General features: G+C 50.6%; 2 protein-coding genes across 2 annotated transcripts; one reads left to right on the forward strand and one right to left on the reverse strand.

The window, feature by feature from the left end:
• The first annotated feature begins 6,622 nt into the window (after positions 1 to 6,622).
• On the forward strand, positions 6,623 to 7,288 carry LOC127461940 (olfactory receptor 14J1-like). Its single transcript, XM_051770142.1, has one exon. It carries the CDS (start codon positions 6,632 to 6,634, stop codon positions 7,286 to 7,288), a length of 657 nt encoding a protein of 218 aa, XP_051626102.1. The 5' UTR covers positions 6,623 to 6,631.
• A 19,845-nt stretch (positions 7,289 to 27,133) lies between these two features.
• On the reverse strand, positions 27,134 to 33,114 carry LOC127461941 (zinc finger protein 239-like). Its single transcript, XM_051770143.1, has 3 exons — positions 33,070 to 33,114; positions 28,668 to 28,746; positions 27,134 to 28,479 (listed from the first exon to the last, which is right to left on the reverse strand). The coding sequence occupies exons 1-3, from the start codon at positions 33,112 to 33,114 to the stop codon at positions 27,641 to 27,643; spliced, it is 963 nt and encodes a 320-aa protein (XP_051626103.1). The 3' UTR covers positions 27,134 to 27,640.
• Between the last annotated feature and the right edge of the window lie 37,392 nt (positions 33,115 to 70,506).

The following is a 70,506-nucleotide window of genomic DNA, read 5'->3' on the forward strand; positions in this document are numbered from 1 at the left end:
ACAGTCAGTTACCATGGCAAATAGAATACATTCCCATTGCCACAGTCAGTTACCATGGCAACCATAATACATTCCCATTGCTACAGTCATTTACAGTGGCAACCAGCGTACATTCCGATTACTATGCTCAGTTACCATGGCAACCATCACACATTCCCATTGCTACAGTTGGTGACCATGGCAACCATCATACGTTCCCATTGCTACGGTGAGTTACCATGGCAACCAGCATACATTCCCACTGCTATGGTCAGTCACCATGGCAAACAGCATATATTCTCATTGCCACGGTCAGTTACCACAGCAACTACCATACATTCCCATTGCTAAGGTCAGTTACCATGGCAACCATCAGACATTCCCATTCCTACAGTCAGTTACCGTGGCAACGATCATACTTTCCCACTGGTATGGTTGGTTACCATGGCAACCAGCATACATTCTCATTGCCATGGTAAGTTACCGCAGCAACCATCATATATTGCTGTTGGTACAGTCAGTTACCATGGTAACCATCATACATTCCCTTTTCTACAGTCAGTTACTACAGGCAACCACCATACTTCACACTGGTACAATCGGTTACCATGGCACCCGTCACACATTCCCATTTCTATGGTCAGTTACCATGACAAACATCACACATTCCCACTGCTACACACAGCTACCATGGCAACCATCACACATTCCCGTTGCTATGGTCAGTTACCATTGCAACCAGCATACATTCCCATTGCTATGGTCAGTTACCATGGCAACCATCATACATTCCCGTTACCACAGTCAGTTACCATGGCAACAAACATACTTCCCACTGCTACAGTCAGTTACCATGGCAACCAGCATACCTTTCCATTGTTACAGTCAGTTACCATGACAAACATCAGACATTTCCATTTTAATGAGCAGTTACCATGGCAACCAGTATACAGTCCCATTACTATGGTTGGTTACCATGGCAACCATCAGACATTTCCATTGTTATGGGCAGTTTCCATGGAAAACAGCATACATTCTCATTGCTACAGTCGATTACCATGGCGACCATCATACTTCCCACAGGTACAGTCAGTTACCAATGGCAACCAGCATATATTCCTGTTGCTACAGTTAGTTACCATGGCAACCATAATACTTTCCCATTCCTACTGTCAGTTACCATAGAAAACATCATACATTGCCATTTCCACAGTCAGTTACCCTGGCAACCATTATACAGTCCCATTGCTACTATCAGTTACTATAGTAACCATCATCCAGTCGCGTTGCTACGGTCAGTCACTATGGAAACCAGCATACAATCCAATTGCTAGGGTCGGTTACCATGGAAACCATCATACATTCCCATTCCTACAGTCGGTTACCATGGTAACCATCATACATTCCCACTTTTATGGTCAGTTACCAAGGCAATCATCATACATTCCTATTGCTACGGTCAGTTACCATGGCAAACCACCATACATTCCAACTTATACGGTCGGTTACCATGGCAACCACCATAAATTTCCAGTGCTATTGTCGATTACCATGGCAACCATCACACATCCCCATTGCTATGGTCGGTTACCATGGCAACCATCACACATCCCCATTGCTGTGGTTGGTTACCATGACAACCATCATACGGTCCACTGCTACAATCAGTTGCCATGGCAACCATCATACAGCCAAGTTGCTATGATCAGTTAGCATGGCAACCATGTGGATTCCAGTTTCTACGGTCAGTTACCATGGCAACCATCATACAGTCGTCTTGCTACAGTCGGTTACCATGGCAACATCATACAGTCCCGTTCCTACTGTCAGTTACCATGGAACCATCATACATTCCCATTGCTACAGTCGGTTACCATGGCGACCATCATACAGTCCCATTGCTCTAGTCAGTTACCATGGCAACCATCATACATTCCCATTGCTACGGTCAGTTACCATGGCAATCATCATACTTCCCACTGCTGCGGTCAGTTACTATGGCAACCAGCACACATTCTCATTCCCACAGTCAGTTACCATAAGAACCACCAAACATTCCCATTGCTACAGTAGGTTACCATGGTAACCATCATACATTAGCATTGCTATGGTCAGTTACCATGGAAACCATCATACAGTCACGTTGCTATGATTGTTTACCATGGCAACTAACATACATTCCCGTTGCTACGGTCAGTTACCATGGCAAACAACATACATTCCCATTGCTACAGTCAGTTACCATGGCAAACACCATACTTCCCACTGGTACAGCCCGTTACCATGGTAACCACAATACATTGTCATTTCTATAGTCAGTTACTGTGGCAACCACCATACTTCCAGTTGCTAGAGTCAGTTTCCCATGGTAACCATGACACATTTCCATTGCTGCGGTCAGTTACCATGGCAACCATCATAGATTTGCATTGCTATGCTCGATTACCATGGCAACCATCATAAAGTCACATTCCTATGGTCGGTTACCATGGTAACAAGCATACATTGCCGTTGCTACAGTCAGTTACCATGGCAAACAACATACATTCCCATTTCTACAGTCAGTTACCATGGCAACCTCTTGGTTCCTCTTGGAGAGAAGCAGATGCAAATGAGTCTCCCTCTTGTCCACCAACCTGCCAGCTGTGCTCTAAAGGCCTGTGGCCCAAGGGGTGTCTTCACCAAGATCCTGCACAAACCTCTGGCACTCTTTGCATTCTGTCGTGAGGCCTTTCCAGTGAATTCCAGGGTTATCAAAGCCAACTTGAATGGGATCTTTGTCTCACTCCACAATGTCACCCAAACCACTCTCTCCTCTGACCCTCACCCACAAAAGTTCACCCAAGTTGTTCACCCCCTAGAGCAGCTCCACAGCTCCAAGAAGCTCCTTCCCGCTGAGGACACCTCTCTCCTGCTCTTTCTCTTCTGTGTCTCCTTGGCCTTCTCTCCCAGCCCATCACAGCCCTGCAACCTGGGAACTGTCTCAGCAGGCCTGGGCTGTTATTGCCTGCAAGTGGAATGAAGAGAGACTTGGGGCTGCAGCTCCTCCTGCCTGTGCCCCACACGCAGGGCATTGGGGCCTGTCTGGCTGCAGCCCCTCAGTGGGGCACCGGGGTAAGAACAGACTTGCAGTGGGGAAAGCTGCTCTGAAAGCCCCGAGAGCTGGGCTGTGCAGAGGCTTTGCTGACAATGGCCTTGGGGGTGGACGTGCTGGGACTCAGGCCCAGGGGGAAAATCCCAGGCCTGATCCCTGAGGAGATCAGCACATGCTGCTGAAATGCTGGGGGAGAGAAGAGCCAGCAGAGGGAGGGAACAAGTGTGGACAGCCTGGGCTGATGGGATTTGGACTCGTGCCTGGCCCGGCCTTGGCTGGGCAGAGAAGGGACAGCCTTTGTGTCCCTGCAGGGCTGGGATTCACTCCCTGCCCCAAAGGCACCCAATGTGTCTGAGAAGCCCTGGGTGGTGCCTGTCACACAACTGCTGGGAATGGGGAGGGGGTTCCTGCACAGGCCCTGTGCTGTCCATGGCAGCTGCTGCACTTGTGCTGCAGAGCCCTGGCACCTCCCCTGGCACTACAGGCCCCTCTTTGGCTGTTCAGTCCAGGCTCAGATGCCCTGAATTAGGTTCACCATTGAAGGGATGTCCAGGAGACAACTGCCATTGTACTCTAAAGACACGTAGAAAATACCCTGATAAAGAACAGGAGAGAGACCTCTCTCCCTGTGCCACCTGACTCCATTTGGACACCTGAACACCTCTATGGGCTGCCCTGGACAGAAGGAACAGTGACAGGTTCCCCTGTCCTACATGTGGGCCCCTTCTGCCACTGAAGTTGGACAAAGCAATGTCCCAGCAGCCTCCAAGAAGATCCCACAGCTGCTGCCCTGTCCCTAGGAACTGCTCCACTGGAGCCTGAAGTTCCCAGCAGGAATCTCGGTCACCTCTGGCCCCTCAGGAGGAACCAGGGCTTTGTGTCCCAGCAGGTCATTCCTGGCTTTGGTCTCCATTCATTGCCATGGGAGCTGGGACAAGGAATCACCTGTAGGGGCCTGTTTTGGGCCCACTGAAGTGGGGCAGGAGGAATCCCAGCCCATGGGGGTTGTGGAGGGAGCTGAGTGTCCTCCTGGCCCCAGGTCTGCAGAGCCACAAGGAGACACCTCTGTTGACTCAGCTGAGTCCCTTCCCTCAGTGCAGGGGAAGGAGATCCCTCCTGGGCACTGTCTGGGTTTCCTGTCTAATGATGGGACATGAAAAGGGGACTCTTGGACTTAACTCTGAGTCTGTTTGGAGAAATGACAGTGCTGAAAGAAGTGTCTGTGCCCAGCTGAGAGAAGGCACATCATTATTTCCTTCAGCTGTGTGCCAGCAGGTTCCCCTGGAGCCCCAGGGACAGCTGGAGGGAGCCCAGAGGGGCAGAGAAAGGGCTGCCTGGGGCTGTTGCTGTGCTGCTGAGCTGGGCCGGGCTCCTGGCACACAGGGAGCTCCTGGCAAGCAAGAAGAGCTTCAAAGAGACAGCTCTGCTGGTGAGCAGCTCCTCTGCATAGCCCAGCAGGGCTGAGGGCACTGCCTGCAGCACCCAGGGCACAGGAGAGAAGGCAGAGAGATGAGAGGCAGCCTGGGCTGGGAGGTGACTGAGCTCTCACTACATGAGAAACCTTCCCAGGATTTGAAGGAAGAATTCTCTGGCTGTAGGAAAGTTCAACTTGCCTTCCTGGAGGCATCTCCTAAAGCTGGCACATCCCACAGCTTCCAGGATCTTTCAGCAGCACTCTCCCAGTTGCTGCAGTGCAGGGGAAGTGGCCATATGGCAGAGCAGGGCAGGAGCTGCAGGCAGCAAGGGCAGAGAGGAGAAGGGAGCAGGAGGTTCAAGGGATCCTGGGGTGGGAGGACAGGGCAGAGCTGCTCAGGGCAGGAACCTTGCCAGCCCTTTGCCACGGTCAGGCTGTGGCTGCAGAGCAGTGCAGGTGAGTTCCTGCAAGTGCCTCTGCCAGCTGCCAAATGGCAGCAGTGGCAGGAGCTGTCAGGATGGCTCTGCTGGATTTGCTGGGGTGCAGCAGGAGAAGCTGCTGCAGAGCAGGACTTGCTGCTGCCCCATCAGAGGCCCAGGGCCAGAAGGTTCCCTGTGGCAGGGCTGGCTGTGGGGTGGGAAGGTGGGGGTGCAGCCAGGGGTGCCCAGGGCTGTGGGGCAGAGCAGGGTCCTGCCCCCAGGGCTCTGTGTGCTGGGGCAGGGACTCTGCTGCCTGCCAGGCTCAGCTCTCAGCCCGGCCAAGGAGCTGCCACGGGGCTGGGGGAGAAGGGCTGTGGGGAAGGAACAACTCCTGGGAGGGCAGAGCAGGGCAGAGTCCTTCTGATCTCCAAAGTGTGCTGCAGGGATGAGGGCTGGTCACAGCTCCAGATCTAAGCAGGAAATTTCCCAGAAGGTGTTTGCAAGAAGCACAGACAGACATTCTTAAAGAGAATGAACCAGTTCTTTCAGTGTTATACTCTGGGTTGTCTGGGTGCTGACTGTGACAGGGAAATGAATCTCTGAGCACAGGAGGAGACACTGAAACTTGAACTCTGTTAGATTAGAGGGCATTGAACCTGAGAGTATTAGACATCAAAGCTGTCTTACAGACGCATCAGTGTCATTTTCCAGCCTCCTCAGGATTGCTCTAACATTGCCATCAGAGCCTGCCCAGCCAGAGATGCCCCTGGGCAGTGCCCTGTGCTGCTGGGAGGGCTCTGCAGGGCAGAGCTGAGCCCCCAGGGTTGGGCTCTGGCAGCACTGGCAGGACCCAGCCCTGGGCCCAGGGAAGCAGCTGCTGGCAGGGACAGCTCCAGGCAGCAGAGCCCTGGGCAGGGAGTGGGGGGCAAGTGCCCCCAAGGCCTGGGGGAGGGGGCGTTCAGGCAGCTCTGGGGGCCCTTCCCTGCAGCTCTACTGGGCACTGTGTGCTGGGCCATAGAAATGAGGATTCCTGCAGTGGAAAAGAACCTTCCAGGTGTGATGGTGAAAACAGAAAACACAGGCAAAATTTTTCTAAGCTGAGACTAAGCTTCTGCTCTGCAGCCCCAGCTCTTCTGATTCATGGGTGTAGAGACGGAACTTTTGTATTCAAAGTCGCTTACATCTGACATTCCTTGTGTGTATGAGAACTCTACCAAAAAAATTCCATGTCTCACTGCAGCAGAGCAAACCTGACTCCTTGGTAGTGTATTTGGTGACATTTGACACATGGATTTCTTTTAGAAATGGAGTGGCTTTTTCATAGAGGTCTGTCTAAACTGTCTTCCTTTCCTGAACAGGTCCTATGCCAAGAAACAAAAGATGTCCAACAGCAGCTCCATGGCCCAGTTCCTCCTCCTGGCATTCACAGACAGGCGGGAGCTGCAGCTCCTGCACTTCTGGCTCTTCCTGGCCATCTCCCTGGCTGCCCTCCTGGCCAACGGCCTCATCCTCAGCGCCGTAGCCTGTGACCACCACCTGCACACCCCCATGGGCTTCTTCCTGCTCAACCTCTCCCTCACAGACCTGGGCTGCATCTGCACCACTGTCCCCAAAGCCATGCATAATTCCCTCCAGAACAACACAACCATCTCCTACACAGGATGTGCTGCACAGCTCTTTTTCTTTTATTTCTTCATCTCAGCAGAGTATTTCCTCCTCACCATCATGTGCTACGACCGCTACGTTGCCATCTGCAAACCCCTGCACTACGGGACCCTCCTGGGCAGCAGAGCTTGTGCCCACATGGCAGCAACTGCCTGGGCCACTGGCTTTCTCTATTCTCTGCTGCACACAGTCAATACATTTTCCCTGCCCCTGTGCCAGGGCAATGCCCTGGGCCAGTTCTTCTGTGAAATACCTGCCATCCTCAAGCTCTCCTGCTCACACTCAGGCTACTGCAGGGAAAATGGGCTCATTGTGGTTATTGCCTGTTTAGTGTTTGGTTGTTTCATTTTCATTGTGTTCTCCTATGTGCAGATCTTCAGGGCTGTGCTGAGGATCCCCTCTCAGCAGGGACGGCACAAAGCCTTTTCCACGTGCCTCCCTCACCTGGCCGTGGTCTCCCTGTTTGTCAGCACTGCCATATTTGCCTACCTGAAGCCCCCCTCCATCTCCTCTCCATCTCTGGACCTGGTGGTTGCAGTTCTGTACTCGGTGGTGCCTCCAGCACTGAACCCCCTCATCTACAGCCTGAGGAACCAAGAGCTCAAGGATGCCATGAGGAAAATGATGACTGGATGTTTTTCAGGAGTAAAAACCTGCGTCTTTTCTACTGCAGAACACTCTTTGTGTAACCCTTTAGTGGCCCAGACTGCCTTCTAAAGCTTTTGAGACTTTTGGGGGGGGGGGGAATTTCTTATATTTTTCCTCTTTTAAAGTTAACACAGAAATTTATTCTATATCCCATACCTAATTCACTCTCTACTTATTTGTTTTGACCTGCAATTGGGTAAATGAGGAATCATTCTCTGTGTGCATTTAAACAAAATAAAAGTTCCTGCAGCAACTTCTTTGTCAAACCTCCTGCCTTTATTATTCTGTACACGAGGAATCACAAACTCGGAGTATAATAAAGGACTTGAATTCTTTTTTCCAGATTATCCCTCCAACAACAGTGAGGAAAGCAACTCACTGGGGTACTTGAGGGACTGAGGGCTGGTTCAGATGTTCTGTGCTGGTGACCAGTGGCAAATGGTCTCCAAGTCACCTGCCTGGGGCTCTGCAGCTTGTGAGGGTCTGATGGAAGGTGAGGACTTGTCTGTAGGAACTCAGGCAGTGCAGGAGAGCACAGAGGATCTGCAGGGACAGCCCGTCCCATCCAGTCAGCAGGGAATGGAGCCCTGGAGCAGAATCCTGCCCAGGGTGGAGTCACCAGAGATCAAGTCCTAAATCTGCCTGTGAACTGGTAAAGGAGAGTTCTGCAACCCCAGGGGACACAGTAGGAACAGAGAAAGGACTCTGGCCAGTGACTCATCTCACCCGCAGTGAACTCCCCTTTGTGCCTCCCCAGTTCAGGGAGGGCTGTACCAGAGCCAGGGGTGGGCTTTCCAGGAGGGTGTCCTGAAGAACTCTCCAGCCCACAGGCTGCATGGAGTGGAGCCCTGCCCTGCCCTTTGTGCCATTAGAAACAGCCCATGGTCCTGCCCAGCCTTGTTCTTGGCTACTGAGCCTTCCAGGACTATGGCAGAGGGTGGAGAGCAGTGATCCCCATCCTGCTGGGTCTGCTCCCCACCCTGACCAGCATGGCCAGTGCAGGCTCAGCCCAGGGTGCCACAGCCCCTCCCTGTGCAGAGCAGCACCTCCAGCTCAGGGCCCTGCAGGGATCCCAGGCTGGGATCTGCAACTGGCCAAGGCAGCCTGGGCACACTGACCTGGGCAAAGGGATGTCCCTGGAGAAGATCAAGGCAGCATTTCTGGGCCTGCAGAGAGGAATCCCTGACACAGAGACACCTCTTTCTGCAGCCCCCCTGAGGACAGGCTGCTCTGTCCCTGGGCCAGGACTCTGTGCTGGGCTGGGCAGAGGGGCTGGCACTGAGGGGCACAGTCAGGCTGTGCTGGGCATCTCCTGGAGGTGACACCAGGGCCCCTGCAGTTTCCCTGACCCCCATTTCCTCCTGCCATGCTGAGTGTCCAGCCCCTGAGCTGATGGGGATGCTGAGATTCCTCTCTGTGCCCCAGAGGCTGCTGTGCCCTTCAGAGGGGCTGGGGCTGTGGGGGGAGTGCCCAGAGCTCTGCAGCACCCTGGGCTGGGCACTGCTGTGGGACCAGACCAGACTGGGCTGCTCCACCAGTTGACCTCTATAATGAAATCACTTCTAATTTTTTCCTGAAGAACCATGAGAATATGTGTTGTGTCCTGAGCACTAGACTGGACCCTTGGGATAATAGAAAAGGTTTTGGAGTCAGGGATATTGAGAAGGCTGGGCAGTGTCACTGGGAGACCTCTCCCAAACACTTGCAAAGGCCAGAGCCATCCCAGAGCTTCCTGGGGCATTGGCAAAGGCAGACATAGAACCAGTCTGCAAACAGGGCAGCAAGGAGGGTTGGCAGAGTTCCAGACTGCTCAGGCTCTGCAGGGAAGGGGATAGGGCAAGTCCTCCTGCAGCCATTGCCAGGCATGGGAAGGACAAGGCAGGGATTGCAGAACCCTTGTGGGAGGGAAAAGAAGGCAATGTTGTATGCCCAGACTTCAGCAAGGCCCTTGACATGGTCTCCTGTGGTCTCCTTAGAGCCAGACTGGTGACAGCTGGACTGGACAAGTGAAACATGTGGTGGGGGGGAAGTTGAATGACTGATGAGGGTCAAAACTCATGGGACAAATTCCTCTTGGCAGCAACTCCCAGGTGACATCCATCAGGGACCAGCCCTTGACCATTCCTATGGAACATCTTTATTATGTCTCTGGGTGATGGGATGAAATGCACTTTCCACTCCTTTGTGGATGAGGCCAAGTTGCAGCGAGTCTGTGAGAAACCTCCTCTAGTTAATGGTGACTTGTACAAAAAATGTGGTCAAGATGAGTGAGTTGGATAAACTAGTCTTACCATCAGGTGCCCAGCAAGGCCCAGGACAATGAAGAAAAAACTCATGGGTCAGAGGAAAAGCAATTCAAAAGGAGGGAAAAAGACCAAACACAACCAAACCAAACCCAAACAAACACAGAATGACAGAATATGCTGAGGTGGAAGGGACCCACAAGGATCATCCAGTCCAACCCAACTCTTCCATTGCCATCTGCCCCCACCCCAGCAGGCTCTGGAGCAAAGCACAGCTGAGGTCCAGCCCAGCTCTGCTCTGACAGAAAGAACCTGCAGTCAGGGACAGGAAGAGGAAAAAGTCGTGTTTAACCAGCCTGAGGAATAATGGGATCAATGACCTCCTGTATTCCTGGGCACTTCAATGACCCTGTGGATCAGGTTTGGTAGCAGGGAGGGGGCTGCAGGTTTCCCTTAGGGAAGAGGAGATGAGGAGTTGACTCTGTGTCAGAGAGAGCCAGTTTCAGGTGGCTCCAAAATAGATCAGCCAGTGCCCAAAGCTGAGCCAAAAACCAATTCCAGAGGCACCTCTGAGACAACCCTTTGGAGAAAGGATAAAATCCAGGGTGCTGGAACCCAGAGAGGAGTGAGAGCAATGGGGGAGAAACAACCCTGCAGGCACCAAGGGGGTTGGAGAAGAAGGAGGAGTGAGAGAGCCTTGGTGGGCACCTGGCAGCCAAAAGCCAACCCCCAGCCCTGAGAGCCACAGCTCAGCCCAGCACAAAAGCTCCTTTAGGTCTGGAGATTCTTTGCAGCAGCTTTTTAGCAGAGCTGCCAGATGGGCCATCAAAGGGGATGCTCAGCTGGGTCTGAAACCTGTGTGATCCTTGTCAACCTTGGCTCTGTAGAATAAGAACTATAGAATCCGAAATAGTTTGAATCAGATGAGACCTTTATAGGACATCTAGTCCAACCCCCCCACAGTGAACAGGTTTACATTCAACTAGATCAGATTGCTCAGAGCCCTTTCTAAGCTGACCTTGAATGTTTCCAAGGCTGGGGCATCTATGACCTCTCTGGGCAACCTGTGCCAGTGTTTCACCACCCTCAGTGTAAAAAATTTCTTCCCTATATCTATTTCAAATCTGCTCTCTTTTAGTTGAAAACCATTATCACTTGTCTTATTACAACTAAGTCTGTGCCCATCCTTCTTACAGGTATGATCTCAGGAGCTCCTGACAAGCCTTGACCAAACCAGTTGAGCAATGAAGAGCATCTGTACTGGACCAGGGTGTGGGGAAGTGTCACTGGACTGGACCAGGTGCTCCTGGATGATAAAGGTGGGAACAATCCAGAGTGGAACATCTGGGGAACACAGGATAATCAGTCATCCCATGAAAGCCTTGGAATATTCCCTGCCTGAATCACAGCCCAAATGGAACAGTTTGGATACAATTCCCAAATAGTTTGGAAACTCCAGTCATTCCTGACACCAGGATGGAAATTCAGCAGATCACTAAAGCCAGTCCCATTGTGAGCCCACAACCAGCGGGGCTGAGGGAGGCCCTAGCAGCTCCCCAGCACCTCCCTCTCAGTGGGACACCTCTGGCAGCCTCTCCCAGCTCGGGAACCCTCCAGTTTGCAACACTCCAAAGACCCTCAGTGATGCCCAGGACAATTCTGATCCCCCTCAACAAACACTCCTCCAGCTGGGACCCTTGTGTGTTGGCAAACACAAAGGGATTTGGGGGAGTGTTTCCCTGACAACAAGGAGAATTTGGGAGAGGGACTTTTCCACTCCCAGCTCTTGATGTGTCCACACATCTCTGCCTGGGTGTGGGTGTGAATTGACTGTGGTTGGAATGTTGTGAATCTATAATTCAGTCACTGTTTAAATTGTAGCAAATGCTATTGAACCACTTGATAATTGTTCAATAGGTCAATGATTAAGTGCTACTAATCTCTTTTGCCCCCTTGTCTTTGGATCAAAATCCTTTGCACCCTGACCCAAGACTCTGTGTAAATCATTCTCTTTCATCAAAAAATATATATTTTTCATGACGTCCACTTTAAAATCTTCCTCCTTAGCTAAACTACAAAACAACTCTAATTAGCTGTAGAAATCTTGATGACTTGAAGACAATTAGAAGAAAGGGAAATAATTTGTTTTCCTGTGTTTTAATGGTCCCACAGTGTGTTTGGAGTTGCATCAGCTGTCAGTCCAAGATGGGTCATGTCAGAGCTGGTGAGGCTGGGAGGTGAGGAGCAAGGTTGATCATCCAGGGTCAGTGTGGATCTCCTGAGGAGACACTCAGCATCAAGATCACTTGGAGAACACCTCTATCACCTCTTCTCTGAACTAAAAAATAGCCATCATTGAATTAAAACAAAACAAGTACAAAATTTGAAGACTTGTTTTGAAATTGCCTTGAAGACAATTAAAGGAAAACAAAAAGATCCTGAGGGATTTCTGGATTTTAATGAGCCCCACAGTGTGTTTGCAGCCCAGCCCATGATCCTGAGGTACTGAGAGAAGATTGAAGCAGCTGCTGAAGAAGTCAGAAGCCAAACTGCAAGTGCCTTGAAGCATTGCTGGGCCCCACGGAGGGCAGGCACTGCCAAAGCCTCCCCAGGGACTCCTTGGAGCAGCTCCTTGGAGGCCAGGAGTGCAGGCAGACAAAGGCTCTGGGCAGGCCCCTGCAATGCTGAGCAAAGCCTGCCTTGGTTTTGTGGAGCACAAAGGCCAAGGCCTGAGCCCCAGGCCCTGACCCAGCAGATCCTGTCCCTCCCGGCTGGCTCAGGGCTGTTTGGGGGGCACTGGGATGGGAGGGGGAGGAACAACAAAGGCCCAAAACTGGGCAACCCCTGCCAGGCTCCTGAGGGAGGGGCGAGGCAGAAACCAAGTGCAGAACCTGCCAGGCAAGTTGCTTGTGGTGGCCTGAGTGGCAGAGGCAGCTGCCAGAGGCAAGGGGACAAAGGCCTGGGTGCCTTTGGGCCTTGCAGCCCTGCCAGAGCCCTTGGCCATCTCTCCTGCAGGCTGTCCTGCCCTGGCCCTGCTGCTGCTCTGGCCTTGCAGGCTGCACACACCCCTCCTGCTTTCCCACCCCCTCCCAGCAGCATTTCTAGACCCTCCCTGATGGCTCTGCACCAGCTCTGCCTGTTCCCTGGAACACAAAGCCATGGGCTGATCCTGACTCCCTCTGGGTGACCTCTTGCAGCACAAGGGTCCCCATTGAGTGACATTTCTTTTTCCTCACCTCCAGTCTGAACCTTCAGTGCTGCTCTTTGTGGAGATTTCATTCTATTTCCAATACAGAGAAAAGCTCCATCCTGTCAGATCTCCTCTAGACCCTCTCCAGTTCTTCCTCATTCCTCCAGAATGGGGAACCTCACAGACAGACAGACCAGTCCAGATGTGGTGACCCCAGGGCTGAGTCCAGGGGGGTGACAACTCCCTTGTCTGGGTGTCCACACTCCCCCCAAGGCAGCCCCATGTGCAGTTGGCCTTAAATCAAGGGGCCATTCTGATCCTTTCTAATGCCACGGAATCAAGTGGCATTGTGACACTGCAGGACCTCATGAAACCAAAGGAATGCTGAGACATTTCAGAGCCTCATGGAAACAAGGGGCCACAGTGATACTGAAGAGTCTCATGGCACCCACTGTGCCTCCCCAGAACTCCATGGAATCAAGCAGAGCCGCTGCCTCCCCCCCGCCGCCGCACGGACCGGAGTCGCCGGCTCTGCCCCGCTTGGACACCTCTGGAGTCAGCGTGTTCTTGGGTAGCACAACTGATCTGAGATGAGAGAGTTTCCCACATTTTCCTTTGCCCCCTCTTTCCCATGGTTTTGGTTTTTTGTTCTTTGTTCATTCAGGGGGAAAAGGGAGAAGGGAAACATGTTGATCCCTGTTTTCATCTGTTTACAAAAGAGAGTTGGGACAGGGGGAGAGAGGAGGCAATTTCTCTGTTGCAGCTTTGAACTGTTCTGTTGGTATTGCTGGTTTTGCTGCTGTATTTCTTGTCAGTGAACTGTTATTTTTTTTCACTTATACCTCTTTGTATTTTGTCTCCCTGTAGTGGTGGGGAATAAAAGAGGAGTGAATTCATTTTATGGGAGTTTCTGCCCCAATATGTCTTTTAACCAGGACAGGTTGCTCAAGGGCTCCCTGAAATTTGGCATCATTCACAAAGGACTTGAAAACACATTTTGTCCCAATGTACAGAGAGATAATAAAGATGTTCTACAGTGGTGTTCAAGGGCTGATCACTGAGGGATTTCATCCAGAAGTTGCTGCCAAGAGGACTTTGTACCATGGATTTTATTTGACACTCTTCATTCAACCAGCTTCCCACCCACCACATCTTCCACTTCTTCAGTCCAGCTCTCACCAGTCTGGCCATAAGTAGACCACAGGACACCATGTCAGGGGCCTTGATAAAGTCTGGGCACACAACATCCTCTTCTATTCCATCCCACAGGGGTTCTGCAATCCCTGCCTTGTCCTTCCAATGCCTGAGAATGACTGCAGGAGGACTTGCCCTATCCCCTTCCCAACCTGAGCAGTCTGGAACTCTCCCAACCCTCTTTGCTGCTGAAAAACCTCGATATGATTAACTGCTCAGAGAATTTTGTATTTTTAAGCTGCAAAGTATTTGTTTATTCAACGTTGTGAGCAAGCCAGCTCGCGCTGGACAAGCTTGCTCTACCTGAATGTGCAAAAGGAAGCCATTTTATACACTTTAGATACATGGTTAAACCATTTAACATACATATTAATAAGTAGGCTGGTTTCTGGGTGGAGTCTTTCCAGGCATGCACAGTCTTCTACTCGGGGGTCTTCTCCTCAAGCCTTCATCCCTCTGGTGGTCACCATGGATATCTTCCTTGATTTGACCTCTTCAATTTTCTTTGTCAGGTGACCTGAATTCTTCAAGCTTGCAAAACCCTGGCTTTGGGCCTTCTGTATCTTATTCAAATGTCTAGTTTACCTAATTTATTACCATGTGTGTACTACTCCTCTCTATAATAAGTCCTTTGGTCCAGTGAGCAGAACAGAACATGATATTAACCAGTGCTCCTGAAATGTTCTTCTAGCAACACAGGTATTGGGGTTTCTTAGCAGGCCAAGATATCTCAGTTAACTCTTTTAGGCCTGGCTCTTGTTGCAGTGGCTGTGCTGATTTCCAGAGGCTTCTGGCTTCCCAGGCAAAGCCAAGGCAAGAGCAGGTGGGAAGGGGCTGCGCTGCTGCTGCTCCTGCCCGAGAGCCCCGGCTGGGCCGGGGACGGAGCCCACGGCGCTGCAGCTCTGCCTCCTCCAGAGCCGGGGGGCTTTGGAACCAGGAATGACAGGGGGGAACAAAGGGGGCTGGGGGGCTGCACTGATGGTCACACTCGGGCCACCGTCAGCAGAGAGCTTCAGCCCCCCCAAATTAAAGCAGAGGGAAATGGTGTAAACTGTTTCATTTCAACCTTTCTTTACTCATTGCTATAAAATGACCCAACTAAAAGGAGGACAAGCAGGCCCTGATCCCTTCTCCTTTGGGAGAATCCCCACATCTGGTGCTGTGAGGGGCTGTAAAGGGCCACGAGGGGCTGTGAGGGGCCATGAGGGGCTGTGAGGGGCTGTGAGAGCTATGAGGGGCTGTGAGGGGCTGTGAGAGCTATGAGGGGCTGTGAGGGGTTGTGAGGGGCTGTAAGGGGCTGTGAGGGGCTATGAGGGCCTGTGAAGGGCCGTGAGAGCTGTGAGGGGCTGTAAGGGGCTGTGAGGGGCCATGAAGCACTGTTGTTGCCTAAAACCAGCTCTTAAAGAAACCTCTAAGACTCGATTTGTGAGTTTTAGTAGGCAGGCAATTCTATTACAACACACTGCATGATTTCAGCAAACCAGGTGTCCTGGGAATCAGTTCACCAAAGTGAACACAGAGGTATCTTCACTCCTGCTGCTATGTCAGCATTACATGGTTATCCATTTTTTGTTCCCTGCATTCCTGTTTCATATTCATGGCATTCACATACACAGCAGACCTGCAGCTCCCAAAATTTATTAAGATATATACATATCCTTGTAAGGTCTCTGAGGGGTTTCATCAAGTGTCTTTGGTGGTCTTCTCTGTTTGGAGTCCCCAAAAATCCAGGTGACTGCCTTATGAACTTCTTTGAGACAGTATTCTTGGTTATATATACACCTGTTGCTTCAGCTCCCTTCTTCATTGTTCTCTCACCTTGCTTGGCTGATTTCTGTAAACTGCACACGGTAATTTTCTATGACACATTTTGTTGCAAAGACTATTAGTTCTTGTTACATCTCTACACCCCAATATCAAACTGCTCAGGTCTTACACATGGGTGCAGAAGGAGAGCGTGGAAGTTGAAAGAGAGCAGCTCAGAAAAGTCGTTCTCCCTGGCAGTGCTGCTGTGGTGGAACTCCTTTTCTCTCTGCAACTGTATAGATGGAATGTTCTGGTGCCATTTACAGATGGAATGAAGATTATGGACTCCTGACTTGGTGGACAGAAATCACTTTATTATCCATCACTCAGGGTTTTTATATCATTCACATTTACCTGGGAGTGGTTAAGCAAGTCACACATCCATCACTTACTCAGGCCGGCCTGTTAACACAGCACACACACAGACCTTGGAGTTTTAAGGAACTCCTTTACACACCCACATATGGTAAGAATGCAAACAGAATAGCTGAGCTCATTTCTGGGCAGTAAATCACAGCCTAGAGAAAACAACACAAGGTCATCTTAGACTTTTCTCAGGGCTTTCACTTCTTGATTCTCATGCTGGCTGTCACGTCTGCACACAGGGACAGTCCCTGCTACTTCAAAGGATTTTTCAATGAAGGATTTCAACCAAAAATTTTCTGCAAGAGAATTAGGTTTTTTGAAATGCATACATTACAATTCCTCATCTAGGCAGTATCAGAATCAAATTCAATAGTAGACAATGAATTAGAAAGGGTAAGAAGAATAACATTTTTTTTTGGAGAAAACAATATTACAAGAAAAAAGAGAACAACTCCCACAAATTATTGCCATAAAAAACCTGAGAAGAAAGGCTGGGCCATCCATTCTGAATGTTATGGAGCAGAAAACAGAAACATTTTTGCTTCTGAAAAACATCAAGTCATCATTTTCCTCAGAGCGTCCCTGAGCTCCTGGTTCCTGAGGCTGTAGATGAGGGGGTTCAATGCTGGAGGCACCACCGAGTAAAGAACTGACACCACCAGGTCCAGGGATGGGGAGGAGATGGAGGGGGGCTTCAGGTCGGAAAATATGGCAGTGCTGACAAACAGGGAGACCACGACCAGGTGAGGGAGGCAGGTGGAAAAGGCTTTGTGCCGTCCCTGCTGAGAGGGGATCCTCAGCACAGCCCTGAAGATCTGCACATAGGAGAAAACAATGAAAATGAAACAACCAACTGATGAACTGGCAGTAATCACAAGAATGCCAGTTTCCCTGAGGTAGCCTGAGTGAGAGCAGGAGAGCTTGAGGATGGCAGGGATTTCACAGAAGAACTGGCCCAGGGCATTGCCCTGGCACAGGGGCAGGGAAAATGCATTGGCTGTGTGCAGCAGAGCATTGAGAAATGCAGTGGCCCAGGCAGCTGCTGCCATGTGGGCACAAGCTCTGCTGCCCAGGAGGGTCCCGTAGTGCAGGGGTTTGCAGATGGCAACGTAGCGGTCGTAGCACATGATGGTGAGGAGGAAATACTCTGCTGAGACGAAGAACAGAAACAAAAAGGCCTGTGCAGCACATCCCATGTAGGAGATGGTTGTGGTGTCCCAGAGGGAATTGTGCATGGCTTTGGGGACAGTGGTGCAGATGCAGCCCAGGTCTGTGAGGGAGAGGTTGAGCAGGAAGAAGCCCATGGGGGTGTGCAGGTGGTGGTCACAGGCTACGGCGCTGAGGATGAGGCCGTTGGCCAGGAGGGCAGCCAGGGAGATGGCCAGGAAGAGCCAGAAGTGCAGGAGCTGCAGCTCCCTCCTGTCTGCAAATGCCAGGAGGATGAACTGGGTGAGGGAGCTGCTGTTGGACATTTGCTGCTTCTTAGCACGGGGTCTGCTCAGCAAAGGAAGCCACAGGGAAAAGTTTGGACAGACACCTCTGACAATATCACTCCAGATTTCAATACAATTAATTTAAGGATTAAATCATTTTTTTCTCTCTAATAGTTGCTGGCAGAGGGCTGTGTGTGGCAGGAGCTCTGGCCATGTGCTGCCAAGCATTTCAAGGTGTTTCCAGGCCAGCACTGCAGTTGTGCTGGACACAGCAGGACAGGAACCCTCCTGCAGAGAAGCCAAGGGCTGGGACAGGAGAGGGCCCACCCCCAAGAGAAGGCTCAGCCCTGCCCAGGATCCTACCCAGGCAAAGCTGGGCCTTGCTGGGGGCAGCACCAAACCCAGCAGCACAGACCCAGCAGAGAGGGCAGGGTCCCGCAGGGAGATGTTCTCCAGGCAGAGGCAGCTCCTTGCCCAGCACACAGTGCCCAGCAGAGCAGCAGGGAAGGGCCCCCAGAGCTGCCTGAACACCCCCTCCCCCAGGCCTTGGGGGCACTTGCCCCCCACTCCCTGCCCAGGGCTCTGCTGCCTGGAGCTGTCCCTGCCAGCAGCTGCTTCCCTGGGCCCAGGGCTGGGCCCTGCCAGTGCTACCAGAGCCCATCCCAGCCCTGGGGGCTCAGCTCTGCCCTGCAGAGCCCTCCCAGCAGCACAGGGCACTGCCCAGGGGAATCCCTGGCTGGGCAGGCTCTGATGGCAATGCCAGAGCAACCCTGGGGAGGCTGGAAAAGTGACACTGATGCCTCTATAAGACAGTTTTGATGACTGATACTGTCAGGTTCAATCCCCTCTAACCTAACAGAGTTCAAGTTTCAGTGTCTCCTCCTGCGCTGAGAGATTCATTTCTCTGTCGCAGTCAGCACCCAGACAACCCAGAGTATAACACTGAAAGAACTGGTTCATTCTCTTTAAGGTACCCCCCCTGTCTGTCTGTGCCTCTTGCAAATACCTTCTGGGAAATTTCCTGCTTTGATCTGGAGCTGTGACCAGCCCTCATCCCTGCAGCACACTGGAGATCAGAAGGACAATGCCCTGCTCTGCCCTCCCAAGAGTTGTTCCTTCCCCACAGCCCTTCTCCCCCAGCCCCGTGGCAGCTCCTTGGCCGGGCTGAGAGCTGACCCTGGCAGGCAGCAGAGTCCCTGCCCAGCACATGGAGCCCTGGGGACAGGACCCTGCTCTGCACCACAGCCTTGGGCACCCCTGGCTGCACCCCCACCTTCCCACCCCACAGCCAGCCCTGCCACAGGGAACCTTCTGGCCCTGGGCCTCTGAGGGGGCAGCAGCAAGTCCTGCTCTGCAGCAGCTTCTCCTGCTGCACCCCAGCAAATCCAGCAGAGCCATCCTGACAGCTCCTGCCACTGCTGCCATTTGGCAGCTGGGAGAGGCACTTGCAGGAACTCACCTGCACTGCTCTGCAGCCAGAGCCTGACCATGGCAAAGGGCTGGCAAGGTTCCTGCCCTGAGCAGCTCTGCCCTGTCCTCCCACCCCAGGATCCCTTGAACCTCCTGCTCCCTTCTCCTCTCTGCCCTTGCTGCCTGCAGCTCCTGCCCTGCTCTGCCATGTGGCCACTTCCCCTGCACTGCAGCAACTGGGAGTGTCCTGCTGAAAGATCATAGAAGCTGTGGGATGTGCCAGCTTTAGGAGATGCCTCCAGGAGGGCAAGTTGAACTTTCCTACAGCCAGAGAATTCTTCCTTCAAATCCTGGGAAGGTTTCTCCTGTAGTGAGAGCTCAGTCACCTCCCAGCCCAGGCTGCCTCTCATCTCTCTGCCTTCTCTCCTGTGCCCTGGGTGCTGCAGGCAGTGCCCTCAGCCCTGCTGGGCTGTGCAGAGGAGCTGCTCACCAGCAGAGCTGTCTCTTTGAAGCTCTTCTTGCTTGCCAGGAGCTCCCTGTGTGCCAGGAGCCCGGCCCAGCTCAGCAGCACAGCAACAGCTCCAGGTCTTTAATGACCCCCAGAGGGGGTTTGTGTTGTTTATGTGAAACTCAGTCCCTGAGAGGAAGTTCAAACAACTTTTCAAGAACTCAAAATGAGTTTGAAATACTGAAGTTTCTTGTACTGTTACTAGGTCTCAATGTGGGACACAACTGTGAAAGTGTCCCCAGATTCAAGTTGGAACAGAAAATTGCAGACAGTGATGACAAGAATGGACAAGTAAGGGAAAGGTGGCTCTGATGCTGAGGAAACCTGGATGTATTTCATTAATCCAATGGGCCAAGCCCTGACCCCCAGCCCCTGGGAAGGCAGATCCTGTCCCTGCCTCATTCCTCAGGGCTCTTCCTGGGGCACTGGGATGTGGGATGTGCAATGCCAAGGGCAGGACCATGGGGTGGCACCTGCCAGGCTACTGAGCAGGGACAAGGAGGCCATGAGGCCCCAGGGCTGCAAGGGGCACTCCCCTCCTCCTGGCATCAGGGGCACAGACAGCAGCCCTGGCCAAAGGCCTGCAGAAGGTGGCTCTGTCAGGGCCTTTCAGCTTCTCCCCATGCCTGTCTCCTCTCCAGCCCAGGCTGTCCTACGGTGTCCATGCCCTGCCCCTTTCCCTGCAGGCTGTCGTCATCCCCCCGGCTGCCCCACCTGGCTGGCACCTTCCTGCACTGACATCTCTGCGTCCTCCCTGGCTCTTCCTGCACACACAAAGCCTTGGGCTCATCCAGACTCCTTCTGGGTGATGTGTTGCATCACAGCACTGCCCTTGGAGGGAAATTCTTTTCTCCTTGTGCCAGCCTGGACCTCCCCAGCTGCACTTGGCATTAATTCTTTCTTTCTCATGCTGTTTTCTGCTACAACAAAAGCATCCCCCCTCTCTGAAGCGACTCTTCAAGCACTCCCAGGGTTCTTCTCTGCTGTCCTCTGCCCGCACACCACTGAACCCATGACTCCTTTGCCCCTGTAGAGTGGTCATGTTTAAAACCTCCAAACCCTGGGACATCTCTGAGCACTCTCCGAGGTGTCTTCAGATGAAAACATGGTCTAAGATAGTCACAGGGATATGTTTTACCAAGGGCTGTAGTGGCAGAACATGGGGCAATGACTTTGAACTGAAATAGGGGAGCTTTTTTCTATTGGATAAAATGAAGTAATACTTACCAATGGGGCTGGCAAGAACTGCAACAGAAGAGGATGTCCCATCCCTGGATCTGTCCAAGGTCAGGAACTTTGAGCAGCCTCAATTAGTGAAGATGTCACTCTCCAGGGACTTGGACCACCTGAGCTTTTGTTTCCCTTCCAACCCAAACCATTCTGTCATTCTTTGAGTCCCAAACTCCTTCTCCAAAGAATTACTGTTGCTAGGACAGGAATTGCCATGTTTTTGGAGAAGCCATTGTAAACCCAAAAGGTAAAAAATCAATTCAAATAAAGTTCCAGCATCTCTGTGTGAGAGTTTCACCAAGTGGGTCAATGGCAGAGCCTCCCAGGATGACCTTGCCAGTTGAGGATGGGGGATTCTGTTTGGGGTGTGAGTCTTATGATGGGCAACAAGAAAGCACATTTGGGGACTGGGCAAGACTTGTGGTGGGATCTCTTGGGAAGAACCAAAGGAAGGGAAATGGTGAGATCACGGTGGTTTGTAAAGGAACAGGTGTGAGAAAACAGAGAGAAAAGGGATGAAAAAGCTGGTTGTGTTAAACAGGAGGATGCTCAAACACTTCCCAGGCCATGCCCTGACACTGATCCCCACAGCCTGTCCCTTTTTCTTAAGAACTCCATTGCCAAGAAGTTTCTGTGGGGAGGGACCTCTCTGCTCCTGGCACAGGTTGTGGCCCAAGTTCCAGCCACTGCAGCAGGAGCCACAAATAGTCAGGTCTTGTGTTCTTTGGGGGGCCAGACTCTGCCCAGACTGGGGGGGGTGTGTGTTGGAAGCACAAAAGAGTGAAGCAAATGCAAAGCTAAACACCCAATGTAGGCTGACTTTGTCCCTAAGTGGGGGATGAGAATTGGACACAACATGTGCAGGGACAGATGGAGGGGTTTGTCCCCCTGGCCCTGCCCAGAAGGGACACCTTTCAGGAAGGGTTGTGGCCTTGGCTGTGCTGAGGGTTGCCCCGGGCAATGCAGCTTGGGATTGCAGTGGCACTGTCAGGGCTCTGCAGAGCTCCTGGCAGTTCCTGCATTTGTCCCCAGCAATGCCAGAGAACTGCAGGGGTTGCAGTCAATCACTTGTGCTCTTTGGGACCCCGACTGGCTCTGCTGAATGGGAGCAGGCCTGGAGTTCCCAGACTGTTCCTGCATCCAGGGTCGGGCCTGCAGTGACGTTTGTGCAGCATTCAATTGGTGCAGTGGCAGGATGGCCATGGATCCATTCCTGCAGAAACACAATGGGGCTCCATCCCAGGCAGGGATAGAATGGGCCCACAAATGTTGGAAGGATAAGAATCAGGGAGTTTTGGCACTCAAGGAACCTCAACAAAGGAACCTCATGGGAACAAAGGGACTCCAGGACACTGCCAAAACTCAGGGAGAAAAGAGAACCCCAGGATGCTGTGGAATCTCCTGGAATCCAGGGGCCATTGGAATACACTGGGGCCTCCTGGAACCAAAGGGAACATGGGACACTGTGGAACCTCATGGAATCAAAAGGAACCCGGGACTTTGTGGAACCTCATGGAATCAAGGGGCCATTGTGACATCACAGAACCTTTTGGAACCAAAGGGAACCAATGGGACACTATGGAATCTCATGGAATCAAGGGTCCATTGTGACACTGTGGAACCTCACAGAATCCAAGGGTCAATCTGATTCTGCAAGGCCTTCTGGAGTCAAAGGGACCATTGTGACACTGGGGAACCTCATGGAATCAAGGGTCCATTGTGACACTGGAAAAAATGATGGAATAAGTGGGCCATTGTGACACTGCAGGGCTTTATGGAGCCAAAGAACGCTGGGAAACAGTGCAACCTCATGGAATCAAGGAGCCATTGTCCCACTGCGGAGCCTCAAGGAATAAGGGATCCAATCTTTACCTCAGATTTTGTCAACAAATTAAATTTAAGGAATTACAGAAGTGGGATTGAACCACTTTTGTCCCACAGGTTTTAATGATTGGCCAAATGAGAATATTTATATAAAATGAATCATTTATTCTTAAAAATGATCAGACAAAAGATCTTAATCAGAATTATTTACTACACAATACAAAGGCTAAAACTATTAGTAGTACAGTATAAGATAGGATTGAAGCAATTATTGAAGCAATTATATTAAAACTAACGAAAAGAAATAATTATTATGTAGAGATACGATGTAACTCAGCCAGGTCAACGGTCATGGGGAGACTTCTTTTGCTCAGCCTTGAGGAGTGTCCTTGGAGGGCGTCCCCACCCAAGGCAGGAATCTCCACACATCTACCCCAAGAAGGGCTGTGTTAGAAGAACCTGCCTGGATGAAAGAGGACTGGACTTCTATAGGATGAAGGGATTGACTGCTCCTCACAAATGTACAGGCCAGTTCCCAGCTTCACGTCCCATCCAACTTCCAAAAGCAGGATGTGTGTTTGGAGCTGGGTGAACCAGGCTGGTTTGAGCATCATCCAACACCAAAACCATTCCCATGGTGCCACCAGTAACTCTCAGATCTCACAGACAGCTTGCATGAGAGCTGGCACTGTTGGCATTGTCTGATGGGATTTTAGGCCTTATCAGGGTAGGCCCTCCTGCCACCCGGGTCGAGAGGTTGTCTGTGAAAGTCCATCCTGGAGATGCACAGAGAGCCAAGAGTTGGGCTCCTGAGGGACATCCAACAATGGACAGGGGGATGGGACTGACCAGATGAAAGTGTCTCAGGTAGAGCTGGACTGGCAACACAAGGGGGAATTATTCCTGGTTCACTGGGCCCAGGACACCTCAGGTCCTCAGGGAAGAGGTGCAACATCCAGCTGGGCTTGTGATGGAGGGCTGCATTTAACCATGGACACCAACACCCAGGTTGTCCAGAACTGGGAAACAGGTGTTGCCATCAAACAGGCCAAGAGGGTAAAGTCCCTGTGGGGTGAGGGATGATGGCTGAACTAGAGATGTGGGTAGGTCTGGCAGATTGATCCCAGCACACTCCCCAAACCTACCAAGGCAAGCTCTACGTGCTGACAATGGTGGACATAACCCCTGGATGGCAGGAGACACACCCTGTGCCTCCCACCACTGCCCAGAACACCATCCTGGGCCTGGAAAAGCAAGTCCTGTGGAGACACAGCCCTCCAGAAACACTGGGGTTGGACAGCAGGACTCTTTTCCAAAACAACCTTGTGCACACCTGGACCAGAGAGCTCGGCATGGAGTGGATGGATCATACTCCCTGTCAGGCACCAGCCTCTGGGAAAGCTGAATGGTAGAGTGGACTGTTCAAAACCACCTTGAAAGGAATGGGCAGTGGGACCTTCAAACCTTGGGATGTGCATTTAGCAAAAGCCACCTAGTTAGGTAATCCTGTAAGCTCAAGAGAGAAAACTCCAGGCCAATTCAGTGTCTAAGATCAGCTCAAAAGAGCAGGTCCTTTAATCAGGCCCACAGGCCCAGGGGAACACACACGACGCGCCCTCCCAGGCAATGGTTCTGCAGTTTTAGAAGATGGTCCATCCAATGCCAGAACTCTCCACCCCCCAGTTCTGACCAATTCTGCCCCTCAACACGCCCCTTGGGGAATTGGGTTTGGGGTATTTGGGACCCCTTCTTCCTCATCTTTATCTTCTTCACAGTACGTACAGTCCTTGGAGCGCCTCCAGAGTTCTGGGCTTGAAGGTTGCTTTGTCTCTTGTGGGATCTTGTTGTCCAGGCCTAGGGTGTGATGGTGTTCAATAGAGATGTTTTTCTACAATTCTACCTTGCAAAGAAGTCTAAACAGGCTAAAGGAATTTAGAAAGTTTGATATCAAATGGGGTAATAAGGTTAGGTCTGTGTAAACTACTATGCTAAAGGGTGGCTTATAATACAGCTACATTAACATCTACATTTACTACACAACTACTTTGAAAATCTAAAATAAAAAATATCCGGAAAGCTTTAAGGCATCACACAAACCTTGTTAGTTAACTCTACTAACTGGCCCTGCCCAAAAAGAACCTCTGTATACCACTGAAGGGGATAAAACCCCTGTGGTCTATATGAGGAATATGATAGGGAGGACATATTCCATAGTTTGGTTGAGTCCTGACTCAAGCAAAGGCAAACCCACCCATGGGATTGTTTCTGCTCAAGGACTTGGGTGCACTTGGTGGATGATGCAGAGGGATGGGGAAACACTTTGTGTACCTGTCAGAGACCGAAACACCTAATGATTTATGCATTCTAGGATTGCCAAGGGACTCTTGCAGGCTCTTGCAGGACTTTTGCATTAGACCTCTGATGGCCCATCAAGGCCCATCCCCCCTCTGCCAATCCTGAAAGGCAGGAAAAACCCTTTTCCCAGGCCCCTCATGGGAACTCTGCGCAGGCCCAGGAGATGTTGCGGGTTTGTGGCATGGCCTGGGACACCATCCATGGATATAATAACTCATAACTTCTTGGAGTGTGGGGACTTCCCTCCCCCACCCCCAATGGATCAAGGCCACCACTTCAACTGACAGACATGGAAGCTGCAACTCCCAAGTTCCATCGCTGGACCCTGTGGGCAGTGACTATAGACATCTTTCCACTCTCAGCTTTGCTTTCCTTTACTCTCCCTTACCCTTATCCTGTCTTTCTTTCTCTCCCTTATGCATTTTCCCTAAAGGTTCTCTTTATGCCATATTGCTGTAGATGAGAGATAGAGATGATAACACCCAAAATGGCAACATACCTGTTTACCTTTGAAACAAAATTGTTCTAAAATAAACCCTACATATATATGTTTTCAAACACTGATTATTTAGTTTCATTTCACTCTAATCCACCCCAAGGGATTTATTAATAAGAACCTGGTTACCCCCCCCTTTCTGGGGTGGGTGGTAACAGACCCCTTGTAGCAGGATGTTCTACCTGGAAAAGAATCTGATGGGAGAATGCAGGCACTGCAAGCTCTCTGTGGGGAGTTACTGCTGGTGCCAAGGGGTTGGTTTAGTGCTGAATTGTGCCAAACCCAACCTGGTTCCCCAACCTTCCAACACACATCCTGCTTTTGGAAGCAGAGTTTGACAGATCAGCTGCTCACTGGCCTGGGAATATGTGACTGGAGATCCATCACTGGATAAGCATAAAAGCCCAGGGCCAACTTTGATAGAGTAGATTCTTCCACAGACTTTGTTGAGGTGTGTGGAGCTTCTGCTGTGAAGCAGGGACAGCTCTTGATGGTCACTGCCCAGAGGGTAAAAGAAAGAGAGATGTGCCTTGATTTATTTCTCTCAGACCCCGCCGGGCCCTCCCCGCTTCCTGCCGGGATCGGACACCGCCGGCGGCCCCGGCCCTGCCGGGCTCCATCAGCCTGAGCAATTGCTGCCAAGGAGGGGCCGGGGGCTTCCTCTTGGCCTTCGTCTCCCTGGCGCTGGGGCTCGGCTTCTACCTGCGCCAGAAGGTGAGGGGGGTCCCAGGGGGTCGTGTGTCCCCCCAGAGCATCTGTGCCCCCCCGGGGACCCCCCACCCCGCTGTCACCCCCTTTTCTCTCCCCACAGAGCTCCTGAGCCGGCGGCGGCCGCAGCCCCTCCCCGGGACCTCGGGCCCAGCCTGGACCCCTCCTGTCCCTGTGAGGATTTTGGGGGGGTCGTGTGTCCCCCCCTCCCCTGCTGCCACTCCTGATCCCAGGAAAGTTTCCCAGTTCTTCCCAGTCCTGGTTATTGGGGGGCAGTGGGGGAGAGGGGGTGGATCACGAGGGGTGGAGCCGAGTTTGGGGGGGGCAGAACTGGCTCCGGGATGGATCGGGAATAGGGACTCCCCTGTTTTCCCCCGTGTAAACCCACTCTGGGGGGGCTTTGGGAGGGCACCTGCCCCTCAGTAGGCACCCAGCTCATCCCAAAAGGTGCTGGGAACCCCTCAAAACCTTCTTAGAGCTCCCCGAGGACCCCCAAACACACTCAAAGCCCACCCAGGACCTCACCCAACCCCTTTTCTGGGGGGACTTCTCTGGGCACTGGTGGTGCTGGGAGCCTCCCCAGCTGCTTTGGGCGAGGAGCTCTCGGGTTAGCGGGGGGTGGGAAGGAGGAGGTTGGTAGGAAAAGGGGGGGTTAGAGGGGATAAAGGGGTAGTGGGACCCCAAACTGAGTGGGAGGGGAGTGAGACCCCCCAAAAGTGGAGGGGGGGACCATTGAGAATGATGGGAAATAAGTGGGAGAGGTCAGGAGAGTGGGGAAAGAGGAGGGTGGGACCCCCAAACTGAGCATGAGAGGGCTGGGGAGTGGGGAGATGATGTGGAAGGGGTGAGAGAGGGGGGAAAAATGGGGATTGGGACCCCCAGAGTGATCCTAATTGGAGCTGGGGATTGAGTGGACTATGAAAAAGTGGGAGGAACAGGGAGAAGGGTAAAAGAGCAGGGGTAGTGTGGTGGGATAAACGGTCCCATGGGAGCCTTTGGGCACAGGAGGGCTGGGAAAGGGGGGTGGCCCCTCTGAGCTCCCAACTTACTGTACGGTGCTGGGGGCTGCTGGATCCAATCTCAACCTTGGATCATGCCAACAGTTTCAGTTTAGAGAAATTACAGAAGTGTGACTGAATCACTTTGGTCCCCTAGGTTTTATTGATGGCAAATCAGATCTATTGATAAAAAGGAATTTATTTAGGGATACAAATGATCAGACAAAAGATCTTCATCAGAATTACTTAGTGCACAATATATACACTAAAACTACCAGGAGTACAGGATAAGATAGGACAGTGCTCTACACTAAAGCAATTGTTGAAGCAATTCTACTCAAGCTGCCACAAAACGAGAAATTCTTAATTAGAGAGGGATGGAACTCCCCCAGACCAACGCTGGTGGGGGGATCTCTGCTCTCAACCTCCAGGAGTGACCCTGGGGGGGTCCCCAGCCAAGACAGGAATCTCCACACACCCCCCAAGAAGGGTTCTGTTGTCAGAACCTGCCCCTGGGAAAGGGGACCGGTCCTTTGTGGTGGAAAGGGATGGACTGACAGTCACTGGACTCCAGGGGTTGCCTCCCCATCAGGGGCTTCATTTGGGGTGGAAGTAGCGGCCGAAGATCTTCCTGCAGTCGGGGCACTGGTGGGGCTTCTCTTACTGGTGGGTCCGTTGGTGTTGGGTCAAGGTAGAGCTGTCGGTGAAGCTCTTCCCACACTCCCCACACTTGTAGGGCCTCTCCCCGGTGTGGATGCGCCGGTGGGTGATGAGGGTGGAGTTGTGCTTGAAGCCCTTCCCACAGTCGGTGCAGCGGAAGGGCCTCTCATCCGTGTGCGTCCGGTCATGCCTGAGGAGAGCTGAGCTGGTCTGAAACCTCTTCCCACATTTCCCACACATGTAGGGTTGTTCCCCTGTGTGGATGCGCTGGTGGGTGTGGAGGTTGGAGCTGCAGTTGAAGCTCTTCCCACATTCCCCACATGTGTAGGGCTGCTCCCCAGTGTGGATGCGCTGGTGGACACTGAGGTGTGACCTGTTCCTGAAGCACTTCCCACATTCCCCACACGTGTAGGGCCGTTCCCCGGTGTGGATGTGCTTGTGTTTGCGAAGGGTGGAGCTGTCACTGAAGCTCTTCCCACATTCCCCACACGTGTAAGGACGTTCCCCAGTGTGGATGTGCTGGTGGGTAAGGAGGCTGGTGCTCCTTGTGAAGCTCTTCCCACATTCCAAGCACCTGAAGGGTTTCTCCCTGCTGGGAGGCTGCTCAGGGACCACCAGGTCAGAGCTCCCCCTCAAGCTCCGGCCGCCTTCCCGGCACAGGCTGGTTCTTTCCTCCTCAGAGCACCCTGGGCTGGCTTTGGAGCCCCTCCTGCGGGGGGATCTCCGGCCCTTTTCCTCCCCGCTGCCTTCCTGCGCCGGGGAGCCCTTCAAAACGGCCTCTCCCACCAGGGTCTCACGGGGGGATTTGTCCTCCGGGCTCTCCGGCCTCAGCTCGGGGCCTGGGGCAGGAAGCAAGAAGGACAGGCAGGGGATTTGCCTCCGGCCCACAGGGAAGGCCAAGGACATCCCCCCAACTCCGGCCCCGGCAGGACGGCGGCGCCAGCGGGGTTGTCCTGCAGCCGGGGCCATGCTGGGCTGACAGAGCCAGCACAACACCCGCCCAAAGGGACACTGACTTCCTCCTCACCTGCCTGGGGGGCCCAAGGCATCTTCCTCTTCCTCGCAGCCTCCTCCTCCATCCGCCCAAGCTTTGGGAAGGACAAATCCTGATGGGGGGAAAACAAGGGCTGAGCGCGTTGGCTTGGGGGTTCCTCCTGCCCAAGTCCATCTCTAGAACTCACCGGGCATCCTGTGACCATAAAAACCTCCAAAACACCAAAATTCAGCCCAGAGAAACCCAAAACACCGAGAATCAGGCAAAAAAACCTCTCAGAAATAGCAGGATGAACCTCCTGCAAACTACAAAAATTTGAGATCCAGGCAAAAAGTACTCCAAAATATAAAGATTCAGCCCAAAAAAACCTCCTCCTGAAGTTCCCGCATCTGATCTCTCTGCTCTGGTGTTCGGAGGGTTACCTCTGTCTGGAATTCTGGGGGTCTCAGTTAAGGATGCTGAGAGTGTTGGGGGTCCCAAGGCTCCCTTCTCCTCTTACTCTCACCTTCAGGGTGCCCCCTTCCCAGACATTCCCACGCTCCAGGTTCTGCACTTTGTTGTTCTGGGGATCCCAGGGGTCCCCACTGTCCAGGCTTCCCCTTCTCCATGCCTCCCGTTTCAGGTTCCTGGGGGTCCCAGGGCTCCTCCCTCTCTGTGCTCCCCCCTCCAGGCTGCCGGGGGTCCCCCAGCTCCGCCATCTCCCCGCTCCGCCCTCCACACTCGGCAGCTCCCGGGCTCCACACCCACCCCCGGCACTCCCGGGGGGCCCCAAACCCGCTGTGTCCCCCCCGCCGGCACCGGGCTGACAATGGAGCCGGCGGGGCCTGACCCAGCAACACCAACCCCCACCGTGGGGGGGACCCGCATCCCCCCACCCACCGCCGGGGCTCTGCCCCCAACCCAGCCCAGCACCCCCAAAAAACACCTCCTGCCCACCCCTAAGGGCAGAGCAGAAAGAGGAACAGCAGGAGAGGAATTGCCAACCTATCCCACGGGTGCCCAGGAAGAGGGAACTTGTCCCAGATTTCCCTGCGAAGTCAGCAGTGAGTCAAACTCTGCAGAGGAGATTGTGCCCCATGCATGGGATTGCAGAGCCTCCCTCAGGTCCCCAGAAGGAATCACCAGAAGTGTCCTTGAAGAAGGGGGCAGTGTAACCCCACCAGGGTGAGGCTGCCCCAGGGCTCTGCAAGAGGCCTCGTGCTCTGCTCAGCCCCAGCACTGCCTGGTACCAACACCCCCGGCTGCCCCCGGTCCTGGGCAGCTCTGCTGCCACAGGCTGTGCCCTCACCGTGGCCCTGCAATGGCCCTGCCTGTCCCTCACCCGTGGCCCTGCCCATGGCCCTGTCCCTTGGCTCTCTCTCTGCCAGCTCAGTGTGGGGCACACGGGCTGGGGGTCCCTCCCAAGCCCCCCGGGCAGCCGGCGTTGGCTGGGGGGATGTGAGGGCTGGGCCTGCTCAGCACAGCCCCGGCCTCGTGCCCAGCGCCTCTTTCCTGCCCCACACAAGAGCTTCCCGGCCCCCCAGGGCTCCCCTGCTGCTGCCTCTGCTCCTGGCCCTGCCTTTGCTGCTCCCTTGCCTGGGGCAGCGGCTGCAGGGGGGGATGGCAGCAGCTTCAGCTCCACGGCACTTCCTGGGGGGAGCTCAGCCCAGGGGGACGGGCAGGGACCTGATGGGGATGGACAGGGGCCCAGCAGGGACAGCCAGGGCCTGCAGGGGAAGGCACAGGGACAACCTGGCCCCCCACACTGCCAGGGCTGTCTCTGCTCCTCCTTGCAGGCTCCGTGGCCAGGCACAGTTTGTGTTCCTGGGTGCCCACCATCTCAGCACTTGGAGACCCTCAAATCAGCGCCCGCAGCTCTGCAGCAAAGCCCCAGCTCACCTGGCACACAGAGGAAGGACACAGCACCTTCTTGTGGGGGGGAACCTCCGCCTCTTCCCCACCACAGGGCTCACCTTCCTCAGCAGCACCTCTGCCTTACACTTATTCTCAGCCTCACCTCAGGGACAGCTCTGGGCTCACCTCCGCGCCACTTCTCAGCCTCACCTCAGGGCCTGGGCTCAAGGACAGGAACCTGCAGGGAGGGGACATCATGTGCAAGCTGAGGGCTGCCTGCTTGCACTGGCCTCTGGGCTTCTTTCTCCTTCTACAACCAGCCCACAACTCAGCCTGCTTTTCTAACACCACACATTTACAGACTAACCTTGGAGATAGATATGGACAGACATCTCTATCACCCTGGGGATGGAGCCTCAAGCATGTGCTGCCACAGGAATGGCAATCAGAGAATCACAGAATCAGCCACGTTGGAAAAGACCTCCCAAATCATCAAGTCCAACCCTTGATCCAACCCCGCTGTGCTTCCCAGACCATGGCACTGAGGCCACATCCACTCTCACCTTCAACACCTCCAGGGACGCTGACTCCACCCCTCCCTGCCCAGCCCATTCCAAGGCCTGATTACTCTCTTGGGAAGAAATTGCTTCCCAATATCCAACCTAAACCTCCCCTGGCACAGCTCCAGACCCAGCCCTCTTGTCCTACTGCTGCTTCCTGGCAGAACAGCCCCACCCCCACCTGGCTCCAACCTCCTGGCAGGGACTTGCAGACAGTCAGGAGGTCTCCCCTGAGCCTCCTCTTCTCCAGCCTCAACACCCCCAGCTCCCTCAGCCTCTCCTCACACCACTTGTGCTCCGCTCCACTCCCTTCCCCAGCCTCGCTGCTCTTCTCTGCACCTGCTCCAGCCCCTCCAGGGCCTTCCTCAACTCAGGGGCCCAGAGCTGGACACAGCACTCCAGGGGTGGCCTCACCAGCGCTCACTCCAGCCCAACAATCACTTCCCTGCTCCTGCTGACACACTCTTCCTCACACAGGCCACCAGCCATTGGCCCTCTTGGCCACCTGGCCACACTCTGCCTCCTCTTCAGCTTCCTGTCCATCCCCACTCCCAGCTCCCTTTCTGCCTGCCTGCTCTCCAGACACTCTGGCCCCAGCCCGGGGGGCTGACGGGGCTTCTTGTGGCCAAAGGGCAGGACCCGGCCCTTGGCCTGCTGGAACCTCATCCCCTTGCAATCAGCCCATGGATCCAGCTGGGCCAGGTCCCTCTGCAGAGCCCTCCTGCCTTCCAGCACATCAACACACCCCCAGCTTGGGGTCACCTGCACATTTGCTCATGAAATGCCTGGTTCTGCAGCAGCTGCAGATGCTCAAGGGGCAGCAGGACCAAGTCAGGGGTCTGGGGGGGCCTGGGGGCTTTGGGGTATGGGAGGGTCCTGGGGGAGCTGGGGAGGGGCTTTGGGGATTGGGGGTACAAACCAGGACAGACCAATACAGACCAGTACAGACCAGTGCAGACCAGCACAGACCAGTACCTCCTCACTGCCCCCCAGATCTCTCCTAGAGCTGGGCCACGTTGTCGTGGGACATCTAAGCCCCCCCCAGTGCCCTCCCAGTACAGCCCAGTGCCCCCAGTACAGCCCACTGTGCTCCTGTCCCAGGGTGCTGGGTGATCCCTCTTTGCAGGGCCTTGGAAGGGATTTGACAGGGGGTGGTGGGGGAGATTTGGGGAGATCTGGGGGGGGGGGTTGATGGGGATTTGGGGGATTTTGGGGTGCTTTGGGTGTATTTGGGGGAGTTAAAAGGGGTCTTGGGGGGGTCAAAGGGATCTGTGTGGGGAGGGAATTAAAGGGAAAATGGGGGCTAGGGCACGTTTTGGGAGGTTAATGATGTCTAGGGGGAAAGAGGAGGAACAGCACCATGAGCAGGTGAGTCCTGAGACCCCCCTAGTGTACCCAAGACCCTCTTTGTGACCCTCAAAACCCTCTGGGACTCCCAAAATCCCCCGAGAAACCCCCAAAACTGTTTCAAAGACACATCCCTCAAAGCCCTCCAGGACTTCTCAGATCCCTCGGAGACTCCAAAACTCCCTCACGGACTCCCAAACCCCTTCAGGGACCTTCAACCTCCTCCCTAAGTCCCCTCACGACATCAACCCCCCCCAGAGATACCTTAAAACCGCCTCAGGGACCCGGAAAAGCCCCTAAGGGACCACAAAACCACAGAACAGCAGAAGAGCTTTCTGTAAAGGAAGGGAGCAGAGAATCTGAGAAGGAGGAGACCAAGGAAAAACTGAAGCAAAGCATCCTGGCCCTTGCAGTTTTTCCTTCATCTTTTTCTCCCTTTTCCTTTTTTTAGGGTTCTTTTTTTGGTCGGGTGGTTTTGAATTTTTTTTCCGAAGGAATTTCTCAGGACCCGAATCCAACATCCGGGTTCTTGGGAGGCCTCCCGGGCCCCGCGGCCCCCGACAGGGTTGCAATCCCGCGCTCTGCCTCTCGGGAACCCCGAACCCCCGCGCTAAACCCTCCCGAGCCCTCCGGCCTTTCCACCCCCAGCCGCGCTCCCCGCAGCCCCCGAGGGGATCCCCAGACCCCGCTCTCACCCGCTCCCGCCCGGTCTCACAGACAAAGGAAGGCCCCAGCGCCATCGTGACTTCCCGGCAGCCAACGCGGCGCTCTGCGCGCGCACCGCCTGCACAGACCCCGCTGCAGCCAATCAGCGCGCGGCCACTGCCCCGTCCGCCCGCCTTCTGCCACGCCCACCGCCCTGCGCGATGCACTGTGGGACTTGTAGTTCTCGAGGGGGTAAGCGGCCATTGGCATGGACTTTTTGGTTTTTCTTTTTTTTCCTCTTTTTTCTTTCTTTATTCTTTCTTCTTTCTATTCCCCCCTTTTTCTTTCCCTTTTTTCTATTTTTCTTCCTTTTTTTTTCATTTCTTTCCTCTTCTTTTTTTCCTCTTTTTCCTCCTTTTTCTCTTTTTTCTTCTTCTTTTTTTTTCTTTTTTTCCCTTTTTCTTTTTTTTTTTTTACATTGTTTTCTATGAGTTGTATTTGCAAGGAAGATTTAAAAAAAAAACCAAAACAATCTCCAGGTACATATCTTAAGACAACAGATAATCTGGCATTGTTCCAGGTTCATGAGGATTCCCAAGATCACAAACACTGAGACACAAAGGGTGCTCACACAAAAAACAGCTTTCCCTGCTTTTTTCCATAGGTGAAGCAAGTGTGGAAGGGGTACTTGGCTCCAGGCAAGATGCTTTTACAGCTACTTTAGGCAGTCCAAAGTGGATCTGACTGGCAAATGGGATTATGCCCATACTTTCAAGGAGGATTTCCACAGTACACTGAGGGGAAACATTGAGGGCCATTTCTTCATCTGCTGAAGGGATGAGAAGAGGGGGGAGCAGGTGCTGTGGCCCCAGAGCTTCTCTCTGCTTTGGGGACACTTCTGTGTTTTCCTCTGTCCATTGAATTCCCAACAAAGAATCAAAAAGCTACAAGAACTCCAGCCTGGAGTGCTCAGGACATGTGGAAGCAGGGGAATTTTTCTTCCCAGCTGGGATTGAGAGTGCAATTTCACACTCCTTTGGAGAGCATTGACTGAGACAGCCCATTTCTGCCCAGGGATCTTCCAGGGGGAACTCAATCCAGGCTCTGGGCAGGTCCCTGCAGGGGCAGCAGCTTCCTCTGCACATTTGAGGGGGTAAAGCTGCTCTAAACCTGCACTCCAACTACTCCACAGCAATTTAGGACCTCTGAGGACAGTTCCCCACTGTTTCCACCCCGGTAGAGACCTGAACACATCCTGTGGGCACTGTGTGACCACCCCTGGCATTAACACCCTGCAGGAATGAAGACACTGACTGTAAAGACACTTGTCTACCTGGAAACCTCCACTTTCTTTGCTACTATACAGCAATAACATTTTCTATTCATATTGCAGCTACAGACTTAACAAACAGAATTGCATATATTGTGCTTTAGAAATTAAAATGCATTCCAAAGTCAGGCAATGCTAAACAATGAAAGTCTTGAAACCCTCCCCCCCTCTTTCTGGTTTCAGAACCAGCCCACTTCCTCACTCTCTTCACAAAGGGAGAAACTCTCTCTTTCCACCTCTGAAACAAAAATTCCCTCCCCAAAAGTGATCAGAAAGAGTCTACTTAGGCACTACTGCAAATGGAAGTTGTCTAATAACCATTCCTTCTAACTCAGAAAGAGGAGGAGGAGAAGAAAGTCACAACAAATGTTTGGATTCCTTCCTCTCTGACGTCTTCTCTTCCCTATCTGAAGCTCTGGGACATGTGCAGGGGGGTCAGCATCTCTTCAAAGATGGCTCCTTTCACATCAGAGCCCCTCAAATTGGCTTCCTGGAGGTCACAACCTGATAGGTCACAATTCTGAAGGGGAAAAGAAGAAGAAGTGTCAATGGAATGCACCCAGAACTCTGTTCAAAGCTTTACTTGAAGTCCATTTACCTGAACTCCATTGTACTCTGAAGCTGGAGAGGTCAGCCAAAAGCCAGCAATCCCCCAAATTACCAGCTGACTATAGCAGAGAAAGGAATAGGATGGAAAATGAATCCCAACTCACTTCCAAATCAGTTCCTGCCAACGTTGCTCCCCTGAGGTTACAGTTCTTTAGTTTGGCGTTTCTCAGCGTTGCAACTCGGAGGTTCATTCCTGTCATCTGACTGCCCTCCATGGCCACTCCTTTCAGGCTGGCACCTGGAACACACACAGAAAGGGGTTCTGTGAGGAAAACCAGTCAGAAACACAGCAGCTGCACACTGGTGCTGCCTCAGAGCTGTGTGAACTGGAGGAGGACAAGGGGATTTGGGGCTGAGATGGTCACAGACTCAGTGCAGCCCTTGTGGGCCCTTCTCAGGGTTGGACAAACCACAGCTGGACCTTTTCTGGGCCATAGAAATGTACAAACACAGGCTTCAGCTTAACAGGTCAGCCCTCTCCAGGCTGGCACAGCACAGGTTGGCACGGGCCAGGTTGCAGCAGCTCAGATTGGCCACCTTGAAGTTGATGTAGCAAAGATCCAGGTGGGAAAGATCTGCTCCACTGTAACTGAGATCATGGAAATCCCAAGGAATAAATCCCCCAAAAATGTTACAGAGGGGAAGGGGTAGGTCTGGACACAAAGTTAATATAATTGTGTGCATTAATATTTACAATGTATAAATATTTAAGTAGAAATATATGGATATAAATGTATTAAAATATATCCTGTCTATAAATATAGACAGATACAAGATAGATACAGACACACACAGGTCCTGGGAGGAGCTGAAGACACCCCACCAGGGAAGGGGACTTATAAAAAGGAGGGAGAGGGACTTTTGATATGGGTCTGGAGGCACAGGACAAGGGGCAATGGTTTTTAGACTGAAAGAGCGCAGGGTTAGATGGGAGACTGGGAAGAAATCCTTCCCTGGGAGGGTGGGGGCGGGCAGGGATGGAATTCCCAGAGAGGCTGTGGCTGCCCCTGGATCCCTGCAAGTGTCCAAGGACAGCTTGGATCAACCTGCTCTAGTGGAAGGTGTCCCTGCCCATGGCAGGGGGTGGAATGAGAAGACCTTTAAGGTCCCTTCCAACCCAAACCAGTCCATGATTCTATACAGACAAATACACACAAGACCATTTATTTTACTGCTTCAGACTAATGAAATCTAAATGCAAAGCTCTCAAAAAATGTCCTTGGTTCATTTTATATTTAAACAAATGTAAGGGGGGTACTTTTGAATTAGATGATCAATGGAGCATAGAGGCGTGAGAAAGGAATCATATTAGGATGTGAAACCAGCCAGAGTATGGCACAATGGAACTTCATGGCACAAGCTAATTGTAAGGTCCATTGTGCTTTTTAGCAAGTCAGCCTGATATCCCCTATTATCAGAGCTGAGTTCTTCCTTGGTTTTGCTACATGTTGCAAGATAGATACATATACCCTTGAAACACAATGGTAGAGGTCATACATAGGGGTGAGAAAGATGATGATGGGAGGAAGATTCTGTGGGCAGGGGTCGCTGGCCCCTTGCCCTACAGCAGGGCATGCACAGACTGTTGCTATCAGGTGATGAACAGGCGGGGTTTGGCTGCCACTCAGGCATCACCTTATACTGGGTACTGGCCCTACGTGGTGTAATGTAGAGCTGATAAAATGGGGTGTCAGGACTGCTGGGGTGAGCGATCCTCATCCTGCCATGGAGACTGTGTTGTTCCATGGGGACGCCCGCTAAGCACGGGCACCGACCAGCTGCTGCAGATCCTGGCAGCCCTGGCCTGTCTGTGTGGGTAAGCACAGTTTATTGACAGGAAGCAACTGAGAGAACAAACTTTTTAATGTCCTTTTAGTGTTCCTTTAATTCCCCTTTTATGTTTATGGTATTTTTCCTTTAGTTTCCCTTTTTACTAACCAATATCGTGTTATCCATAATATTGTGTTCAGATCCTTTTTTGGTATCCCTTTTCACTAGTTAATACTGTATTAAATGCTGTTCGTAGTATTTGTTTTAATGCCACCCGATAAGGTAGTTATTTTGTATCCTTTTTTTTTAGTTTTTAATTCCTCTTGCTAAGTTTATTATTATTATTATTATTATTCTCACTGTAATAAAAGATATTTTGTGTGTTTGAGTATTTCTAGCACTTGGCTTTATTCCGGACATGTATCCAAACGAACTGCTACATAAGGTTGGAATGTGCCACATCACTCAACAAACAACCCCACAGTATCCTAACAAACCCTAATGGGATGCAGGATCCAGCTCAGTGTAACTGCATGACCCTTATAGACCTTTTGCACAGGAGAGCAACAACTCACATGCCTCACATGCACTCCCCAGCCCACCTCAAATGTACAGGGGTGGCTTCACTGTACCCACAGCATTCTCTTGATCTGGTTCCACGGAGATGAGAGTGTGATCTCTGAACTGCAGTCTGATTTTGCTGTCTATTTTTGGCAATTTCCCACCTAAGAAAAATAAATCCTCCTTAGAAAGGAAGAAACCAGACAAACGGTTAAACTGAGCCCCCCTGTGCTCTCCCCACTCTCTCAAGGCTGGACTGTTTGTTAAGCTATGTTTCAACACCCACATGTCCTCCAACTTGTTGTGGAGGGGGCAAGGAGAAAGAGATTTTTTAATTCTCTCCCCTTTCCTGTCTGCAAATAACTATAATAAATAGCAAGCTAGAGCCCAGGGAAAACTGCTACCAGTTAAATGCTCTCGGGATACAGTTTATCACAGCTGCCAGTTCCAGTCTAGGATAATCTTTATTCCACTCTAAGGGAGTGTCATCTCTCCCACTAGACACGGGGAGCAAACACACGTGGGGCCTCACGGCACATGAAGCTGCTGCTGGACTGTGATCTGGCAGAGTTCAGGCACACGGTGTGACTCTTGGGGTCGGTGCTGTGCCGGGCAAAGGCTTGGACTCGATGCTCCTCGTGGGTCCCTTCCACCTCAGCCTGTTCTGTGACGGTGCGATGAGTTCCCTCTCTTCCAACACTTTTGTTCTTTTTAGGGCTCCTCGCTGCCCGGGCCCGAAGCCCGCCTCCCGCGCGCCTGCTTCCCTGCCCGTTTTGGCGGCCGCAGCCGGGCGCTGAGTGCCCGCTCCCCGGGCGGGCCCGGCCGCTGCTCCAGGAGTGGGGGGGCAGCGCCGGCGCCTCGAGGATTCCCGGGATTCCCTGGCCGGTTTCCAGGCAACGCTCCCCGCGCGCTCCTCGCTCCAGGGCCGAAGGTGCGCAGCCAATGGGAGGCGTCGGAGTGGGCGGGGCGAGGCGGGGCTTGGGCGGGGCGGGGGCGGGGCCGAGAGGGGCGGTTGGTGGGGTTTGGGTGGGAGCGGGCGGGGCGGGGCCGGGAGCGGGAGCGTTGCCGCTGAGCGGCCCCCGGGCAGAGACCCCGGGCAGCGGCCCCAAGACCCCCGGCGAGTGGCCCCCGGTGCGCGGCCCCGGGGGAGGGACCCCCCGTGCGCGGCCCCCGGCGAGTGGCCGCTGGTGAGCGACCCCCGGTGAGCGACGCCCAGTAAGTGACAGCCGGTGAGCGACCCGCGGGGAAGAAGCCCCGGTAAGTGACCCCTGCGGAGGGACCCCCGGTGAGCGACCCGCGGTGAACAACCCCTGGCAAGTGACCCCCGGGCAGTGAGCCCCGGGGACAGTCCCCCGGTGCGCGGCCCCCGGGGGTGTCGGGCCGGGGCTGGGCGCGTTCCCTCCCCGTGCAGAGCCGAGCGGGGCCGTGGCGGGAGCGGGGCCGGAGCGGAGCCGGCCGGGGGGGCAGAGGGGAGCCCTGAGCCGCCTTCTGCCGAGGGGGCTGCTGGAAAGGAGCCTGCGCTGGGAGGAGCGGGGGACGTGGCCCGAGGCTGAGGCAGGGGAGCTTCAGGTCAGCTCCTGGGGAAAGGTTTCTCGCTGTGTTTTTCGGGGGGGCTCGGGCACTGCCATGGGTTGCCCAGGCGGAGCCAGCACCCCGGCAGGTGTTTCAGAGGCGCCTGCATCTGGCCATGGCTGACACGCTTTAGTGGTTTGGGGGTTGCTGGGGCAGTGCTGGGCTGACAGATGGACTTGATGGAATCATGGACCGTGCTGAGTTGGGAGGGTCCCACCGGCACCGTGGAGTCCAGCTCCTGAGTTTTAGGCACCACTAAAGGAACTGAATCTGGATCGAGCTGTTTGGCTCCAAAAACTCTTCTGCCCCTAGTCTACACTGCCAAGTGAAACAAAACAGAGCGTGCAAAATAGAGGCCTGTGTTCCCCCCAAAGGGAAGGCAGGCAGTTATAAACCGGGAGAATAAAGCAAAGCTCAGAGCTTACATTCATGGTCCCCACAGTTGTATGACACATCAAACCAGTCCACTGTTACTCATGTAGAACTCTCATCAGGAACCCCAAACTTTCTTGTGTGTATTTGTATAGATATGTATAGATATGTATAGGTAGATAGATATATATACATAGATATGTATAGGTCTATATTTGTGTGTACCTCTATAAGTTTCTGTATCTTTGGATGTGATATTGGCATGATATTGTTGTGTGGCAACAAGTGGACTTAAAAGGTTACAAGACTTTAGGAAATCGCCTTTCTGCTTGTGGGTTCTGTTTTTTAAAGAAGGTAACAAGAAAAGAACTCTTTAGCCGAATATCAGTTAAGGGCTCCTCGCTGGCCGGGCCCGGAGCCCGCCTCCCGCGCGCCTGCTTCCCTGCCCGTTTTGGCGGCCGCAGCCGGGCGCTGAGTGCCCGCTCCCCGGGCGGGCCCGGCCGCTGCTCCAGGAGTGGGGGGGCAGCGGCGGCGCCTCGAGGATTCCCGGGATTCCCTGGCCGGTTTCCAGGCAACGCTCCCCGCGCGCTCCTCGCTCCAGGGCCGAACGTGCGCAGCCAATGGGAGGCGGCGGAGTGGGCGGGGCGGGGCGGGGCTTGGGCGGGGCGGGGGCGGGGCCGAGAGGGGCGGTTGGTGGGGTTTGGGTGGGAGCGGGCGGGGCGGGGCCGGGAGCGGGAGCGCTGCCGCTGAGCGGCCCCCGGGCAGAGACCCCGGGCAGCGGCCCCGAGACCCCCGGCGAGTGGTCCCCGGTGCGCGGCCCCGGGGGAGGGACCCCCCGTGCGCGGCCCCCGGCGAGTTGCCGCTGGTGAGCGACCCCCGGTGAGCGACCCCCGGTGAGCGACCCCCGGTGAGCGACGCCCAGTAAGTGACACCCGGTGAGCGACTCGCGGGGGAGAAGCCCCGGTAAGTGACCCCTGGGGAGGGATCCCCGGTGAATGACCCGCGGTGAACAACCCCTGGCAAGTGACCCCGGGGAGGGAGCCCCGGTAAGTCACCCCCGAGGAGGGACCCCCGGGCAGTGAGCCCCGGGGACAGTCCCCCCGTGCGCGGCCCCCGGGGGTGTCGGGCCGGGGCTGGGCGCGTTCCTTCCCCGTGCAGAGCCGAGCGGGGCCGTGGCGGGAGCGGGGCCGGAGCGGAGCCGGCCGGGGGGGCAGAGGGGAGCCCTGAGCCGCCTTCTGCCGAGGGGGCTGCTGGAAAGGAGCCTGCGCTGGGAGGAGCGGGGGACGTGGCCCGAGGCTGAGGCAGGGGAACTTCAGGTCAGCTCCTGGACAAAGGTTTCTCGCTGTGTTTTTCGGGGGGGCTCGGGCACTGCCATGGGTTGCCCAGGCGGAGCCAGCACCCCGGCAGGTGTTTCAGAGGCGCCTGCATCTGGCCATGGCTGACACGCTTTAGTGGTTTGGGGGTTGCTGGGGCAGTGCTGGGCTGACAGTTGGACTTGATGGAATCATGGACCGTGCTGAGTTGGGAGGGTCCCACCGGCACCGTGGAGTCCAACTCCTGAGTTTTAGGCCCCACTAAAGGAACTGAATCTGGATCGAGCTGTTTGGCTCTGTGATCGATAAAGACTGAGGCTATAATTTTGGTTGCAAGGAAAAAGAGTTTATTAAGGCTAACCAGCAAAAGCGGCTAGCCGGGACCGGGGGAAACCCTTGCTCCACCACAGTCAGCAAAATGGGGAACCGAAACAGTAACAATTATACCCTCGGTTGACACCACCCCCCTGAGTCATGTCAATAGTCCATTGGCTGGGGTTTCACAAGCTGCTCCCTGCTTGGTTCCTCTTTCCCGGGCAGATCTGTGGTTGGTGTCTCTAATTGTGGGCGTCGTCGTTGCTGAGGGGTTTCCACCAACGATGTCAGAGTCATTAATCCCTATGAGGCTGTGGTTCTGGAGCTTTCTATAGGGTGATGTCATCCAGTCACAAGTCTCCTCATGGTTTGCTTTTGCAATAGTCCACATCAATATGCCTGTAACAAACAACTTCAAAAACACTAAATTTATCTGCGTTGTGTTCTGCAGTAATTAAACTTGTGGTTAAAAATTCATAACTTTTAATAACATAATAACTTGATTAACTTATCTCTTGAACAGCAAATTTCCTTAGTTTACTTATAACAATTCCCCCCTCCTAATTTCCTCATAAATTTGCTGGTCAAGTCTAACCATTGCTTCTCTAGATGCCTCTGAAAGAGAAGCTTGGTCCTCATCAGAAGACCTTCCACTCATATCTTCATATTGTTGTTTCATGGTCAATAACTGCACTTTCTCAATCCTATTTTTAGCAAACGCAACAATTTTGTTGAGAATACACGGTCCGAAAATGAGGGAAGCAAATAACACTACTAACGGCCCTGCTGGGGTTGAGATCAGGGCTGTCAACCATGGGAACTGATTATGCCAAGTATCTAGCCAACTTTGTGTGACCTCTTTTTCTCTTTTTCTTTGTAAAATTCCTTCACGTAATTTAGACATTGACTCTTTGATAACTCCTGAATGTTTGGCATAAAAACAACATTCTTCACCCAATGCTACACATAATCCTCCTTGTTGTAAGAACAGCAAATCCAATCCTCTCCTATTTTGTAAAACCACTTCCGAAAGGGAATTTAGAGAGGTCTCTAAAAAGGATATAGATTTTTCTATCCGGTCCAAATCTTCATCTACAGCTGTTCTTAATGCGGTTAGTCCGTGGCTATGTTGGACCAAAGAAGCAACTCCAGTTCCCGTAGCTCCCAACCCCAATATCATTGCTATCGTTACACTCACCAGTTCCCGTTTTTGTAGTGTATGTTTACTCACTTCCCAAGATTCGAAAACAGATTCTTCAGAACGATATAATATGCGAGGTAATACTGTTATTTGAATACAAAACTCATTATTTCTCTTAAAGGCAGAAACGGACACACATGAAACCAGACCTGTTTTTGAACAAATCCACCACCCGCCTTGATGTGGTATGACCCATTTATTATTTCTTTCTTCCACTTTATTTACTTCAATACCACATAGATCCTTACTTTCTGGTGAAACATTCCCAATACACGCTCCTTGCCCACTAATCTGTGACATAGAGAGACCTATTTCTTTTTCTCCCCATCTGCACTGACTTGGGTTATCCTCAGTGCTAAAATTAAAAGTGAGATTCAACCCTACTCCCTCATAAAAGGGAGGTCTCACATTATAGCATAACTAGCAGGACTCCGTCACTTCAGGATCTGTATAATTAATTGCTCTATAAGATGACTCTACCATGTTTAGCATTGATCTAATTCCACTATATGATACCTCGTCCTTTATTACTGGCTTGGTGGGGAGAATTTGGGTACCCTTCGAGTCTTGTGGAGCTGGTCTGATAAGAATTTTATTCTCTCTTTCCCTCTCTTTCTCTTGATTGTTTCCCTTGGACTCTTTTATTTCCAGATTGGGTCCTAGAAACTGAGAATATGTGGTTAGTGGTTGTTTTCGTATAGTAACATATTCACCCGGGTCTGCTGACAATCAGTCTAGCCTTACTCCCCATGTCCGGCCAGTCAACCATCCCTTATCTTCATGGTTGAGAATCTGGACCTGTAAATATTCACAGTTAGATGGTTCATTGGGGAGGACAAGTCCTCCAAGAGCAGGTGGTGTACAATGTGGGGGTCCCCACTGCACCCGTAAATACCTATCCGGTTTTTCCGGTCTCCAAGCAGTAGCTATTGTTTCACAGCCCCAATACCCGCAATGATAATGTCCTGGGTAATTACAAAAAGACTTCCCTGGGTTAGAGGTCGGGCACCAATATGTAGCTCCTTTGTTGACTGTCACTGAGGGCTTCCTTCCTCCCTGTCCACATTCCTGAGGTATATTGGCCATGAGTAGATCACAAACGGTTACATTGAACCTAGGACTTATAGCAGTTATCATTTTCCTTACAACCTTAGAATCTCTTGACTTGATTATGGTCCATTCAAATGGTCGGTGGGCATATCCCAGAAAACTTATAAAAACTATTACTCCAATGATTATTGTCAATTTTCGCCCCATTTTGTTATTTTTGAGTCCCATCCCTGTATTATCAGTGATTCTTATTTCCCACACTCTTACCTCTCTGCCTTCCTTCGTCTGTCCCTGTGCAGGGAACAATGAGGTTCTAGCTCTTCTTGGCAGCAGAGGTATTCTTCAGGGAATACTGATTAAATTGCTCTATCGCCTCTCACTGATTCAGGCTGGGACTCTTCTATTTCGAGTTTTTGAATTTTGTCAAGTAGCCCCAATAAGTCAATATATCTCCTTCGACTTGGTTTTTCCAATTTCCATGAGAATCTAGCACGGCATAGTTCTATTAATGCCCTATTCCAATTATGTTCATACACTTCCCAAGTTTCTGGGACTAACCACTCCCAACCACAAAATGCCTTTATTATTTCAGCTTTAGCTCATTGTTCGCTTATAGATTCGGTAGAACTTGTTCTGCACCTCATACAATAAGGTTGCCCTCTTAGTGAAATACAGAGCCACTGTTTACCGCACTTTTTACACTTACATACTACCCAGTTATAATGAGTAGACCCGGGATGTTTTATGCAGGATATTCCATGTGGATCGCGTCCGCCTGGTACATCTGTTTCCACCTCGCAGCAAAAAGGCAAAACCGTTTGAGTTCCAACTATTCTATATAGTCCTGAACCTCCAGTTTGTTCAGGGATTCCTTCTAAATTCCATGGAACATAATACGCTCTCCTTAGAGTCTGTCCTTGTGGTATCTGGAAAAAAGAATACAGGCTGGGCCTTACACTCTCTTCTTCAAAGTTCATCTGTAGGCCGCACTCTCTTTATTTTCATCTGTAAGTTCCCAGGATTCGAAGTCACTCTCCACTCCAAATTCTTTATCGGTCCTTTTACTCGTGAGGCATGAGTCCACCCTCGCTCAGCTGTCCTTACTGAGGTATCTGTAGTGAGAAGAACGACAAATGGCCCCTCCCACTGTGGAGTTAGTGATGTTTCTCTCCAGGTTTTAATTAACACCTGATCACCAGGTTGGATTTTATGGATAGCTAAGTCCAAAGGAGGTCTTTGAGTTACCAATCCTTTCTTTCTTAACTCTTGTCTCCTCCTCATTAATTCAATAATATACTCTCTTAAACGTATGTCCTCAACTTTAGGGTGATCTACTGGGGTCCCAAATTCATAGGGCATACCATATAACATCTCAAATGGTGAAATACCTGTATCTGTCCGAGGTTGGGTTCTGATGTATAGTAATGTCAAGGGAAGACACTTCACCCAATTCATTTTAGTCTCTAACATCAATTTAGTTAGATGTTTCTTAATTTCCCCATTCATTCGTTCTACTCTCCCCGAACTCTGAGGGTGCCAAGGGGTATGATATTCCCACTTGATGCCTAGTAGCTCTGTTACTTCTTTAATTACCTTTGAAGTGAAGTGAGTTCCCCTGTCTGAATCTGTTGTATTGACAACACCATACCTAGGTACAATCTCTTCTAATAGGATTTTAGATACTACTTTAGCTGTACACCGAGCAGTAGGAAAAGCTTCCACAAAGTGTGTTAAATGATCCACTAACACCAACAAATACTGATACCTTCCCACTCTTGGTAATTCGGTAAAATCAACTTGAATGCTTTCAAATGGCCTTTTAGCTAATTCTCTTCCCCCTTTAACTTTATCTCTCAAATACCCTTTATTCACCTTTTTACAAGTCAGACATCCTTCCAAGGCTTTCTTAGCTATATCATACACTCCGACACATGCATATTTATTCTCAAAATGATCTACCAAGGCTTGGGTACTCCAATGAGTCTGCTTATGCAGTCTACCCATAACTTGACGGGCAAGGCCTTTGGGAATTACTTCTCTCCCGTCTAACAACAACCACTTTCCCTGTTCTTCTCTTGCACCTACTTGCAACAATTTTTCCTTCTCTTGATTACTAAAAGACTTAGGGATCTGTTCACTTCCTGGCTCTTGTTCACTCACCACTAACAGAGCTGCTTTCTTTGCCTCAGCGTCAGCTAGATTGTTTCCTCTGGCTGTTACTTTCAATCCCTTCTGATGACCTTTTACATGCACTACAGCAATCTGTTTCGGGCCTCTTAGAGCTCTCAACACCTCTCGAATCAGATTCTCATGAACTAGCCCTTTTCCTTTTGCATTTGCTAGTCTTCTTTCTTCCCATATCTTCCCAAAAGTATGTACTACTCCAAAAGCATATTTCGAATCTGTGAATGTGGTTCCTACCTTCCCTTCTAACAGCTGAAGAGATCTTAACAAAGCATAGAGTTCACATACTTGAGCTGACCAAGTACCACACAAAGATCCAGATTCCCTGACTTGAAAGGTAACTCCATCCACTATAGCATAGCCTGATCTCCTTTTTCCATCTACTACTCTGGATGAACCATCAATATAAAGCTTTTCCCCTATATCTAATTCCTCTTCTTCTAGATCTTCTCTAATTTTTGTCTGGAGACTTATGACTTGGATGCAATCATGTACTATATTTCCTTGAGGTTCACCATACAGAAACTGAACTGGATTCTGTAAATGAGTTACTTCCAGTTCTAACTTAGGAGTATTCAACAAAATACTCTCGTATTTCAACAACCTGCTATCAGTCAACCATTTTTCTGCCCTTTGTTTCAGTACCCCTCTGATATCGTGAGGAGTATATACCTTTAAATCTCCACCAAAAGTAATTTTTACAGCCTCTTCCACCAAAAGCGCAGTAGCCACTATGGCCTGTAAACAAGTGGGCCAACCTCTACTGACTGGATCCAGGATTTTTGAATAGTATCCTACAGGCTTCTTATGTTCTGCCCATTTCTGAGTTAATACACCATAAGCTGATCCATTTTCCACGTTTACAAACAGATAAAAGGGCTTCCTAGTGTCTGGAAGACTAAGCACCGGAGAATTTATCAAATCCTCTTTTAATGCTTCTAACTTACTCTCATCCTCATCATTCCACTTTACTAATTTCTCTTTAGCCAATTTCTCATACAGAAACTTTACCTTGTTGCTATAGTTCTCTATCCACTGCCTACAGTATCCCAAAAGTCCTAGTATCTGTCTGACTTGCCTTTTGCTCTTAGGTGCAGGTAGGGACAGTATTCCTTCTACTCTTTCAGGGTCTAACCCTTTACATCCTTTACTTAGCCAATGTCCCAGGTACTTTACTCTCTCTTCAGTAAACTGCAACTTGGATTTAGACACCTTTAGGCCCTTACCGCCCAAAAAATTCAGGAGCCTAATGCTTTCATCTCTTATAGATTCAGCATCTCTCCCCGCTATCAGCAGATCATCAACATATTGCACCAACACTGTACCCTCTCTAGGTTTGAAAGACTCTAGCAACTGTTCCAGAGCTTGCCCGAACAAATTTGGCGACTCTGTAAACCCCTGGGGCAAGACTGTCCATCTCAACTGCTGTTTCCTATGTGTATCAGGGTCCTCCCATTCGAATGCAAAATAATTTCTACTCTCCTCCTTAAGAGGGCACGTCCAAAAGGCATCTTTCAAATCTATTACGCTATACCGTTGGTGCTCTGGGGATACTTGACTTAATAAAGTGTATGGATTAGCAACCACAGGAAATCTTGTTACTGTTCGTTTATTTACTTCCCTTAGGTCTTGCACCAACCGATAAGTCCCATCAGGCTTTTTCACCGGCAAAATGGGCGTGTTATGAGGAGACATACAAGGTTCTAATAGTCCTTTTGCCAGCAGTCTTTCTATGATAGGCTTAAGGCCTACTTTCCCTTCATTAGGAATTGGATACTGTTTTACTCTGATTGGTTTATCTGGATCTTTTATAGATATTTCAAATGGTTCAATATCTAGTTTCCCTACAGTGTCAGGAGTATACCACACCTCTGGGCTAATTTTAGTTTCATCTTCTGCCGTAAGGGCATAAATTTTTACTTTCAACTGTTGCTCTGAGACCTCTAAATTAACTCCTAACTCAACCATCAAATCTCTTCCTAATAAATTATATTCTGCCTTTGGGACTAACAAAAAGGTTCCCAAGGCAAACTTATTAGAAGCTTCTATTTCAACATCTTTAATCATAGGTACCTTAAAAGGCTCCCCTTTTCCTCCAGTCACTTGGACTTTGTCGGATGATATTACGCATCCTTGAGGTAGTTGTTGTACAGTTGATCTTTCTGCTCCCGAGTCCACAAGGAACTCTATAACTTGTTGCTGAGGACCCACTTTCAATTTTATCAAGGGCTCTGTGTTCTTTGGGGTCCCCAGCAGATAGAGCCCCTGACCCCTCTAATCTTCTAAAAAGATCTGCTCGTCTTTCTGTTTCTTTCTGCAATTTCTCTGAATATGTCCCTTTTGGCCACAATAATGACACTCAACTTCTCTGAAACTTATCCTCCTACTTCTGCTGGATTGTGTCTTGTCATCAAGCCTAAAGGACTCTTTTCTCTCCTTTTCCCTGTTACTATTTTGCTCTCCTCTGATGGCTGCTACCAAAACCCTTGTCTGTTTCTTCTGCATGTCTTCCTTTTTCCTTTGCTTTTCTTCCTCTCTCACCTCATCTCTCCTAACATACACCTCCTGAGCTTCTCTCAACAACAAATCCAAGCCCTTTGTCTGCCAATCTCTATTCTTTTCTAACTTTTTCCTAATATCTTCCCAGGATCCTTGGACAAACCTAAGCTTGAGTACTGCCTGTCCCATAACATCATCCTCAGGATCCATCCCTGAGTACAACTGGAAACTCTTTCTCAATCTCTCCAACCAATCTGTGGGTGACTCATCTTTCTTTTGATATTCCTTAAATGCTCTATCTATATTTTGTCCTCTAGGGACAGACTCCCGTATTCTCTGAACAATCATACTCCTCAGGTCATCCATTAGGGCCCTATCTTCAGGTCTCTGATTATTCCAATTAGGCTTTTCAAGAGGCCACTTAGTCTCAGCAGCTGGACCTTGCTGATGCCTTCTATCCCAATTTCTCATGCCAGCTGCCCTAATCATTCCCCTTCTCAGTAGGTAAATCCCTAACACGGTTCCTTTCACTCTGGGAGCTGCAGCTGCCTAGTACAGACTGTCTATTCTCCCGAGGGCACTTCTTCGCCAAATAGATTCTACTCCCTAGTCCTTTCCCTCCCCGGGAGCCACCAGACTTCAGGAGCTGTTCCTCATCAGAGGACCTACTAGGCTGCCCTACCGTACAGCCACCCATGGGCGGGGAAGCCTTGCTCTTCCCCGAACCCATCTTCTGGGGTGCCTTCTCTCACACACGCAATCACTCAAAACACAAACGCTTCCCCCTGGTCGTGGTCTGCTCCCTCGCGGGCTACAGAAACCGCACTACTGAGAGGTCCACAATCGCTTCGTCCTCAGAGGACGTCTCAAACAGGCACACTCCAGGACCCCCTCCCAACCGCCAAGGGGGTACGCTATACTCACCTCTCCGTGGATGAGTCTTCGCTCGTTCTGGCAGTGCTGCTCAGAGCACTGGAGCGGCCCTTCCCCAACCAGACAACCCACAGTCACCTCGCCTGTAATCGACTGCTGCTCTCAAACAGAGCTCACCATCAGTTCCTAGCTACCCTCGAGCTAGGTGTTGTCTGGATCCGCATGCGAAAATTACGGAGATCTGCAGAAACCTACTTTCTTTTGCTTGTTTGCCTTAACAAACTAGTCGGTATGGAGAGGCTGAATGACAGAATCTCCCAGGGCCGTCCAAAAATGGGACGGGGGCGCCCTCCCCAGAGAGTGTTTCTATCACTCAGGGGGTCTCCATCCGAGTCACGGCACCAATTGTGATCGATAGAATGAGGCTATAATTTCAGTTGCAAGGTAAAACAAAGGTTTATTAATGCTAACAAGCAAAAGCGGCCAGCCAGGCGACCGGGGAGACCCTTGCTCCACCACAGTCCGCAAAATGGGGAACCGAAACGGCAACAATTATACCCTTTGTTGACACCACCCCCCAAAGTCATGTTCATAGTCCATTGGTGGGAGGTTCGCGGGCTGCTCCCTGCTTGGTTCCTCTTTCGCGGCAGGTCTGTGGTTGGCTCCTCCACTCGCGGGCATCTGCCGTTGCTGAGGGGCTTCCACCAATGATTTTAAAGTCATTAGTCCCTATGAGACCGTGGTCCTGGAATTTTCCATTGGGAGATGTCATCTAATCATAGGACTCCTTGTGGCTTGCCCCTCCATCTTAGTCCATATCAATATGCCTGTAATCAAACAGCTCCAAAATACTGAGTCACTCTGCGTTGTGTTCTACAGCATACAAACTTGTGGTTAGATATTTCATAATCAGTCAACTCATGACTCTTAACAATGTGGTTAGTAAAATACAGCAACTTTATTAACCCCTTTGAGCAGCAAATTTCCTGGGTTTACTTATAACATCAGGAACCCCAAACTTTCTTGTGTGTATTTGTATAGATATGTATAGATATGTATAGGTAGATAGATATACATACATAGATATGTATAGGTCTATATTTGTGTGTATGTCTGTAAGATTCTGTATCTTTGGATGTGATATTGGCATGCTATTGCTGTGTGGCAACAAGTGGACTTAAAAGGTTGCAACACTTTAGGAGATCACCTTTCTGCTTATGGGTCCTATTTTTTAAAGAATGTAACAAGAAAAGAACTCTTTAGCCAAATATAACTTAAGACATTAATCAGAACAAATGTATTGATTTCTATTTCCAATTGTACAACAAGTCATTCAACTATTTGCATACTCCAAAGCTGGGTTGGAAACTTCTCCCTCAGAAATAAGAAAAACTGTTTTCCAAGGCTGTTACTGACAGCCATGGCAGAGTTTCCAATAACAACTCCCCATTCTTGAAATGCAAAGCCTGAAAAATGAAACAAGCGTTAACCTGGAATTCTTGTTGCCAGCACTGATCTGGACAGAAGTTATTAGAGAGTGGAGCAAAGCTAGCACCACAAACCACCTTGGGCTCTGCATTCGTTGGTCATGGCACCAAAGTTTTGCTTTTCAACCCATCTACTAAGGAAACCTTGCCAGAACTGTGAGCTTATAACACTACTTTTCTTAAGAAGTGAGGAGGCCTTAATCCAGTGTACACAGATGAGACCCTGAAATAGGAGAGAGGCCAGTTGCTGATGATCAGTGCAGATGAGGAATCAGCTCTGCTGAGTAGACTTCAAGCTTTGTGATTTTTACAAGTGGACTATTTCAAATCTGTTGTAGAAGAAACAGTCTTTTCTGTTTGATCAACTTTCCACTTTCAGAATACTGGAGTTTATCCCTAAAATTCAGCCTGTAGTTTCAAAAGATAAAAATCCTTCGAGGAAACCTTTCAGCCTCAGTAGCCAATTGCAATGTGCCCAGGGAAGTTCAGCAACAGCAGCATTCATTAAATGAACTGTTCTGGACCAGCCATCCCAGAGAGAGTGAGCTCCAGTGCCAAACCCCATAGAGTGCCAAGTGCCATAAGAGCTGATTTGTGGCTTCGCTGAGATTCTCTCTGGTTTCATTGGGTGTAGCTGGCGCATCTGGAGCAAAAGGTCTGGGCAAACGTACATCCTTAGAAGGGTCCAGTACAAATCATGTCACAAGATTAGCAATTTCTCTAACTGAAGAAGGCAATTAGATACAGGAATGTATTTTTCTACCTCCTCTTTCCACACTGCTGCTGTGTTCCTTCATCATGCCCTGTGAGCAGTCCCAGTGCTCTGTGATTGACGCCATAAGGGACTTGATAACAGGGAAAAAACACCTCAGAGACAAAAGGTGCCACCACAGGAATCTCTTGCTGCCCAAGAAGTGCCAAGGTGGCCCCAACAACTGCACCTCAAAGCCAAAGGATCCAGACATTTTTTCATGGTAGAAAGAGCTGCTGTTCCCTTTCTTCTGCCCTGCTCTGGAATGGCCGGTCCCACCTCCTGGAAAATTGAATCCAAATGAAGATTCCTGCCAGACAAAAGGGGCCACCACAGAAAGGTCTTTGCTGCCCAAGAAGTGCCCAGGCTGCCCCACCAACGACACCTGAAGCCAACGCTTCCAGAATTTTTTCCTGGTAGAAAGAGCTGCTGTTCCCTTTTTTCAGCCCTGCTCTGCAATGGCCGGTCCCACCTCCAGAAAACTTTACTCCAGATGAAGATTCCTGCCAGACAAAAGGTGTCACCACAGAAAGGTCTTGACGCCCAAGAAGAGCCCAGGCTGCCCCACCAACTACACCTGAAGCCAAAGCTTCCAGAATTTTTTCCTGGTGGAAAGATCTGCTATTCCCTTTTTTCAGCCCTGCTCTGCAATGGCCGGTCCCACCTCCTGGAAAATTGAATCCAAATGAAGATTCCTGCCAGACAAAAGGTGCCACCACAGAAAACTCTTTGCTGCCCAAAAAGTGCCTAGGCTGCCCCAAAATCTGCACCTCAAAGCCAAAGGTACCAGACATTTTTTCCCGGTAGAAAGAGCTGCTGTTCCCTTTTTTCAGTCCTGTTCTGTAATGCCGGTCCCACCTCCTGAGAAATTGAATCCAACTAAACATTCCTGCCAGAGAAGTGGTGCCACCACAGAAAGGTCTTTGCTGCCCCAGAAGTGCCCAGGCTGCCCCACCAACTTCACCTCAAAGACAAAACTTCCAGAACTTTTTCCTGGTGGAAAGAGCTGCTGTTCCCTTTTTTCAGACCTGCTCTGCAATGGCCGGTCCAACCTCCTGGAAAATTGAATCCAAATGAAGATTCCTGCCAGACAAAAGGGGCCACCACAGGAATCTCTTGCTGCCCAAAAAGTGCCCAGGCTGCCCCAAGAACTGCACCTGAAGCCAAAGGATTCAGACTTTTTTTCCCGGTAGAAAGAGATGCTGTTCCCTTTTTTCAAGCCTGTTCTTAAATGGCCGGTCCCACCTCCAGAAAACTTTGCTCCAAATGAATATTCCTGCCAGACAAAATTTGCCACTACAAAAAACTCTTGCTGCCAAGAAGTGCGCAGGCTGCCCCACCAACTACACCTCAAAACCAAAGGATCCAGACTTTTTTTCCTGGTGGAAAGAGCTGCTGTTCCCTTTTTCAGCCCTGTGCTGCAATGGTCGGCCCCACCTCCTGGAAAATTGAATCCGACTGAAGATTCCTGCCAAACAAAAGGTGCTACCACAGAAAGGTCTTGATGCCCAAGAAGTTCCCAGGCTGCCCCAAGAACTGCAGCTGACGTCAAAAGATCCAGACTTTTTTCCCGGGTGGAAAGAGCTGCTGTTCCCTTTTTTAAGCCCTGCTGCAATGGCTTGTCCCACCTCCTGAAAAATTTACTCTAAATGAAGACTCCTGCCAGACAAAAGGTGCAGCCACAAAAAACACTTCCTTCCCAAGAAGTTCCCAGGCTGCACAAACTACACCTGAAGCCAAAGGATCCAGATTTTTTCCTGGTGGAAAGAACTGCTGTTCCCTTTTTTAAGCTCTGCGCTGCAATGGCCGGTCCCACCTCCTGGAAAATTGAATCCAAATGAAGATTCCTCCTAGACAAAAGGTGCCACTACAGGAATCTCTTGCTGCCCAAGAAGTGCCCAGGCTGCCCCACCAACTACACCTCAAAACCAAAGGATCCAGACTTTTTTTCCTGGTAGAAAGAACTGCTGTTCCCTTTTTTCAGTCCTGTGCTGCAATGGCCGGTCCCACCTCCAGAAAACTTTACTCCAGATGAAGATTCCTGCCAGACAAATGGTGCCACCATAGAAAGGTCTTTGCTGCCCAAGAAGTGCCCAGGCTACCCCACCAACTACACCTCAAAACCAAAGGATCCAGACTTTTTTTCCTGGTGGAAAGAGCTGCTGTTCCCTTTTTTCAGGCCTGTGCTGCAATGGCCGGTCCCACCTCCTGGAAAATTGAATCCGACTGAAGATTCCTGCCAGACAAAAGGTGCTACCACAGAAAGGTCTTGATGCCCAAGAAGTGCCCAGGCTGCCCCAAGAACTGCACCTGAAGCCAAAGTATCCAGACTTTTTTTCCTGGTGGAAAGAGCTGCTGTTCTCTTTTTTCAGCCCTGCTCTACAATGGCCGGTCCCACCTCCTGGAAAATTGACTACAAATGAAGATTCCTGCCAGACAAAAGGGGCCACCACAGGAATCTCTTGCTGCCCAAAAAGTGCCTAGGCTGCCCCAAGAACTGCACCTGAAGCCAAAGGATTCAGACTTTTTTTTCCAGTAGAAAGAGCTGCTGTTCCCTTTTTTCAAGCCTGTTCTTCAATGGCCGGTCCCACCTCCAGAAAACTTTGCTCCAAATGAAGATTCCTGCCAGACAAATGGTGCCACCACAGAAAGGTCTTTGCTGCCCAAGAAGTGCCCAGGCTGCCGAAAGAACTGCACCTGAAGCCAAAGCTTCCAGACTTTTTTTCCTTAGGGAAAGAGCTGCTGTTCCCTATTTTCAGACCTGTGCTGCAAGGGCCGTTCCCACTTCCAGAAAACTTTACTCCAGATGAAGATTCCTGCCAGACAAAAGGTGCCACCACAGAAAGGTCTTGATGCCCAAGAAGTGCCCAGGCTGCCCCACCAACTACACCTGAAACCAAAGCTTCCAGAATTTTTTCCTGGTGGAAACAGCTGCTGTTCCCTTTTTTCAGCCCTGCGCTGCAATGGCCGGTCCAACCTCCTGGAAAATTGAATCCGACTGAAGATTCCTGCCAGACAAAAGGTGCCACCACAGAGAACTCATCTATCCCAAGAAGTGCCAAGGCTGCCCCACCAACTGCACCTCAAAGCCAAAGGATCCAGGCTTTTTTCCTGGTGTGAAGAGCTGCTGTTCCCGTTTTTCAGGCCTGCTCTGCAATTGTCGGTCCCACCTCCTGAAAAATTTAATCCAAATGCATATTCCTGCCAGACAAAATTTGCCACTACAAAAAACTCTTGCTGCCCAAGAAGTGCCCAGGCTGCCCCACCAACTACTCCTGAAGCCAAAGGATCCAGACTGTTTTTCCTTAGGGAAAGAGCTGCTGTTCCGTTTTTTCTGCCCTGCGCTGCAATCTCCAGTCCCACCTTTTTAAAAACTGAATCCTACTGAAGATTCCTGCCAGAAAAAAGGTGCCACCACAGAAAACTCATCTATCCCAAGAAGTACCCAGGCTGCAAAAACTACACCTGAAGCCAAAGGATCCAGACTTTTTTTCCTCAGGGAAAGAGCTGCTGTTCCCTTTTTTCAGTCCTGCGCTGCAATGGCCGGTCCCACCTCCTGGAAAATGGAATCCAAATGAAGATTCCTGCCAGACAAAAGGTGCCACTACAGAAAACTCTTCCTGCCCAAGAAGTACCCGGGTTGCACCAACTACACCTGAAGCCAAAGGATCCAGATTTTTTTCCTGGTAGAAAGAACTGCTGTTCCCTTTTTTCAGTCCTGTGCTGCAATGGCCGGTCCCACCTCCAGAAAACTTTACTCCAGATGAACATTCCTGCCAGACAAAAGGCGCCACCACAGAAAACTCTTCCTGCCCAAGAAGTGCCCAGGCTACCCCAACAACTGCACCTCCATGACAAAGCTTCCTGACTTTTTTTCCTGGTGGAAAGAACTGCTGTTCCTTTTTTCTACCCTGCTCTGCAATGACCGGTCCCACCTTTTAAAAAATTTAATCCAAATGAAGATTCCTGCCAGACAAAAGGTGCTACCACAAAAAACTCTACCTTCCCAAGAAGTTTCCAGGCTGCACAAACTACACCTGAAGTCAAAGCTTCCAGATTTTTTCCTGGTGGAAAGAGCTGCTTTTCCCTTTTTTAAGCTCTGCGCTGCAATGGCCGGCCCCACCTCCTGGAAAATTGAATCCAAATGAAGATTCCTGCCAGAGAAAAGGTGCCACTACAATAAGGTCTTTGGTGCCTAAGAAGTGCCCAGGCTTTCCCAAAATCTGCACCTCAAAGACAAAGCTTCCAGAATTTTTTCCTGGTGGAAAGAGCTGCTGTTCCCTTTTTTCAGTCCTGTTCTGTAATGCCGGTCCCACCTCCTGAGAAATTGAATCCAACTAAAGATTCCTGCCAGAGAAATGGTGCCACCACAGAAAGGTCTTTGCTGCCCCAGAAGTGCCCAGGCTACCCCACCAACTACACCTCAAAACCAAAGGATCCAGACTTTTTTTCCTGGTGGAAAGAGCTGCTGTTCCCTTTTTTCAGGCCTGTGCTGCAATGGCCGGTCCCACCTCCTGGAAAATTGAATCCGACTGAAGATTCCTGCCAGACAAAAGGTGCTACCACAGAAAGGTCTTGATGCCCAAGAAGTGCCCAGGCTGCCCCAAGAACTGCACCTGAAGCCAAAGGATCCAGACTTTTTTTCCTGGTGGAAAGAGCTGCTGTTCTCTTTTTTCAGCCCTGCTCTACAATGGCCGGTCCCACCTCCTGGAAAATTGACTACAAATGAAGATTCCTGCCAGACAAAAGGGGCCACCACAGGAATCTCTTGCTGCCCAAAAAGTGCCTAGGCTGCCCCAAGAACTGCACCTGAAGCCAAAGGATTCAGACTTTTTTTTCCGGTAGAAAGAGCTGCTGTTCCCTTTTTTCAAGCCTGTTCTTCAATGGCCGGTCCCACCTCCAGAAAACTTTACTCCAAATGAAGATTCCTGCCAGACAAATGGTGCCACCACAGAAAGGTCTTTGCTGCCCAAGAAGTGCCCAGGCTGCCGAAAGAACTGCACCTGAAGCCAAAGCTTCCAGACTTTTTTTCCTTAGGGAAAGAGCTGCTGTTCCCTATTTTCAGACCTGTGCTGCAAGGGCCGTTCCCACTTCCAGAAAACTTTACTCCAGATGAAGATTCCTGCCAGACAAAAGGCGCCACCACAGAAAGGTCTTGATGCCCAAGAAGTGCCCAGGCTGCCCCACCAACTACACCTGAAACCAAAGCTTCCAGAATTTTTTCCTGGTGGAAAGAGCTGCTGTTCCCTTTTTTCAGCCCTGCGCTGCAATGGCCGGTCCAACCTCCTGGAAAATTGAATCCGACTGAAGATTCCTGCCATACAAAAGGTGCCACCACAGAGAACTCATCTATCCCAAGAAGTGCCCAGGCTGCCCCACCAACTGCACCTCAAAGCCAAAGGATCCAGGCTTTTTTCCTGGTGTGAAGAGCTGCTGTTCCCGTTTTTCAGGCCTGCTCTGCAATGGTCGGTCCCACCTCCTGAAAAATTTAATCCAAATGAATATTCCTGCCAGACAAAATTTGCCACTACAAAAAACTCTTGCTGCCCAAGAAGTGCCCAGGCTGCCCCACCAACTACTCCTGAAGCCAAAGGATCCAGACTGTTTTTCCTTAGGGAAAGAGCTGCTATTCCGTTTTTTCTGCCCTGCGCTGCAATCTCCAGTCCCACCTTTTTAAAATCTGAATCCTACTGAAGATTCCTGCCAGAAAAAAGGTGCCACCACAGAAAACTCATCTATCCCAAGAAGTACCCAGGCTGCAAAAACTACACCTGAAGCTAAAGGATCCAGACTTTTTTTCCTCAGGGAAAGAGCTGCTGTTCCCTTTTTTCAGTCCTGCGCTGCAATGGCCGGTCCCACCTCCTGGAAAATTGAATCCGACTGAAGATTCCTGCCAGACAAAATGTGCCACTACAGAAAACTCTTCCTGCCCAAGAAGTACCCGGGTTGCACCAACTACACCTGAAGCCAAAGGATCCAGATTTTTTTCCTGGTAGAAAGAACTGCTGTTCCCTTTTTTCAGTCCTGTGCTGCAATGGCCGGTCCCACCTCCAGAAAACTTTACTCCAGATGAACATTCCTGCCAGACAAAAGGCGCCACCACAGAAAACTCTTCCTGCCCAAGAAGTGCCCAGGCTACCCCAACAACTGCACCTCCATGACAAAGCTTCCTGACTTTTTTTCCTGGTGGAAAGAACTGCTGTTCCTTTTTTCTACCGTGCTCTGCAATGACCGGTCCCACCTTTTAAAAAATTTAATCCAAATGAAGATTCCTGCCAGACAAAAGGTGCTACCACAAAAAACTCTACCTTCCCAAGAAATTTCCAGACTGCACAAACTACACCTGAAGTCAAAGCTTCCAGATTTTTTCCTGGTGGAAAGAGCTGCTGTTCCCTTTTTTAAGCTCTGCGCTGCAATGGCCGGCCCCACCTCCTGGAAAATTGAGTCCAAATGAAGATTCCTGCCAGAGAAAAGGTGCCACTACAGAAAGGTCTTTGGTGCCCAAGAAGTGCCCAGGCTGCCCCAAAATCTGCACCTCAAAGCCAAAGGTACGAGACATTTTTTCCTGGTGGAAAGAGCTGCTGTTCCCTTTTTTCAGTCCTGTTCTGTAGTGCCGGTCCCACCTCCTGAGAAATTGAATCCAACTAAAGATTCCTGCCAGAGAAATGGTGCCACCACAGAAAGGTCTTTGCTGCCCCAGAAGTGCCCAGGCTGCCCCACCAACTTCACCTCAAAGCCAAAGCTTCCTGACTTTTTTTCCTGGTGGAAAGAGCTGCTGTTCCCTTTTTTCAGCCCTGCTCTGCAATGGCCGGTCCCACCTCCTGGAAAATTGACTACAAATGAAGATTCCTGCCAGACAAAAGGGGCCACCACAGGAATCTCTTGCTGCCCAAAAAGTGCCTAGGCTGCCCCAAGAACTACACCTGAAGCCAAAGGATTCAGACTTTTTTTCCTGGTAGAAAGAGCTGCTGTTCCCTTTTTTCAAGCCTGTTCTTCAATGGCCGGTCCCACCTCCAGAAAACTTTGCTCCAAATGAAGATTCCTGCCAGACAAATGGTGCCACCACAGAAAGGTCTTTGCTGCCCAAGAAGTGCCCAGGCTACCCCACCAACTACACCTCAAAACCAAAGGATCCAGACTTTTTTTCCTGGTGGAAAGAGCTGCTGTTCCCTTTTTTCAGGCCTGTGCTGCAATGGCCGGCCCCACCTCCTGGAAAATTAATCAAAATGAAGATTCCTGCCAGACAAATGGTGCCACCACAGAAAGGTCTTGATGCCCAAGAAGTGCCCAGGCTGCTGAAAGAACTGCACCTGAAGCCAAAGGATCCAGACTTTTTTTCCTGGTGGAAAGAGCTGCTGTTCCCTTTTTCCAGACCTGTGCTGCAATGGCCGTTCCCACTTCCAGAAAACTTTACTCCAGATGAAGATTCCTGCCAGACAAAAGGTGCCACCACAGAAAGGTCTTGATGGCCAAGAAGTTCCCAGGCTGCCCCACCAACTACACCTGAAGCCAAAGCTTCCAAAATTTTTTCCTGGTGGAAAGAGCTGCTGTTCCCTTTTTTCAGGCCTGCTCTGCAATGGCCGGTCCCACCTCCTGAGAAATTTAACCCAAATGAATATTCCTGCCAGACAAAATTTGCCACTACAAAAAACTCTTGCTGCCAAGAAGTGCGCAGGCTGCCCCACCAACTACACCTCAAAACCAAAGGATCCAGACTTTTTTTCCTGGTGGAAAGAGCAGCTGTTCCGTTTTTTCTGCCCTGCGCTGCAATGGCCAGTCCCACCTTTTTAAAAACTGAATCCTACTGAAGATTTCTGCCAGAAAAAAGGTGCCACCACAGAAAACTCATCTATCCCAAAAAGTACCCAGGCTGCAACAACTACACCTGTAGGCAAAGGATCCAGACTTTTTTTCCTTAGGGAAAGAGCTGCTGTTCCCTTTTTTAAGCTCTGCGCTGCAATGGCCGGCCCCACCTCCTGGAAAATTGAATCCAAATGAAGATTCCTCCTAGACAAAGGGTGCCACTACAGGAATCTCTTGCTGCCCCAGAAGTGCCCAGGCTGCCTCACCAACTACACCTGAAACCAAAACTTCCAGAATTTTTTCCTGGTGGAAAGAGCTGCTGTTCCCTTTTTTCAGCCCTGCGCTGCAATGGCCGGTCCAACCTCCTGGAAAATTGAATCCGACTGAAGATTCCTGCCATACAAAAGGTGCCACCACAGAGAACTCATCTATCCCAAGAAGTGCCAAGGCTGCCCCACCAACTGCACCTCAAAGCCAAAGGATCCAGGCTTTTTTCCTGGTGTGAAGAGCTGCTGTTCCCATTTTTCAGGCCTACTCTGCAATGGTCGGTCCCACCTCCTGAAACATTTAATCCAAATGAATATTCCTGCCAGACAAAATTTGCCACTACAAAAAACTCTTGCTGCCCCAGAAGTGCCCAGGCTGCCCCACCAACTACTCCTGAAGCCAAAGGATCCAGACTTTTTTTCCTTAGGGAAAGAGCTGCTGTTCCGTTTTTCCTGCCCTGCGCTGCAATCTCCAGTCCCACCTTTTTAAAAACTGAATCCTACTGAAGATTCCTGCCAGAAAAAAGGTGCCACCACAGAAAACTCATCTATCCCAAGAAGTACCCAGGCTGCAAAAACTACACCTGAAGCCAAAGGATCCAGACTTTTTTTCCTCAGGGAAAGAGCTGCTGTTCCCTTTTTTCAGTCCTGCGCTGCAATGGCCTTCCCACCTCCTGGAAAATTGAATCCAAATGAAGATTCCTGCCAGACAAAAGGTGCCACTACAGAAAACTCTTCCTGCCCAAGAAGTACCCAGGCTGCCCCAACTACACCTGAAACCAAAGGACCCAGATTTTTTTCCTGGTAGAAAGAACTGCTGTTCCCTTTTTTCAGTCCTGTGCTGCAATGGCCGGTCCCACCTCCAGAAAACTTTACTCCAGATGAAGATTTCTGCCAGACAAAAGGCGCCACCACAGAAAGGTCTTTGCTGCCCAAGAAGTGCCCAGGCTACCCCAACAACTGCACCTCCATGACAAAGCTTCCTGACTTTTTTTCCTGGTGGAAAGAACTGCTGTTCCTTTTTTCTACCCTGCTCTGCAATGACCGGTCCCACCTTTTAAAAAATTTAATCCAAATGAAGATTCCTGCCAGACAAAAGGTGCTACCACAAAAAACTCTACCTTCCCAAGAAGTTTCCAGGCTGCACAAACTACACCTGAAGTCAAAGCTTCCAGATTTTTTCCTGGTGGAAAGAGCTGCTTTTCCCTTTTTTAAGCTCTGCGCTGCAATGGCCGGCCCCACCTCCTGGAAAATTGAATCCAAATGAAGATTCCTGCCAGAGAAAAGGTGCCACTACAGAAAGGTCTTTGGTGCCCAAGAAGTGCCCAGGCTGCCCCAAAATCTGCACCTCAAAGCCAAAGGTACCAGACATTTTTTCCTGGTGGAAAGAGCTGCTGTTCCCTTTTTTCAGGCCTGTTCTCTAATGCCGGTCCCACCTCCTGAGAAATTGAATCCAACTAAAGATTCCTGCCAGAGAAATGGTGCCACCACAGAAAGGTCTTGATGCCCCAGAAGTGCCCAGGCTGCCCCACCAACTTCACCTCAAAGCCAAAGCTTCCAGAACTTTTTCCTGGTGAAAAGAGCTGCTGTTCCCTTTTTTCAGACCTGCTCTGCAATGGCCGGTCACACCTCCTGGAAAATTGAATCCAAATGAAGATTCCTGCCAGACAAAAGGTGCTACCACAGAAAGGTCTTTGCTGCCCAAGAAGTGCCCAGGCTACCCCAACAACTGCACCTCCATGACAAAGCTTCCTGACTTTTTTTCCTGGTGGAAAGAACTGCTGTTCCTTTTTTCTACCCTGCTCTGCAATGACCGGTCCCACCTTTTAAAAAATTTAATCCAAATGAAGATTCCTGCCAGACAAAAGGTGCTACCACGGAAAGGTCTGATGCCCAAGAAGTGCCCAGGCTGCCCCAAGAACTGCACCTGAAGCCAAAGGATCCAGACTTTTTTTCCTGGTGGAAAGAGCTGCTGTTCCCTTTTTTCAGACCTGCTCTACAATGGCCGGTCCCACCTCCTGGAAAATTGAATCCAAATGAAGATTCCTGCCAGACAAATGGTGCCACCACAGAAAGGTCTTTGCTGCCCAAGAAGTGCCCAGACTACCCCAACAACTGCACCTCCATGACAAAGCTTCCTGACTTTTTTTCCTGGTGGAAAGAACTGCTGTTCCTTTTTTCTACCCTGCTCTGCAATGACCGGTCCCACCTTTTAAAAAATTTAATCCAAATGAAGATTCCTGCCAGACAAAAGGTGCTACCACAAAAAACTCTACCTTCCCAAGAAGTTTCCAGGCTGCACAAACTACACCTGAAGTCAAAGCTTCCAGATTTTTTCCTGGTGGAAAGAGCTGCTGTTCCCTTTTTTAAGCTCTGCGCTGCAATGGCCGGCCCCACCTCCTGGAAAATTGAATCCAAATGAAGATTCCTGCCAGAGAAAAGGTGCCACTACAGAAAGGTCTTTGCTGCCCAAGAAGTGCCCAGGCTGTCCCAAAATCTGCACCTCAAAGCCAAGGGTACCAGACATTTTTTCCTGGTGGAAAGAGCTGCTGTTCCCTTTTTTCAGTTCTGTTCTGTAATGCCGGTCCCACCTCCTGAGAAATTGAATCCAACTAAAGATTCCTGCCAGAGAAAAGGTGCCACCACAGAAAGGTCTTTGCTGCCCCAGAAGTGCCCAGGCTGCCCCACCAACTTCACCTCAAAGACAAAACTTCCAGAACTTTTTCCTGGTGGAAAGAGCTGCTGTTCCCTTTTTTCAGCCCTGCTCTGCAATGGCCGGTCCCACCTCCTGGAAAATTGAATGCAAAGGAAGATTCCTGCCAGACAAAAGGGGCCACCACAGGAATCTCTTGCTGCCCAAAAAGTGCCTAGGCTGCCCCAAGAACTACACCTGAAGCCAAAGGATTCAGACTTTTTTTCCTGGTAGAAAGAGCTGCTGTTCCCTTTTTTCAAGCCTGTTCTTCAATGGCCGGTCCCACCTCCAGAAAACTTTGCTCCAAATGAAGATTCCTGCCAGACAAATGGTGCCACCACAGAAAGGTCTTTGCTGCCCAAGAAGTGCCCAGGCTACCCCACCAACTACACCTCAAAACCAAAGGATCCAGACTTTTTTTCCTGGTGGAAAGAGCTGCTGTTCCCTTTTTTCAGGCCTGTGCTGCAATGGCCGGCCCCACCTCCTGGAAAATTAATCAAAATGAAGATTCCTGCCAGACAAATGGTGCCACCACAGAAAGGTCTTGATGCCCAAGAAGTGCCCAGGCTGCTGAAAGAACTGCACCTGAAGCCAAAGGATCCAGACTTTTTTTCCTGGTGGAAAGAGCTGCTGTTCCCTTTTTCCAGACCTGTGCTGCAATGGCCGTTCCCACTTCCAGAAAACTTTACTCCAGATGAAGATTCCTGCCAGACAAAAGGTGCCACCACAGAAAGGTCTTGATGGCCAAGAAGTTCCCAGGCTGCCCCACCAACTACACCTGAAGCCAAAGCTTCCAAAATTTTTTCCTGGTGGAAAGAGCTGCTGTTCCCTTTTTTCAGGCCTGCTCTGCAATGGCCGGTCCCACCTCCTGAGAAATTTAACCCAAATGAATATTCCTGCCAGACAAAATTTGCCACTACAAAAAACTCTTGCTGCCAAGAAGTGCGCAGGCTGCCCCACCAACTACACCTCAAAACCAAAGGATCCAGACTTTTTTTCCTGGTGGAAAGAGCAGCTGTTCCGTTTTTTCTGCCCTGCGCTGCAATGGCCAGTCCCACCTTTTTAAAAACTGAATCCTACTGAAGATTTCTGCCAGAAAAAAGGTGCCACCACAGAAAACTCATCTATCCCAAAAAGTACCCAGGCTGCAACAACTACACCTGTAGGCAAAGGATCCAGACTTTTTTTCCTTAGGGAAAGAGCTGCTGTTCCCTTTTTTAAGCTCTGCGCTGCAATGGCCGGCCCCACCTCCTGGAAAATTGAATCCAAATGAAGATTCCTCCTAGACAAAGGGTGCCACTACAGGAATCTCTTGCTGCCCCAGAAGTGCCCAGGCTGCCTCACCAACTACACCTGAAACCAAAACTTCCAGAATTTTTTCCTGGTGGAAAGAGCTGCTGTTCCCTTTTTTCAGCCCTGCACTGCAATGGCCGGTCCAACCTCCTGGAAAATTGAATCCGACTGAAGATTCCTGCCATACAAAAGGTGCCACCACAGAGAACTCATCTATCCCAAGAAGTGCCAAGGCTGCCCCACCAACTGCACCTCAAAGCCAAAGGATCCAGGCTTTTTTCCTGGTGTGAAGAGCTGCTGTTCCCATTTTTCAGGCCTACTCTGCAATGGTCGGTCCCACCTCCTGAAACATTTAATCCAAATGAATATTCCTGCCAGACAAAATTTGCCACTACAAAAAACTCTTGCTGCCCCAGAAGTGCCCAGGCTGCCCCACCAACTACTCCTGAAGCCAAAGGATCCAGACTTTTTTTCCTTAGGGAAAGAGCTGCTGTTCCGTTTTTCCTGCCCTGCGCTGCAATCTCCAGTCCCACCTTTTTAAAAACTGAATCCTACTGAAGATTCCTGCCAGAAAAAAGGTGCCACCACAGAAAACTCATCTATCCCAAGAAGTACCCAGGCTGCAAAAACTACACCTGAAGCCAAAGGATCCAGACTTTTTTTCCTCAGGGAAAGAGCTGCTGTTCCCTTTTTTCAGTCCTGCGCTGCAATGGCCGGTCCCACCTCCTGGAAAATTGAATCCAAATGAAGATTCCTGCCAGACAAAAGGTGCCACTACAGAAAACTCTTCCTGCCCAAGAAGTACCCAGGCTGCCCCAACTACACCTGAAGCCAAAGGACCCAGATTTTTTTCCTGGTAGAAAGAACTGCTGTTCCCTTTTTTCAGTCCTGTGCTGCAATGGCCGGTCCCACCTCCAGAAAACTTTACTCCAGATGAAGATTTCTGCCAGACAAAAGGCGCCACCACAGAAAGGTCTTTGCTGCCCAAGAAGTGCCCAGGCTACCCCAACAACTGCACCTCCATGACAAAGCTTCCTGACTTTTTTTCCTGGTGGAAAGAACTGCTGTTCCTTTTTTCTACCCTGCTCTGCAATGACCGGTCCCACCTTTTAAAAAATTTAATCCAAATGAAGATTCCTGCCAGACAAAAGGTGCTACCACAAAAAACTCTACCTTCCCAAGAAGTTTCCAGGCTGCACAAACTACACCTGAAGTCAAAGCTTCCAGATTTTTTCCTGGTGGAAAGAGCTGCTGTTCCCTTTTTTAAGCTCTGCGCTGCAATGGCCGGCCCCACCTCCTGGAAAATTGAATCCAAATGAAGATTCCTGCCAGAGAAAAGGTGCCACTACAGAAAGGTCTTTGCTGCCCAAGAAGTGCCCAGGCTGTCCCAAAATCTGCACCTCAAAGCCAAGGGTACCAGACATTTTTTCCTGGTAGAAAGAGCTGCTGTTCCCTTTTTTCAGTTCTGTTCTGTAATGCCGGTCCCACCTCCTGAGAAATTGAATCCAACTAAAGATTCCTGCCAGAGAAAAGGTGCCACCACAGAAAGGTCTTTGCTGCCCCAGAAGTGCCCAGGCTGCCCCACCAACTTCACCTCAAAGACAAAACTTCCAGAACTTTTTCCTGGTGGAAAGAGCTGCTGTTCCCTTTTTTCAGCCCTGCTCTGCAATGGCCGGTCCCACCTCCTGGAAAATTGAATGCAAAGGAAGATTCCTGCCAGACAAAAGGGGCCACCACAGGAATCTCTTGCTGCCCAAAAAGTGCCCAGGCTGCCCCAGGAACTGCACCTGAAACCAAAGGATTCAGACTTTTTTTCCTGGTAGAAAGAGCTGCTGTTCCCTTTTTTCAAGCCTGTTCTTCAATGGCCGGTCCCACCTCCTGGAAAATTTACTCCAAATAAAGATTCCTGCCAGACAAAAGGTGCCACCACAGGAATCTCTTGCTGCCCAAGAAGTGCCCAGGCTGCCCCACCAACTACACCTCAAAACCAAATGATCCAGACTTTTTTTCCTGGTGGAAAGAGCTGCTGTTCCCTTTTTTCAGACCTGCTCTACAATGGCCGGCCCCACCTCCTGGAAAATTGAGTCCAAATGAAGATTCCTGCCAGAGAAAAGGTGCCACTACAGAAAGGTCTTTGCTGCCCAAGAAGTGCCCAGGCTACCCCAACAACTGCACCTCCATGACAAAGCTTCCTGACTTTTTTTCCTGGTGGAAAGAACTGCTGTTCCTTTTTTCTACCCTGCTCTGCAATGACCGGTCCCACCTTTTAAAAAATTTAATCCAAATGAAGATTCCTGCCAGACAAAAGGTGCTACCACGGAAAGGTCTTGATGCCCAAGAAGTGCCCAGGCTGCCCCAAGAACTGCACCTGAAGCCAAAGGATCCAGACTTTTTTTCCTGGTGGAAAGAGCTGCTGTTCCCTTTTTTCAGACCTGCTCTACAATGGCCGGTCCCACCTCCTGGAAAATTGAATCCAAATGAAGATTCCTGCCAGACAAATGGTGCCACCACAGAAAGGTCTTTGCTACCCAAGAAGTGCCCAGGCTGCCGAAAGAACTGCACCTGAAGCCAAAGCTTCCAGACTTTTTTTCCTTAGGGAAAGAGCTGCTGTTCCCTATTTTCAGACCTGTGCTGCAAGGGCCGTTCCCACTTCCAGAAAACTTTACTCCAGATGAAGATTCCTGCCAGACAAAAGGTGCCACCACAGAAAGGTCTTGATGCCCAAGAAGTGCCCAGGCTGCCCCACCAACTACACCTGAAACCAAAGCTTCCAGAATTTTTTCCTGGTGGAAAGAGCTGCTGTTCCCTTTTTTCAGCCCTGCGCTGCAATGGCCGGTCCAACCTCCTGGAAAATTGAATCCGACTGAAGATTCCTGCCATACAAAAGGTGCCACCACAGAGAACTCATCTATCCCAAGAAGTGCCAAGGCTGCCCCACCAACTGCACCTCAAAGCCAAAGGATCCAGGCTTTTTTCCTGGTGTGAAGAGCTGCTGTTCCCATTTTTCAGGCCTGCTCTGCAATGGTCGGTCCCACCTCCTGAAACATTTAATCCAAATGAATATTCCTGCCAGACAAAATTTGCCACTACAAAAAACTCTTGCTGCCCCAGAAGTGCCCAGGCTGCCCCACCAACTACTCCTGAAGCCAAAGGATCCAGACTTTTTTTCCTTAGGGAAAGAGCTGCTGTTCCGTTTTTCCTGCCCTGCGCTGCAATCTCCAGTCCCACCTTTTTAAAAACTGAATCCTACTGAAGATTCCTGCCAGAAAAAAGGTGCCACCACAGAAAACTCATCTATCCCAAGAAGTACCCAGGCTGCAAAAACTACACCTGAAGCCAAAGGATCCAGACTTTTTTTCCTCAGGGAAAGAGCTGCTGTTCCCTTTTTTCAGTCCTGCGCTGCAATGGCCGGTCCCACCTCCTGGAAAATTGAATCCAAATGAAGATTCCTGCCAGACAAAAGGTGCCACTACAGAAAACTCTTCCTGCCCAAGAAGTACCCAGGCTGCCCCAACTACACCTGAAGCCAAAGGACCCAGATTTTTTTCCTGGTAGAAAGAACTGCTGTTCCCTTTTTTCAGTCCTGTGCTGCAATGGCCGGTCCCACCTCCAGAAAACTTTACTCCAGATGAAGATTTCTGCCAGACAAAAGGCGCCACCACAGAAAGGTCTTTGCTGCCCAAGAAGTGCCCAGGCTACCCCAACAACTGCACCTCCATGACAAAGCTTCCTGACTTTTTTTCCTGGTGGAAAGAACTGCTGTTCCTTTTTTCTACCCTGCTCTGCAATGACCGGTCCCACCTTTTAAAAAATTTAATCCAAATGAAGATTCCTGCCAGACAAAAGGTGCTACCACAAAAAACTCTACCTTCCCAAGAAGTTTCCAGGCTGCACAAACTACACCTGAAGTCAAAGCTTCCAGATTTTTTCCTGGTGGAAAGAGCTGCTGTTCCCTTTTTTAAGCTCTGCGCTGCAATGGCCGGCCCCACCTCCTGGAAAATTGAATCCAAATGAAGATTCCTGCCAGAGAAAAGGTGCCACTACAGAAAGGTCTTTGCTGCCCAAGAAGTGCCCAGGCTGTCCCAAAATCTGCACCTCAAAGCCAAGGGTACCAGACATTTTTTCCTGGTAGAAAGAGCTGCTGTTCCCTTTTTTCAGTTCTGTTCTGTAATGCCGGTCCCACCTCCTGAGAAATTGAATCCAACTAAAGATTCCTGCCAGAGAAAAGGTGCCACCACAGAAAGGTCTTTGCTGCCCCAGAAGTGCCCAGGCTGCCCCACCAACTTCACCTCAAAGACAAAACTTCCAGAACTTTTTCCTGGTGGAAAGAGCTGCTGTTCCCTTTTTTCAGCCCTGCTCTTCAATGGCCGGTCCCACCTCCTGGAAAATTGAATGCAAAGGAAGATTCCTGCCAGACAAAAGGGGCCACCACAGGAATCTCTTGCTGCCCAAAAAGTGCCCAGGCTGCCCCAGGAACTGCACCTGAAACCAAAGGATTCAGACTTTTTTTCCTGGTAGAAAGAGCTGCTGTTCCCTTTTTTCAAGCCTGTTCTTCAATGGCCGGTCCCACCTCCTGGAAAATTTACTCCAAATAAAGATTCCTGCCAGACAAAAGGTGCCACCACAGGAATCTCTTGCTGCCCAAGAAGTGCCCAGGCTGCCCCACCAACTACACCTCAAAACCAAATGATCCAGACTTTTTTTCCTGGTGGAAAGAGCTGCTGTTCCCTTTTTTCAGACCTGCTCTACAATGGCCGGCCCCACCTCCTGGAAAATTGAGTCCAAATGAAGATTCCTGCCAGAGAAAAGGTGCCACTACAGAAAGGTCTTTGCTGCCCAAGAAGTGCCCAGGCTACCCCAACAACTGCACCTCCATGACAAAGCTTCCTGACTTTTTTTCCTGGTGGAAAGAACTGCTGTTCCTTTTTTCTACCCTGCTCTGCAATGACCGGTCCCACCTTTTAAAAAATTTAATCCAAATGAAGATTCCTGCCAGACAAAAGGTGCTACCACGGAAAGGTCTTGATGCCCAAGAAGTGCCCAGGCTGCCCCAAGAACTGCACCTGAAGCCAAAGGATCCAGACTTTTTTTCCTGGTGGAAAGAGCTGCTGTTCCCTTTTTTCAGACCTGCTCTACAATGGCCGGTCCCACCTCCTGGAAAATTGAATCCAAATGAAGATTCCTGCCAGACAAATGGTGCCACCACAGAAAGGTCTTTGCTACCCAAGAAGTGCCCAGGCTGCCGAAAGAACTGCACCTGAAGCCAAAGCTTCCAGACTTTTTTTCCTTAGGGAAAGAGCTGCTGTTCCCTATTTTCAGACCTGTGCTGCAAGGGCCGTTCCCACTTCCAGAAAACTTTACTCCAGATGAAGATTCCTGCCAGACAAAAGGTGCCACCACAGAAAGGTCTTGATGCCCAAGAAGTGCCCAGGCTGCCCCACCAACTACACCTGAAACCAAAGCTTCCAGAATTTTTTCCTGGTGGAAAGAGCTGCTGTTCCCTTTTTTCAGCCCTGCGCTGCAATGGCCGGTCCAACCTCCTGGAAAATTGAATCCGACTGAAGATTCCTGCCATACAAAAGGTGCCACCACAGAGAACTCATCTATCCCAAGAAGTGCCAAGGCTGCCCCACCAACTGCACCTCAAAGCCAAAGGATCCAGGCTTTTTTCCTGGTGTGAAGAGCTGCTGTTCCCGTTTTTCAGGCCTGCTCTGCAATGGTCGGTCCCACCTCCTGAAAAATTTAATCCAAATGAATATTCCTGCCAGACAAAATTTGCCACTACAAAAAACTCTTGCTGCCCCAGAAGTGCCCAGGCTGCCCCATCAACTACTCCTGAAGCCAAAGGATCCAGACTTTTTTTCCTTAGGGAAAGAGCTGCTGTTCCGTTTTTCCTGCCCTGCGCTGCAATCTCCAGTCCCACCTTTTTAAAAACTGAATCCTACTGAAGATTCCTGCCAGAAAAAAGGTACCACCACAGAAAACTCATCTATCCCAAGAAGTACCCAGGCTGCAAAAACTACACCTGAAGCCAAAGGATCCAGACTTTTTTTCCTCAGGGAAAGAGCTGCTGTTCCCTTTTTTCAGTCCTGCGCTGCAATGGCCGGTCCCACCTCCTGGAAAATTGAATCCAAATGAAGATTCCTGCCAGACAAAAGGTGCCACTACAGAAAACTCTTCCTGCCCAAGAAGTACCCAGGCTGCCCCAACTACACCTGAAGCCAAAGGACCCAGATTTTTTTCCTGGTAGAAAGAACTGCTGTTCCCTTTTTTCAGTCCTGTGCTGCAATGGCCGGTCCCACCTCCAGAAAACTTTACTCCAGATGAAGATTTCTGCCAGACAAAAGGCGCCACCACAGAAAGGTCTTTGCTGCCCAAGAAGTGCCCAGGCTACCCCAACAACTGCACCTCCATGACAAAGCTTCCTGACTTTTTTTCCTGGTGGAAAGAACTGCTGTTCCTTTTTTCTACCCTGCTCTGCAATGACCGGTCCCACCTTTTAAAAAATTTAATCCAAATGAAGATTCCTGCCAGACAAAAGGTGCTACCACAAAAAACTCTACCTTCCCAAGAAGTTTCCAGGCTGCACAAACTACACCTGAAGTCAAAGCTTCCAGATTTTTTCCTGGTGGAAAGAGCTGCTTTTCCCTTTTTTAAGCTCTGCGCTGCAATGGCCGGCCCCACCTCCTGGAAAATTGAATCCAAATGAAGATTCCTGCCAGAGAAAAGGTGCCACTACAGAAAGGTCTTTGCTGCCCAAGAAGTGCCCAGGCTGTCCCAAAATCTGCACCTCAAAGCCAAAGGTACCAGACATTTTTTCCTGGTGGAAAGAGCTGCTGTTCCCTTTTTTCAGTCCTGTTCTCTAATGCCGGTCCCACCTCCTGAGAAATTGAATCCAACTAAAGATTCCTGCCAGAGAAAAGGTGCCACCACAGAAAGGTCTTTGCTGCCCCAGAAGTGCCCAGGCTGTCCCACCAACTTCACCTCAAAGACAAAACTTCCAGAACTTTTTCCTGGTGGAAAGAGCTGCTGTTACCTTTTTTCAGCCCTGCTCTGCAATGGCCGGTCCTACCTCCTGGAAAATTGAATGCAAAGGAAGATTCCTGCCAGACAAAAGGGGCCACCACAGGAATCTCTTGCTGCCCAAAAAGTGCCCAGGCTACCCCAGGAACTGCACCTGAAACCAAAGGATTCAGACTTTTTTTCCTGGTAGAAAGAGCTGCTGTTCCCTTTTTTCAAGCCTGTTCTTCAATGGCCGGTCCCACCTCCTGGAAAATTTACTCCAAATAAAGATTCCTGCCAGACAAAAGGTGCCACCACAGGAATCTCTTGCTGCCCAAGAAGTGCCCAGGCTGCCCCACCAACTACACCTCAAAACCAAATGATCCAGACTTTTTTTCCTGGTGGAAAGAGCTGCTGTTCCCTTTTTTCAGACCTGCTCTACAATGGCCGGTCCCACCTCCTGGAAAATTGAATCCAAATGAAGATTCCTGCCAGACAAATGGTGCCACCACAGAAAGGTCTTGATGCCCAAGAAGTGCCCAGG

Source organism: Manacus candei, unplaced genomic scaffold, assembly GCF_025592945.1.
Source record: "Manacus candei isolate 608988 ecotype Guabito, Panama unplaced genomic scaffold, ASM2559294v1 h1tg000115l, whole genome shotgun sequence".
Classification (NCBI taxonomy): domain Eukaryota; kingdom Metazoa; phylum Chordata; class Aves; order Passeriformes; family Pipridae; genus Manacus; species Manacus candei.

Coding starts and splice junctions, on each gene's coding strand:
- LOC127461940 (XM_051770142.1), top strand. CDS start 6,632: ATGTGCTACGACCGCTACGTTGCCATCTGCAAACCCCTGCACTACGGG.
- LOC127461941 (XM_051770143.1), bottom strand. CDS start 33,114: ATGGCGCTGGGGCCTTCCTTTGTCTGTGAGACCGGGCGGGAGCGG. Junction 28,747..33,069: donor GTGAGACCGGGCGGGAGCGG/GTGAGAGCGGGG, acceptor TCCCCCCATCAG/GATTTGTCCTTCCCAAAGCT. Junction 28,480..28,667: donor GCCTTGGGCCCCCCAGGCAG/GTGAGGAGGAAG, acceptor TTCCTGCCCCAG/GCCCCGAGCTGAGGCCGGAG.